This window comes from Heloderma suspectum, chromosome 2 (assembly GCF_057233095.1).
Source record: "Heloderma suspectum isolate Gila_16-S chromosome 2, 16-S_ref, whole genome shotgun sequence".
NCBI lineage: Eukaryota > Metazoa > Chordata > Lepidosauria > Squamata > Helodermatidae > Heloderma > Heloderma suspectum.
The window spans coordinates 383,610,956-383,683,044 of NC_139459.1; the positions used below are offsets into that span (position 1 = coordinate 383,610,956).

The following is a 72,089-nucleotide window of genomic DNA, read 5'->3' on the forward strand; positions in this document are numbered from 1 at the left end:
TGCTTTCTCCATGATCCAGTGAAAGTTAGCGATTTGATCTCTAGTTCCTCTGCCTCTTCGAAACCCAGCTTGTACTTCCAGTAGTTCTTGGTTTGCATACTGCTGAAGCCTAGCTTGTAGTATTTTGAGCATCACCTTGCTGGCATGTGAAATGAGCGCAATTGTACAGTCGTTTGAACACTCTTTGGAGTTGCCCTTCTTTGGAATTGGAATGTAAACAGACCTTTTCCAGTCTTGCGGCCACTGTTGAGTTTTCCAAATGTGTTGGCATATTGAGTGCAGCACTTTAACAGCATCATCTTTTAGGATTTCAAATATCTCAGCTGGAAGACTGTCATCTCCACTAGCTTTATTGTTAGTAATGCTTTTTAAGGTCCACTTGACTTCACTTTCGAGGATGTCCGGCTCAAGTTCAGTGAGCGCACTATCATGACTATCAGGGACTTTCAGATCTTTCCTGTATAGTTCTTCTGTGTATTCTTTCCACCTCTTCTTAATCTCATCTGCTTCTGTTAGGTCCCTGCCTTCTTTGTCCTTTATCATGCCCGTCTTTGCACAAAACGTTCCCTTGAGATCTCCGATTTTCTTGAAGATATCTCTAGTCTTTCCTATTCTGTTGTTTTCTTTGATTTCTTTGCATTGTTCATTTCAGAAGGCCTTCTTGTCTCTCCTTGCTATTCTCTGGAACTCTGCATTCAGTTGGATATATCTTCCCCTTTCTCCCTTGCTTTTCACTTCCCTTCTTTCCTCAGCTACTTGTAAAGCCTCATCAGACAGCCACTTGGCTTTCTTGCATTTCTTTTTCTTTGGGATGGATTTCGTTGCTGCCTCCTGAACAATGTTACGGACCTCCATCCATAGTTCCTCAGGCACTCTGTCTATCAGGTCTAATCCCTGAAATCTATTCCTCACCTCCACTGTATATTCATAAGGGATATGATTTAGGTCATACCTGAATGATTTAGCAGTTTTCCCTACGTTCTTCAATTGTACCAACTTCTTCAGGCTCGATTCAAGGTAGAAGTACCTCATTTTGCTATGGATGCTGATGTTTATGTTTTTTGGGCTCTTAAGGCAATCTTTGGGGAAATCCCCATCAGCTTTGGCAAGAATAAGAATAAATCATAATGATTTTAAGCATCGTGTCTGTCACATCTGCTGTATCCTAAACTCCATGTTGCTCCAAGCACAGGTGCATGTATGGAGAGAGAGAGAGAGAGAGAGCAACATGTTTGTGCAAACTCAACACAGCTGCTCTATATTCTGGTTGGGAGTTATCAAATGGACAATTGACCTTGGCCAGAGTTTTACTACAGAAGCAATATCATAAGAGACAAGGCCAAGATACTTCTTTAGGATGAATGTCCACACAACACAGCCTGGTTGGGTACTGTACATTATGAAACTTTCTTCAGCTGAATCACAATGTCAAGCCAACCTGTACCAAAACTGTGTGTTGATACAGGCCACAGCTCCCAGTGGAGGCTGGTGGCTCCAGTTATGGTGGGGCTAGGAATCCATGCTGGTTCTTTGGCTGAGAATTTCATGATCTAAAGTTTAAATGTCCTGGGACCAAATGCTGAGCATAAGACTATCCCATCTCAAATACCTCTCTGTTCCAGAGACTATCCCCTTTGAGAAAAACAATTCCCTCTGATCAAAACAATATTTTATGTGTAGTAAATGTGTGATGACCATAGATGACAATGACAAGCAAGGAAATGGAAGTACTGGATTAAACTCCTGCATTCTTTGACAATAACTCAAACTTGACAACAAATAACTTGACAACAAGTGCATGAAAACCATCATAGCAAGCAGAGCATTTACAGTACACTAAAGCAATTAACAAACTAACAAAATTCCATTTAACACCTTGTATTCTGGGCTTTCCACATGCACTCAAGCTGCAGAAAGCAGGTACACTGCAGCTGTTAAGGGCCACACCTTCAACAGATGCATTATTTGGACAATGTGGGTATGGTATAGTTCCAGCCTCACCTCTACCTCAGATGCTCATGGCGGTCACTGGCAGAGTGACAGCCTCAAGGCTCAGGTTTGCCTGTCTCCTGTCATAGAAACACCAAAATTGTGCAACTGAAGCTTTAAGCACATCGAAAGGCTCTGTCAACTATGATATCACCAAACTAGTGTTAGGAGTGCCCTAGCTGCCTCTTGAAGTCCCCTCCAGTAGCCAACTCAAGACACAGATGAAGGGATTCTTTCCAAGGCTTTAATCCTTTTACAACTTAATGACTCTTTCAGATGCTAATCACCATCAACTAAGCAAGGAACTGCACTGGGGTTGTTTTAGCACCAAGCAGGCAGAGTCCCTCACGCGCCGCTCCCTGTGTCTGCGCCGAGCATCCAGCAAGCCCCCCTCCAGCACTGTCTCGCTGCCAGGGTCACTATCTATCCCAGGAATGCTGCCAGCTCCTATCCCACAGATTGCTGTTCTTTCTCAGAATCAGAACTGCTCTGGGTCTCTATGGGCTCAGTGTCCACCCTGACATCATCCCCGCTCCCATGAGGCCCCCCCTCGTGCTCCTCCCCTGGGGCCCCAGGTTTGTGGGGGTACAGCTGGTGGAAGCGCCTCAGCAGCAACGGAGCATGCACATTTTCCGCGGGTTCCCAGGGTCGCTCATCAGGCCCGTACCCCTTCCAGTCCACCAGATATTGCAGGCGGCCGCGAGAAAGGCGGGAGTCCAGAATCTCCATGACCTCAAACTCCTCCTCCCCCTCCACCAGCACTGGTGGCAGGGGGAGCCAGCCAAGCGATGAGGGTCGCCAGAAACCTGGGGGACAGCAAGGACCGATGAAAAACAGGATGGATCTTCATGGAGTGGGGGAGAGCCAGGCGAAAAGCTTCTTCTGCGAGCTTCTTCGCAGGCAAGTGAGAGGGGAGGTCTTGGGTGGACAACCAAACCCAGTCCCCGAGTTGCAGAGGCGGACCAGGCTGGTGCCGCCAGTCCACAGAGGCCTTGCAGACTGTCTTGGCTTGCTCGAGGGAGTCCCGTAAGAGGTGGTGTACCACTCGCAAATCCTCTAAAACGTCATGGGCCTCAGGCACCGAAGAGGGAGCTAGGGTGGATGGGAAAGCCCTGGGGTGGTAACCAAAATTGGCAAAAAATGGAGTTTGGCGGGTGGAAGCATGGCAGGCATTGTTATAAGCAAATTCTGCGAGAGGCAGCAAGGAAAACCAGTCATCTTGCTGGTAATTGACATAAAAGCGCAAATTAGGGATGTCAGAGAATTCCGCCACAGATCTCGGTGAGGCCAAATGCCAGTGCATTCAGGCCCCCGATCTCAGTGGTGGAACAGCCTCCCACCCCCCCGCCCCCCACGGATCCCCCCAGGGACGAGACTTACCTGGGGCGGATGTTCCGGATGGCGGCAGCTCCAGCGGCAGCTCCGGCGGTGGCGGCAGCAGCTGGTGTTCCAACCGGCTGCCGCCGCTGCCACCGCCATTAGCAGTCTGTTTCCCCCCCCCTCCATTCATGATAGGCTACATAAAGCCTTACGTAGCCTATCACGTCTGGCTTAAAAAAAAAAAAACGTGTACGCAAATGGCGGCAGCTATGGCCACCGCGATTTGCGTTCCTTATTTTTGGCCGTCTTAGTCTACATAAATATTTACGTAGACTAAGATGTCTAATATATTACACAGACTAATACGTAATATATTTTAATACCTAATACCTAATTATTTTCGCCATCTTAGTCTATGTAAATATTTACGTAGACTAAGATGTCTAATATATTACGATGTCTAATATATTACGTAGACTAAAATATTTACCTAGACTAAGAGATGGCCTTTTCTGTGGTGGCTCCCACTCTGTGGAACTCCCTCCCTAGGGAACTCCGTCATGCCCCCTCTTTAATGATCTTCCATCGTGCATTAAAAACGTGGTTGTTCAGGCCGGCATTTGGGGTGGGGTAGGGTATTTTAGAAAAGGTTTTTTGTAGAATTTTATTGTTTTAAACTGTTTTATTGTATGTTGTGCATCGCCCAGAGTGGCTGGGTGACCAGCCAGATGAGTGATTAATAAACTTAATAATAAATAAATAAATGGCCAAAAATAAGGAACACAAATGTAAATATTTTACATGTAAATGTAAATAGTAGCCGTCATTTGCATACACGTTTTTTGTTTTTTTTTAAAGCCAGACGTGATTAGGGATGTACGAAAATCACTTACCTTTTTGAAGGGTGACATTCATGGGGGGGAGGGGCTACATCCCTCCCCCCAAAATTCTGTCTGGGGGGCGAGGTGCTCCGTCCCTACCCCCTGAATCCTGGCTGGTCAGCTCCGCTCCGCAGGGATTCTGGTGAGCCGCTGGCCAGCTCCGCCAGTGGCCGGACATCCGGCCGCTGGCAAGCAGGGACACAAATGGCGGCGGCTGTAGCTGCCGCCGTTTGCGTCCCTGCAGTCAGCCGTGATAGGCTACATAAATGTTTATGTAGCCTATCACGCCTGATTTAAAAGAAAAGAAAAAAACGTGCGTACGCAAATGGCGGCGCCCATGGGCGCCGTATTTGCGTTCCTTATTTTGGCACGTCTTAGTCTACGTAAACATTTACGTAGATTAAGACGGTGAAAATAAGGGGAACGCAAATACCGTAGTCTACACTATTTGTGTTCCCCTTATTTTAGCCGTCTTAGTCTATGTAAATGTTTACGTAGACTAAGATGTGCCAAAATAAGGAATGCAAATGGCCGCGCCCATGGGAGCCGCCATTTGTGTACGCGCTTTTTTTTTTTAAATCAGCCGTGATAGGCTACGTAAACATTTACGTAGCCTATCACTTTTTTGTTTGTTTGTTTGTTTGTTTGTTTTTACCTGGAAATGGCAGTGGTGGCAGCTGGTCGGAAGATCAGCCGCCACAGCTGCTGCCGCCGCCGAACCACCACTGGAGCCGCCGCTGCCAGGAAGATCCGCCCAAGGTAAGTCCCGTCCCGGGGGGGGGCGGGGGGCAGACCATTCCACCACCGATTTCGGGGGGCCGAATGTGCTGGCATTCGGCCTCCCCAAGATCCGTGGTGGAATTCTCTGACATCCCTAGACGTGATAGGCTACATAAGTCTTTAAATAGCCTATCACGGCTGAATACAAGGACGCAAACAGCGGCGGCTATGGGTGCCACCATTTGCGTCCCTGCTAGCCAGGAGCCGGATGTCCGGCTGCTGGCGGAGCCGGCTGGTGGCTCTGTGGAATTCCTGTGGAGCGGAGCTGGCTGGCCAGGATTCCGGGGGGAGGGACGGAGCGACTCCCCCCCCCAGTGGAACCTGGCGGATCCAGGTAAGTGGGGGTTCGTTCGTATATCCCTAGTGCAAATTTTGCTCCAGAGTCGCATTGGTGTGCTTGGTCTAGGGACGTACGAAAGTGACTTACCTTTCGCGGATTATGTTGATGGGGGGGGGGAGGCTTTCCGTCCCTCCCCCCGGAATCCTCGAACAGCCAACTGTGCTCCATGGCAGCTCTGTGGAGCAGCCAGCCTGGCCCGGCCCGGCCAGGCCAGAGCCGTTCGCAGCCGGATTTCCAGCCTCAGAGGGCTCTGGGTAAAACAAAAACAAAAAACACGCGTATGCAAATGGCGGCTGCTATGGCTTGTTTTTGGCCCTCTTAATCTATGTAAATATTTATGTAGACTATGACAGCGAAAATCAAGGGGAATGCAAATAGCGTAGTGTGCGCTATTTGCCTCCCTTTTTCATTCACCATTTTAGCCTACGTAACTCTTTATGTAGGCTAAAACGGTGAATCAAAAGGGGACACAAATAGTGCCCGCTATGCTATTTGCGTTCCCCTTTATTTTTGCCATCATAGTCTACGTAAATATTTACGTAGATTACAACGGTAAAAAGAAGTAACGCAAATGGCGGCGGCCATAGCCGCCGCCATTTGTGTACGCGGTTTTTTAAAAAAAAATCCCCACCCAACCATGATCGGCTACATAAAGATTTACATAGCCTATCACATCTTTTTTTGTTTTGTTTTTACACAAGCCTGGAAATGATGGCGGTGGCAGCCAGTCGGTAGACCGGCTGCCGCTGCCACCGCTGCCGGAGCCGCTGCCGGAGACGCCGCCGGAGCTGCTGCCGGATCCGCCACTGGAGCCGCCGCCAGAGCTGCCGCCGCCTAGAAGATCCGCTCCAGGTGAGTCTCGTCCCAGGGGGGATTTGCGAGGGGGTGGGGGGGTGGCAGGTCATTCCGCCACAGAGTTTGGGGGGCTGAATGCACTGGCATTCGGCCTCACCGAAATCCATGGCGGAATTCTCTGACATCCCTAGCTCGGTCTGACCGTCCGTCTGTGGATGGTGGGTGGAGGAAAGATGGAGCGTCACATGGAGAAGGCCAAGTAGCTCCCTCCAGAAATGGGCAGTGAATTGGGCCCCCTATCCAAAATGAGACCTCGGGCCATCCGTGGAGCTGGAAAACATGCGCCAAATAAAGCTCTGCCTTCTCTCTGGCTGTGGGCAACCCAGAACAGGGGATGAAGTGGGCCATCTGAGAAAACAAATCCACCACCACCAGAATGGTGGTCTTACCATGTGAGCAAGGCAAATCAGTGATGAAGAGAAGGGAGAGCTGTTTCCAAGGACCTGAGGGGGTGGGCAGGGGGTGAAGCAAGCCTGTAGGCTTGCCTGAGGGGGCTTTCGCCCACTGGTGGGTTGGGAAAGAGGCGACATAGGTCTTCACATCCCGACACACACAAGGCCACCAAAAATCCTGCGTCACTCCGTGCAGGGTCTTGGCGAAGCCAAAATGCCCAGCAGTGGGGAAGTCGTGGCACTGATGTAGGACTTTCTCGTGGAGGGGTCTAGAAGGCACATATCCAACTAGAATGGTAAAGCAGGCCACCTTGCAGGGAGAAGGGAGTAGACTGGGGAGGGCAAAGGCTAGCTCCAATTCCTCCACCTTCGTGTGGACAAAATTATCTTGAGCCTGTGCAGAACAAAGGAGCTCCTCCCAAGAGCGAGTCACTGCAGCTGCTGCCAGACTCTGGGGAGGGAGAATCAGAGAGGGGGAGGGACTCTCCTCACCCCCTGGCTGGAGGTCCAGCTAACGAGAAAGGGCATCTGCTTGGAGGTTGTCAGAGTCTTTCACATGGCAAATCTTAAGGTGGAACCGGGGAAAAAAAAGCGACCACCTAATCTGCTGCTGGTTTAAGGCACAGGGTTTCTGAAGATGTTCTAGGTTGCGATGGTCAGTTCTGACTTTGGCTGGGTTCTGTGCCCTCTCCAGAAGATGATGCCAGGTCTTCAAAGCAGACTTGATGGCTAACAGTTCCTTCTCCCAGATGGTATAATTCCTCTCAGACATGTTCAGCTTCCTGGAGTGTTAGGTGCAGGGTTGCAACCCGCCGCCTGCCTGATCTGGCTGAAAAAGCACAGCCCCCACCGCAAAGTCAGAAGCATCAGTTTGCGCTACAAAAGGCTTCCTTGGGTCAGGATGTAACAGGATCAGCTCAGAACTAGAAAAGCTTCTTAAGTTCCACAAAAGCCTGTTGGGCAGATGCCGTCCAATGAAAAGGAGATTTCCTGCCCTAAAGGAGGTCCGTGAGAGGAGATGTCAGCCGAGCAAAGCTGGGCAGGAACTTTCTGTAGAAATTTGCAAGGCCCAGAAAATGTTGCAAGTCCTTGCCAGGAGAGGACAGCCTGGACCTTTGCAGGATCCATCCTGATACCGTCAGCTGAGATGTTGTAGCTGAGATAGTCCAAAGAGGTTAGGTCAAACACACATTTATCCAGCTTGGCATAAAAATGATGCTCGTGGATAGGGATGTAAGAGAATTCCGCCATGAATCTCGGTGAGGCCAAATGCCAGTGCATTCGCCCCCCCCAAATCCATGGTGGAACTAAGCCCCCACCGCCTCCAACCCACGAAAGGCATGTGAAATGGAACACTTCCCTGCTGCCGTCCGAGCTGATTTGCGAATGGCGGCCGCCCTGCGGCCGCCATTCACTTCCTGATCATAGCCGTGATAGGCTATGTAAATACTTATGTAGCCTATCACAGCTAATGCAAGGACGCCTTTTGAGTCCCTGCAGAGGCCGTGACAGGCTACGTAAGTATTTATGTAGCCTATCATGGCAAGCCAAAAAAAACCACCCCAGCATACGCAAATGGCGGCGGCTACGGTGGCCGCCATTTGTGTTCCCTATTTTTAGCCGTTTTAGCCTATGTAAATATTTACGTAGGCTATTATGGTGAAAAAAAGGAGAACGCAAATAGCGTAGTGGGCGCTATTTGCGTTCCCCTTTTTTTCACCGCAATTTACGTAGGCTGAAATGGCTGAACATAGGGAACGCAAATGGCGGCCGCTGTAGCTGCCGCCATTTGCGTACGTTATTTTTTTTGGGGGGGGGCTTGCCGTGATAGGCTACGTAAATACTTATATAGCCTACCACGGCAGCTTCGCAGGATGCAAATGGCAGCCGCTATGACAGTCGCCATTTGCGTCCTCAGCAGCCTGTCCACGGCTGGAACTCCGGCTGCGGATGGCCGTGGCTGGCGGCTCCGCGGAGCCGCTGAGGAGCAGAGCTGGTCAGGGAGGATTCTGGGGGAAGGGACCAAGCACCTCCCCCCCACCGTGAATCACATCTGCGAAAAAGTAAGTGATTTTCGTACATCACTACTCGTGGAGGTGCTGGAGGACAGCAGAGACATGGTGTTGATGGTCATGGGGGTCCTCAGAAAGTATAAGTAAATCATCGAGATAAACAATGAGGAAAGTGTCCAAATAGTCCCGGAAGATGGCATTCATAAAATGCAAAAACATGGGGGGGGGGCACAGGCGAGCTCAAACAGCATCACTAATTAATTAATCACTAGTTAATTGAAATGCTTTTGAGCCTGTACATCAGAACAATTATCGCAATGATGTATGGACTAGAAGAATAAAACCTTGTCAAAGAAGAGCAACTAAGAAAAAAAAAAATTAGAATTCAGTCGAATGGAACAAGCCTTCATTAAAACCACGCAATTTACTAGAATGGCATCATGAGGTATTTCAGGCTGAGCAGTAGTGAATGTCCCATGACCATAAGGAATTCCCGTGATGTTTTACACTAGGAGCAACAGTCATATATGAAGCCTCCCTCTCTTACCTACTCATGGAATGTTTTGCTCAAGGGTTTTAAAAGAAAAGAAGGGAGAATTAAAATAGGGCTGTGGAGACTATTCGGAGTACTCAAAAAGTTGCCCTATTACCCAAGGGAACTCCCATTCTTCTGATCTTGCCTACCTTCCTGAATGGAGATGGTTCCTCCCGCGCATGGAGTACAAGCATAGCAGCATGGTGGCTGTCCTTTCTGGACCTCCTTGGCATATCCAGGGAGACAGCTCTCAGCACATCTGGAATGAGGCACAGTCTAGCAACAAAGAAAAGGAGTATCCAGGAAAACAGTGTTATGAATATTTGTTCCTATGGAAATGAGTCCTACAATTTAGACAAGACCCAACAGGGTTTCTAGCACTTGTGACCCTAAGTGAAATAGAGAAGTGAACCCAGGTCTTTGTTTCAGGGAAGCACTATTTATGCATCACAACATGGCACAGAAGTTTTTGGTCTGTTTATTTCAAAATGTATATACCACCTATACCATACATGTACTCAAGCCAATATAAAAACTGGAGGGGAAAAGGTACGACAATGAACTAAACTAAAAGACAATCCTAGAATATCAGAAATCACAAGCAACAGCAATAAAAGAACCAGCTTCAAAACATGTGCATGCAAGAATGGTGAACGATGGGGGAGGGGGATGAGGATAGGTGCCACCATTGGAAAGGCCCTCTCCTCTTCCCTATTTTGATCTTCAGTGGCAGGACAGAAGGCAAAGGAGGGATCGGAGATGTCATGGCACAGATGGAGGCGGAAAGGCATTCTGAGAAGTGGAGGACCTGGTGGATTTAGAGACAGTGCGCGGGATGCAGGATGGTGTTATATCCCCCAAAGAAGTTCAGCACCTTGGGTAACACTTTTATAGTTCTGGATGGTTCTGATTAAAAACCAGAATGGATCCACAGCCCTGCTGAAATCAGAGCCACCAGGCTCCACTGTACCAGACCACAGAATACATCAATTTAAAAGAATAAAAGCATTACGTAAAAATGAACAATTAAACACAAAAGTATCACAATATGAAAATCCCACTGAAGTAATAAAAAGGCCTCTTGAAACAGAAAGGACTTCCTGCTTAAGATTCATGGCAGACCAAGAACTCCAGGGATGTTGCCACAGCACAAAATGCCTTCCTGCCAATTGTCACCAGCCAAATCACAGCTGACTGTGATGGTCAGAGGAGGCCTCATCAGATGCTCTAAGACAACATATCCAAGAGTCATGTGGAAGATGCCATTTTTTACTATGGCTGTTAACCACTTCAGTCTGATCCCTGAATCCCTTGCATGTCTGGGTACTTCGGTCCAAAGCGGTGGAGTTCCGGATCAGGTCAAGATCAAGCCAAAGCACTCTAATATGTGTCGGATCACTCTGAAGAGCTTTGGGGGGTGCTTCAGCCCTACGTGGACAGCAATGCCACCCCGCTGTATGAGCCCCTCACTCCTAACCTGGTATCCAGGGGATCAGCAGAGGACCACCAGCAGTCATCACCTGCAGCCATAACTTTCCTGAAGGGAGTTGCCATTTCCTTTCAAAATGGTGCCTTTTCTTCTTCAAGTAAGAGGAAATACTATTTAAAAATAAATAAATAGATAGATAGATAGATAGATAGATAGATAGATAGATAGATGATAGATGATAGATAGATAGATAGATAGATAGATAGATAAATAAAGGTGACACCCTTGCAAAGGCCAATGGGTACGGGAACTCCTGACAGATCCAGGTCAGGAGTGGGGGTTCTGTGGGGGTGGCAAAGACAGTGGGCGGTCACTTTCGGTGGGAGCTTCCCTTCTTCTGCTTCGGGTCTCTAGATGTTGCTTCAGATCTGGAGAAGTGAGTCAACCCGGCTTCAGGAGAAGATGAGACGAGTTCGGGCCCATTCAAGTCCTCTAAACTGACCTCTGTATTAGGTTTGGTGGGCTGTGCACAGCCCTAATTGTTGCTACCCTGACCCCAGAGGGCTTCAAATGAATCAGCACCTTAAATTTTTTTTATTTATTTATTTATTTATTTATTTATTTATTTATTTCTATACCGCCCAATAGCCGAAGCTCTCTGGGCGGTTCACAAAAACTAAAACCAAACAACACACAATAAAACAATTTAAAATATATAGAACATTAAAACCACAATATAACAATACAACCACAATAAAACCTAGCAGCAGTACAGGAGTTTAAAATACAGATTTAAAACAGCAAAGATAAAAATTTAGAAAGCTAAAATGCCTGGGAAAATAAAAAGGTCTTCACCCGGCGCCGAAAGGAGTACAATGTAGGCACCAGGCGAACCTCACTAGGGAGCTCATTCCAGAGCCGGGGTGCCACAACAGAAAAAGCCCTCCTCCTAGTAGCCACCCGCCTCACTTCCTTTGGCAGGGGCTCACGGAGAAGGGCTGCTGCTGATGATCTTAAGGTCCGGGCAGGCACATATGGGAGGAGGCGATCCTTCAGGTAACCTGGCCCCAAGCCGTTAAGGGCTTTGAATGTTAACACCAGCACTTTCAATCGGGCCCGGAAATGGACCGGCAGCCAGTGCAGCTGGAAAAGTACTGGCGTAATATGAGCTCGCAGGCCAGTCCCTGTTAACAATCTTGCTGCCCTATTTTGGACCAGCTGAAGTTTCCGGACCGTTTTCAAAGGCAGCCCCACGTATAACGCATTGCAGTAATCCAGACGAGAAATTATCAGAGCATGGATAACTGTAGCTAGGCTCTCTCTGTCCAGATAAGGGCGTAGTTGGTATACCAGCCTAAGCTGATAAAAAGTGCTCCGTGCCACTGAGTTCACCTGTGCCTCAAGTGACAGTTCTGGATCCAAGAGCACCCCCAAACTACGAACCTGATCCTTTAGGGGGAGTGCAACCCCCTCCAGAACAGGTTGATTATCACCTAGCCGGGCAGACGAACCACCCACTAACAGTACCTCCGTCTTGTCTGGATTGAGTTTCAGTTTATTGGCCCTCATCCAGTCCATTACCGTGCCGAGGCACTGGTTCAGAACAGCCACTGCCTCACCTGGTTTTGATGAGAAAGAGAGGTAGAGCTGGGTGTCATCCGCATATTGATGGCACCTCAGCCCACACCTCCGGATAACCTCCCCCAGCGGTTTCATGTAGATGTTAAACAGCATGGGGGATAGAATAGAGCCCTGTGGAACCCCATGGCACAATTGCCATGGCACAGAGCAATAATCCCCCAGCACCACCTTCTGGAATCGGCCATCCAAGTAGGAGCGGAACCACTGTAGTGCAGTGCCTCCAACTCCCAACCCAGACAACCTATCCAGAAGGATACCATGGTCGATGGTATCGAAAGCCGCTGAGAGGTCCAGGAGAATCAACAGGGTCGCACTCCCCCTGTCCCTCTCCCGGCAGAGGTCATCCCACAGGGCGACCAAGGCAGTTTCCGTTCCAAAACCAGGCCTGAAGCCCGATTGAAATGGATCTAGATAATCCGTTTCATTCAAGAGTGCCTGGAGCTGTCCTACAACCACCCGCTCAAGCACCTTGCCCAGGAAGGGGATGTTGGCCACTGGCCTATAATTGTTAACATCCTCTGGGTCCAGGTTAGGCTTTTTCAGGAGTGGTCTAATTACTGCCTCTTTTAAAGCGGCAGGCACCACTCCCTCTCTCAAGGAGGAATTTACAACCTCCTGGACCCAGCTGGACAACCCCTCCTTGTTTGATTTAATAAGCCATGAAGGGCAAGGGTCAAGCACACAAGTGGTCGATCGGACTTGGCCAAGCACCTTGTCCGCATCCTCAGGCCTCAGTAACTGAAACTCATCCAATAAAACTGGACCAGACGGTGCTCTGAACGCCTCTACCAATGGAACTGCATTAATTGTGGTGTCCAATTCATGACGAATCTGAGCGACTTTATCCTCAAAGTGCCGCGCAAACCCGTCACAGCGTGCTACCGAGGGTTCCACCGTCTCTCTCCCTGGCCCAGAATGTGACAGGCCGCAAACCACTCGGAAAAGCTCCGCCAGGCGACACTGAGAAGATGCAATGCTGGTGGAAAAGAACTGCCTCTTTGCCACCCTCACCGCCACAGAGTAGGCTCGATAGTGGGCTCTTACCTGTGTTCGGTCAGACTCAGCACAAGTTTTCCTCCACCTGCGTTCTAGCCATCTCCCCTCTTGCTTCATTGCCCTCAGCTCAGGTGTATACCAAGGAGCTGGCCGGGCTCTGCTCAGAGGGAGAGGGCGCTTGGGTGCGATCGTGTCAACCGCCCGAGTCATCTCTGCATTCCACAGAGCGACCTGGGCTTCAACAGGAGCACCAGCCATACCAGCAGGAAAATCCCCCAGAGCCCTCTGGAATCCAACGGAATCCATTAATCTCCGGGGGCAGACCATTTTAATAGGTCCCCCACCCTTGCAGAGGGGAAAGGCCGCCAGAAGTCTAAACCTCAGCAGGAAGTGATCTGACCATGACAAATCTGCAGCCGCCGCCATTTGCGTCCCTGCTAGCCAGCGGCCGGATGTCCGGCTGCTGGCGGAGCAAGCTGGCGGCTCTGCAGAATCCCTGCGGAGCGGAGCCGGCCGGCCAGGATTCCAGGAATGGGAGGGACAGAACGCCTCCCCCCCACCATCAACATAATCCACGAACAGGTGACTTTCATACATCCCTAGGTGTTTGAGAGAGAGATCAAAATGGCAACAGCCATTAAAAAAAAAAGTTCCCCAATTTGCCAGGGATATCGACTGTTAAAAAATGTCTGGAGGGACATGTAGTGGGTATGTACTGACCAATCACATGATAGTAAAGTAGGCTGGCGTATTCAAAAGTAAGCAAATGCTTTGAAGAAATGCTAATTTCAGATCTTCTGTGTGTGCCCGTGTGTGTGGGCATGGGCATGCACGGGTCTCCGGGTCTCCGTCTTCCTGCCTTTATCGTTCTATGTGTTTCAAGGGATTTCACTTCTGGTTTGAGTTCAGCTTCACTCTCTCCTTTCCCCAAAATTATCTTTAAATCACTTCTCTTTTAGCTTTGCAAGGTTTTGTTACTGAATATCACCCACAGAGACCTAAAAGTGAGTAATATGGGGAGGGGGGAATCATAGATTACAGTGCCCTCTTATCCATGCTGCTTCAGTATGTATAAATAAAAATAACAATTATTTTATTATTACCTACATAGTGCTTATAATGTTTACAGTATTTGTGTTAAGTACTCGGGAACGTTGCCTCAAAGAAAAGCTGTGTCCCACTCACTTTTACTCACTGGAAATCACATCGCAGTGGAAACTGAAAGCAAAGCACTCTTCAATGCTTCTAGAAGGAACACCATTTTTCCAGTTAGTACTCACACAACCTGTAGAACCCTGAAAGGAGCGTTACAGGCACTTGCTTTTGCCATCTTAGCTCACTGCAGACAGGGTATTCAAAAACACACACAGCCCCTCAGCTCAGCTTGGTGCCCCCGAATGCTCAATCTGCCCCCCCAGCACCCCCCTTTGCTACCTGAAGGATCATCTCCTCTCATATACACTTGCACACACCCTGAGATCAGCTTTAGCCATCTGACTGCAAAAGCCCCCGCCAAAGGAAGAAAGGAGGGTGCCTTTTCTCCTGTGGCATCCCAGTTGTGGAGGAGAAAATTGGGGTATCATATTCTTTTATAACCAGAGGTGGGGGCGAGTAGATTCTGTTTCTTATACTGAGAAAATGCCTCAACAGACTAGTCTGAATCTTCATAGTGGAAGAGTAGTGTATTTGAGGATGGCCTGTGGCAATTTTGAAGTAGAACTGGTAAGAAATTGCTTTTTTCTAGGAGGTTAAATTTTGATAGGTGAGCTCCTGCAGTTTGACAGATTTTGTCTGGATTTTTTTCCCACTTGAGTTACACAGGCTACTTTGGAGGATCATCTCTCCTGTTTGTACAGCGTCTCTTGGAAAACAGTTTGTCCTCTTAGGAAGGAAGAAGGTATAGAATGTACTATGCCTCAGAAAACGATAAGGCATTTTGAGGGTTTTACCCCATTTTAAGACAGCATTCAACTAAAAAAGAATTTCCACACCAGCCACTCAGCCATTCTGGAATATTAACTAGTCCTTAATAGCATGAAGGATGTTAATAGTCTTAAGCCATGTTATATTTGGGGGGGGGGGGTTGACAGGTTTTGTCTGTTGTTGTTTTTTCCCACTTGATTTACATGGGCTACTTTGGAGGATCATTTCTCTTGTTTGTACAGCAAAAACAGTCTGCAAAACAGTCTGTCATCTTTGGTAAGGAAGAAGGTGTAGAATGTACTATGCCTCAGAAAACTATCTCCAGCAAAGGAGATCGCTCCAGCAAAGGAGATCGCTCCAGCAAAGGAGATCATTACCTTGTCGTGGTGCTGGAGCTTGAGCACCTCAACGACATCATGAGCTAATCCATGAAGGGACACCCAAGACGGGAAGGTCATGGCAGAGAGGTCAGACTAAATACGATCCCTGGGGAAGGAAACGGCAACCCACCCCAGTATTCTTGCCATGAAAACTAAATGGATCAGTACAACCAGAGATATGTTGGTATACCATTGGAAGATGGGACTCCCAGGTCGGAAGATGGTCAAAATGCTGCTGGGGAGGAACAGAGAATAAGTTCAACTAGCCCCAGATGTGATGACGCAGCTAGCTCCAAGCCGAAAGAATGGCTAGCAGCCGATGGTGCTGGTGGCGAACGACGAATCCGATGTTCTAAAGATCAACACACCATAGGAACCTGGAATGTAAGATCTATGAGCCAGGGCAAATTGGGTGTGGTTACTGGGGAGATGTCAAGATTAAAGATAGACATTTTGGGTGTCAGTGAACTGAAATGGACTGGAATGGGCCACTTCACATCAAATGACCACCAGATCTACTACTGTGGACAAGACGACCACAGAAGAAATTGAGTAGCCTTCATAATTAATAATAAAGTGGCTAAAGCAGTGCTTGGATGCAATCCAAAAAATGACAGAATGATCTCAATTCGAATTCAGGGCAAGCTATTTAACATCACAGTGATCCAAATATATGCCCCAACCACAGATGCTGAAGAAGCAGAAGTAGATCAGTTCTATGAGGATCTGCAGCACCTACTGGATAGTAGGCCAAAAAGAGATGTTATTTTAATAACAGGAGACTGGAATGCTAAGGTGGGTAGTCAAACGACACCTGGAATTACAGGCAAGCATGGTCTGGGAGAACAAAATGAAGCAGGACATAGGCTGATAGAATTTTGCCAAGACAACTCACTGTGCATAACAAACACTCTCTTTCAACAACCTAAGAGATGACTTTACACATGGACTTCACCAGATGGTCGACACCAAAATCAGATTGACTACATCCTTTGTAGCCAAAGGTGGCAGACATCTATGTGGCCGGTAAAAACAAGACCTGGAGCTGATTGTAGTTCAGATCATGAACTTCTTATTGCACAATTTAGAATCAGACTCAAGAGAATAGGGAAGACCCACAGATCAGTTAGATATGAGCTCACAAATATTCCTCATGAATATGCAGTGGAGGTGAAGAATAGATTGAAGGGACTAGATTTAGTAGATAGGGTCCCAGAAGAACTATGGACAGAAGTTCTCAACATTGTTCAGGAGGCGGCAACAAAAAACGTCCCAAAGAAAAAGAAAACCAAGAAGGCAAGATGGCTGTCTGCTGAGACACTAGAAGCAGCCCAAGAAAGAAGGAAAGCAAAAGGCAACAGTGACAGGGGGACATATGCCCAATAAATGCAAAATTCCAGAGGTTAGCTGGAAGAGATAAGGAATTATTTTTAAACAAGCAATATGAGGAAGTGGAAGAAGATAATAGAATAGGAAGGACAAGAGACCTCTTCCAGAAAATTAGAAACATTGGAGGTAAATTCCAGGCAAAAATGGGTATGATCAAAAACAAAGATGGCATGGACCTAACAGAAGCAGAAGAGAGCAAGAAAAGGTGGCAAGAATATACGGAAGATCTGTATAGGAAGGATAAAAATAGTGGGGATAGATTTGATAGTGTGCTCAGTGAGCTAGAGCCAGACATCCTGAAGAGTGAGGTTAAATGGGCCTTAAGAAGCATTGCTAATAACAAGGCAGCAGGAGATGACGGTATCCCAGCTGAACTGTTTAAAATCTTGCAAGATGATGCTGTCAAGGTGATGCATGCCATATGCCAGCAAATTTGGAAAACACAAGAATGGCCAACAGATTGGAAAAGATCAACTTATATCCCCATACCAAAAAAGAGAAGCACCAAAGAATGTTCAAACTATTGAACAGTGGCACTTATTTCACATTCCACTAAAGTAATGCTCAAGATCTTGCAAGGTAGACTCCAGCAATTCATGGAGCGAGAACTCCCCGATGTACAAGCTGGGTTTCAAAAAGGCAGAGGAACTAGAGACCAAATTGCCATTATCTGCCAGATAATGTAGAAAACCAGGGAGTTTCAGAAAAAAACATCTATTTCTGTTTCATTGACTATTCTAAAGCCTTGGACTGTGTGGATCATCACAAATTGTGGCAAGTTCTTGGTGGGATGGGGATACCAAGTCATCTTGTCTGCCTCCTGAGGAATCTGTATAATGACCAAGTAGTAACAGTAAGAACAGACGACGGTACAACGGACTGGTTTAAGATTGGGAAAGGAGTACAACAGGGTTGTATACTCTCACCCTACCTATTCAACCTGTACGCACAACACATCATGTGATGTGCTGGGCTTGATGAAGCCAAGGCAGGAGTTAAAATCGCTGGACGAAACATTAACAATCTCTGATATGCAGATGATACCACTTTGATGGCTGAAAGCGAGGAGGAGCTGAGGAACCTCATGACAAAGGTGAAAGAAGTAAGTGCAAAAGCTGGGTGGCAGTTAAACCTCAAAAAACCCAAGGTTATGGCAACCAGCTGGATTGATAACTGGCAAACAGAGGGAGAAAACATGGAGACAGTGACAGACTTTGTCTTTCTAGGTGCAAAGATTACTGCAGACGCTGACTGCAGCCAGGAAATCAGAAGACGTTTACTTCTTGGGAGGACAGCAATGACAAATCTTGATAAAATAGTGAAGAGCAGAGACATCACACTGACAACAAAGGTCCGCATAGTGAAAGCAATGGTATTCCCCGTAGTAACCTATGGCTGTGAGAGCTGGACCTTAAGGAAGGCTGAGTGAAGGAAGATAGATCCTTTTGAACTGTGGTGCTGGAGGAAAATTCTGAGAGTGCCTTGGACTGCAGGAAGATCAAACCAGTCCATCCTCCAGGAAATAAAGCTAGACTGCTCACTTGAGGGAAGGATATGAAAGGCAAAACTGAAGTACTTTGGCCACATCATGAGAAGACAGGATACCCTGGAGAAGATGCTGATGCTAGGGAAAGTGGAAGGTAAAAGGAAGAGGGGCCGGCCAAGGGCAAGATGGAGGGATGATTTTCTGGAGGTGACGGACTCGACCTTGGGGGAGCTGGGGGTGGCGACGGCCGACAGGACACTCTGGCGTGGGCTGGTCCATGAAGTCACAAAGAGTCAGAAGTGACTGACCGAATAAACAACAACAAGCAGCAAACTATATGGCATTTCTAGGTTTTTACCCCATTTTAAGCCGGCATTCAATTAAAAAAGAATTTCCATACCAGCCACTCAGTCATTCTGGAATACGAACCAGTCCTTAATAGCATGAAGGATGTTAATAGTCTTAAGCGATGTTATGTTCAGGGGGAGGAGGGGGGAGAAAAAGAGATCTCCCTATTAATAATACTAGAGGCGTAGCTCGGTGCCAATGATTTGCCACCGTATGTTTGATATACACGGATATAGATGGACAAAATTTGGAGACACATTATACAGATTCTTAATTCTCCTATTTCTAATAACCTAAATGAACAGATCACCAAAAAGATAACCAAGGGCTCTGGTTCATTACCATCCCAGAAGCCTTTTCTCCATTATAGGGAATCTATGCACAAAACACAAAACAAACTCAACTGGGGTTTCGCTTGAATCTCTTCTAACGCAGGAGCAACCACAGGCTTCTGCAGTCTTGATTCAGAGACTTGATGATACTGAGTGACAGGAACTACACTCCTGCCCAGCAGAACCTGTTCTCCCAGTGACCCCATGTGATGCTGCCTAGTTCTGGTACTTCACCCTCTTCTTTGAGGTCTCTTCAGAATAAACAGGGCCATCGAGCATTCATTCATGCCAGAAATAATCTTTGACCAGCAGCAGCATTTCAGTGCATGGATATGATGGTTGACTCGCCATTGCGATTCAGTGGAAGAACAGTTCACAATGTACAGTACACAACCACTCTGTGCAGACAGTCACATACAGCCTAACAATTGGTATGATTGTACAGCTTGAATTTGCTCTCTTCTGTTGCTCATTGATGGCATGCTTGCAGCCTTTATTGGTAAAGTTTCCTGGAGCTGCCTTTCATTCTGATGTTTACATCATTGGTCTCCAAGGAAAATAGAAAGCAAAACATCTCTTGAGCTTTGGCAAGACTCAGAATAGATCACTATGTTCTTGATAGTGATCAGGGGAAGCTTCACAGCTGCAACTTCATGGATTCCCTGAGTGGCTCGAGGTACTGGTGTTGAACTGGGGAATAACATGTTTGTGAGAAGTCACACAGGTGGCTTCATCCTCTGGTTGGCAAGGGGGAAAGGTGAGTCTGGCCTGGCCAGTATTCGGAAAACTCACACAAAAGTGCCAAGATCAAAGATGTATCCCAGTGGTTGGAAACACGTGGCCCTCCAGATAGCACTGGACTGCACATCCAGCACTCCTAACTGGCCTAGCCCATAGGGAGAAACGATGGGAGTTGCATCACCCAAGAAACCTTTCGCTTGCGTTTGCACAACCTTAGCATCCAACTGTGGCAGGGAAGAGAGAAGGAGTTTAATACCTGGGCAGCGTCACAGTCTTTATTGTAGAAAGGTGGGATATAAAAATGAATGAATGAATGAATGAATGAATACATCCTCATCATCATCAAAAAACAGTGAACTTGGAGGGCAGAGAGAGCTTGAGCTGCTGCCCAGCTGCTTCTCCTGAGGAATGCAAAACAGAACATAGCTCAGGATGCGCCTCCCTCATACCCTCTTCATGTCTTTTTATGTTGGAAATGTCTTAAAATGTTGGAAGGGTGTTAAGGATGTCAGAGAATTCCGCCACAGATCTCGGTGAGGCCGAATGCCAGTGCATTCGGCCCCCCGAAATCTGTGGCGGAACTGCCTGCTGCCCCCCCCCCTCAGATCCCCCCGGGACGAGACTTACCTGGGGTGGATCTTCCGGGCGGTGGCGGCTGCGGTGGCTGCAGCGGCTGGTCTTCCGACCGGCTGCGCCGCCGCCGCCACCATTTGCAGTCTGAAGGGTTTTGCTTTTTTTACAGAGACGTGATAGGTTAAAGATTTACATAGCCTACCACGGCTGGGTTAAAAAAAAAACACCGTGTATGCAAATGGCGGTGGCTATGGCCACCGCCATTTGCGTTCCTTATTTTTGGCCGTCTTAGTCAGTGTAAATATTTACGTAGAGTATTATGGCTAAAAGAAAGGGGAATGCAAATAGCATAGCGGGTGCGCTTTGCTTCCCTTTTTGATTCGCCATTTTAGCCTACATAAATATTTATGTAGGCTAAAACGGCAAATCAAAAAGGGACGCAAATAGAGCCCGCTACGCTATTTGCATTCCCCTTTATTTTCGCCGTAATAGTCTACGTAAATATTTATGAAGACTAAGACGGCCAAAAATAAGGAATGCAAATAACGGCGGCCGTAGCCACCGCCATTTGCGTACGCAGTTTTTTTTTTTACCCATAGCCCTCCGCAGCCGGAAATCCGGCTGCAGACGGCTCTGGCCTGAGCCTGGCCGGCTGCTCCGCAGAGCCACCGTGGAGCACAGCTGGCCGTCGAGGATTCTGGGGAGGAGGAACGGATCGCCTCCCCCTCTGTCGAGGATTCCAGGGGGAGGGGCGGAATGCCCCCCCCATGAACATAATCCGCAGAACAGTAAGTGACTTTCGTACATCCCTAGGTGCAGTGTGCTTCACTCCTGCTTATGGCTGCCATTTCCTCTCAGTTCCGTTCACTCCAGCCTCTGAACAAGAGAACATCCCAGACTTCCAGTGGAGGATGCACTACCTTCCCAGGCAAAACTGAATGTCTTCAGCCTGATACCCCTTGCCTTTCCTGGTTCAAAGTGTTGGGAAATCTGGTGTGACATACAGCAGAGTTGCCTTATATGGACAAAGCGTGGTAATACAGCCTTTTAATATTGGAAGCAATAAACACAGGCTAGAGCCAGTTTAGAAGAAGTTCAAATTAACTAAGGGAACAATCCTATGAAGAAAGGTGGCAGCCTCCGAACTTGGAGTCTGGCAACTATCCTATCTGGATCCTCTCCTCTGTGCTCCATCCGTCCAGCATTCAGCTAAACATGCAATTTCAGGCATCTAGCCAGCAAATGGGAACAGGACAGGGATGCTGTGCAGCACATAGGAAGCCTCACGACAGAGTTCCATGGTCTCCTCCACTCCCCACCCCTACAACCACCCCCTTTCACCCTCTCTCTGCTCCATTGGTGGGCATGGAGAAGCAGAAGGTGTAGAGAGAACCGCACCGATTACAAGGCAGTGAGGGAGGGGGCGGAGACCATGGGATCTGGGCCATGGCTCTGGGCTCCGTCCCCAGAAACAGAGAAATCCTATGGTCGTCTGGACACTGTCTAGTGGTCATACGATTGCTCTCACTTTAGTAGTGCTTTTGTACACATCATTAGAGAAGCCTATGTAACTAGGGGTGGACGAAAGTCGCTTACCTGTCGTCAAAGGACGTTCGCGGTGGGGGGGAGGCGCTTCGCTGGTCCCCCCACGAAGTTCCGGCCGGGGGGGGGGAGGCTTCCTGCCTCGCCCGGCCACGAACGCGAAAGTTTAAAACAAAAACAAAAACGCCCCCTGATAGGCTACTAGCGTTGCCCTTATTTTCGCCGTAGTCTACATAAACATTTACGTAGACTACAGCGACCAAATAAGGAACGGGAATGGCGGCTCCCTATGGGGGCCGCCATTATCCGTACGCACTTTTTTTTTTTTTTTTTAAAGTCACCCGTGATAGGCTACGTGATGATTGACCTAGCCTATCACGGCTGACCTTGCAAATCTAGCCATGATAAGCTACGTGAATCGTCATGTAGCCTATCAGGGGGCGTTTCTTTTTTTTTCTTTCATTGCAATGGCGGCAGCGGCAGCCGGTCGAAAGACCGGCTGCTGCTCCCACCCCGCTCTAACACCCGCCAAACCGCCGGCCGGACCCGCCACCGGGAGGGACATTCGGTGAAGGTAAGTCCCGTCCCAGGGGGAGTGCGGGGGGCGGGGGGGGGGTTCGGAGGATTTCTCCCTGAAACTTGTTCGGGGGGCCGAACATGTTGGCGCTCGGCCCCCCGAAGTTTCGGGGAGAAATTCTCCACCATCCCTATATGTAACACTGTTCAACTACAAGCACCCTCTAAAGCTGGGTGTGAGTGGAAGGAAGTGAAGAGGATATGGCTTCTTGCTTCCTTGTTGCAGAGGAGGAAGAGGAGGAAGGAATAGGAAGGGGAGGGAGCAGGGAAAAGGAACTGATCAAGCTACATGACAGTAAGGGGGTGAACAAGACAAGCAGCTGTTGATGCAACACACTCTCTATCATCCCTGGAGTCTGGAAGCATGTGGAGTTGTTCCTACTATCGAGCACAAAGCATGTTGCATGGAAGTGCAGTCTGGCATGGGGGGGGGGGAGATCCTTGGGTTGCCTTGGCTTCAATACATCTCAGGACCACGAGTTCCACTTTCAAACAACTCCTAAGCATTAGAACGCCTCTCCTCCTCATGACAAGGAGTCACAAAAATGAAACACTCCTAGAGCTGTGGTGTTAATTTGGGGTTGAACCAAATTTAGTTTGGACTACACACTACAGTTCCTGATTCATCTCTCTCTCTCTCTCCCTCTCTCTCTCTCTCCCTCTCTCTCTCTCTCTCTCCCCCCCCCCCCGGCAGTTATTGGCAGGGAGGCATATGCTTCACAGCATCTTGTTCCAAAGGGAAGCGTTGGACCAGACAGTCTCTGGCAATTATTCAGTTGGGCCCAAGACAGTGTCTTGAGGCCAAAAGAAATGTTGGGCCACATTCTATGTCTTGGATGTCTTGCTGAGGACACTATCCTGGTTGCATCAGTGGATATCATGCGGTTGATTTTATGTGGCCCAAACCTTAGGTTGGTGTGCATAGACCTCTGGAAGCATGGAAGCATTAGAAAACTGGATTTCTCGGAAGACAGGGAGAAGCTAGAATGACAGAGAAAATGGCCCGGATTTAGAAATCATGAAAATACAGTCAATAGCCTCATCACTTTGAGCTCTACTCTTTGATGGTCAGTGCACATCCCATCTAGGCTAAGAATGCCATCCTTTGGCTGCAAAAGTAAACTTGCGGAACTTTTTTTTTTTTTTACATCGGAGGGGGAAGGAGCTAGTCCTCATTAGTAAAAAGTGTGCCTTGGCACATGACCAGAATTCTCATACAAAAAAGTGCATCCCATCAATGAACTAACGATGCCTGATCATCGGCAGAGATTTTAAAAGAAAACCTGTACATTCCTACTCATAATGAAGATACCAGGCATGGTCAGGCATCACGCTAAGCCATAATGGTTAAGGAATCTCTGCTAACTTTTGTGGCATGTGGGGAAGAAAACCACATTCCCCACTGTTAGGAAGCCATCCCGACTAACCACCCTTCTGCAAAAGTGTTAAGGAGCCCGAGGTGACTTATCATGTCATATGGAGGGCTCCCCAGGGGTTTCAACAGGTTCCTGAGGGCGGCCAGGATGTGACCATAGAGTCTGCTGGGTAGAGTGTCTTCCACTGTGGGCAATGCTCGAACCGCCATGGGCTTTCTCTATGGGCAAGTGCTATTTTGGACCTTGGAGCGGCCACCAGGAGTGACTGTATAGTGCTTTGACACACACCGTTTGCTTGCAAACAACACAAACACAAAAATGAACACAAAAACGGAGACAAAGAGAGACAAAGAGAGGATCAAAAGAAAAGCAAATGCTGGACTTCCTACAAGCAAGGCGGGAGGACAGCAGAAGACAAAGGGGATTTTAACTGCTGTTGTTCTTGCTGTTGTTGGAGGGAAATGTGATCAAAACTGGGAAAGGAAGGAATACAGGAATGGAGGAGAGTGGGGGCAGGTGGAGGAGAGCCACAAAAAAGGACAGGAGAGTAGTGTGTGTGTGTGTGTGTGTGTGTAAAATCTAGACAGAATGAAAGTAAGGGCAAACCAATGGCTGAGAACTGAGAAAGGTGGGGGGGGGAACAAAAGAAAGAGGCAAGGGAAGGCAAAGGAAGGCAAAGGAAAGTAGTTTTTATTGTATTTCTCCTTTTTCAAATAAGCAGTCAAGAAAAGAATGAAGTGTAAAACCTATTAGAGAAGGGGGAGGGGAGAGACAAAGAACCAGGAAAGAGGGAAAATCAAACTCCGTACTTTTGAAGTGTTTGGTTTTTAAATCAAGGATCTACAATTGAAAGAAAGAAAAAAAGAAAAAGAATATTTGGATTTGGAAGGAAGAAGGAAGTACAAACACACACAAAATATAGATTTAGCCAAATATCCCTAACAACACGTCATAAATCCAAACCACCACCTAATCAGTGCTCTCTCTCTCTCTCTCTCTCTCACTCACACACACACACACACACACACACACACACACTGAAATGAAAGCAGGCTGATCTCTCCAATGTATCCACTCCGAAACTGCCCCCTCCTCCACGACTGTCACTGATTGGAGACTGCTGGGATACACTCTGCCTTCGTTTGGCGACTAGAGCTGCCATTCGCCAAGGCTCACCATTTCCCCCTCCCACCTCCCCCTCCTCTCTCCTTCCCGTATCTTTTGCTAGTTGCTACATTTTGGAGATGGGCTGTCTGCACTTCAGAAGGCATCAGAATGCCTCTGAAGATCCAAGTGGGACCGAGAAGCCTTGGTGACAAGCTGCTTTGCTTCGGGGTGCCTTGGTGCTGTTCCAATCCAGTTTGGATCATGGCGAGGCACCTCCGAAGCAGCCCACTTTGCTTCGTTATTCGGGATTCAGTCCGAAGATGTGCACAGCCTTATCTAAAACCATAGAATCCAGTCAATGTTTCAAAACAAATGGTCACGCTACTGCTCCTTGGGGAACAGCAGGCACTATCTCGTCACATCAGGAACTCTCCCTAGCCCATAAGTTCAGGGTCTGCAACTGATTCTCCTTCAAAGGGGAACCAACTGCCCTACCCGGAGCATAGGCTGGTGATTAGCATCTGAAAGAGTCATAGAGTCATAGAATCATAGAATCATAGAATCATAGAATCATAGAATCATAGAATCATAGAATCATAGAATAGTAGGGTTGGAAGGGGCCTACAAGGCCATCGAGTCCAACCCCCTGCTCAATGCAGGAATCCAAGTCAGAGCATCCCTGACAGATGGCTGTCCAGCCTCATCTTGAAGGCCTCCAGTATGGGAGAGACCATCACCTCCCCAGGTAATTGGTTCCATTGTCGTATTGCTCTTACAGTCAGGAAGTTTTTCCTGATGTTCAGCCGGAATCTGGCTTCCTGTAACTTGAGCCCATTATTCCGTGTCCTGCACTCTGGGATGATCAAGAAGAGATCCTGGCCTTCTTCTCTGTGACAACCTTTCAAGTACTTGAAGAGTGCTATCATATCTCCCCTCAGTCTTCTCTTCTCAAGGCTAAACATGCCCAGTTCTTTCAGTCTCTCTTCATAGAGCTTTGTTTCCAGTCCCCTGATCCTCTTTGTTGCCCTCCTCTGAACCCTCTCCAGTTTGTCTGCATCCTTCTTCAAGTGTGGTGCCCAGAACTGGACACAGTACTCCAGATGAGGCCTAACCAGTACTGAGTAGAGGGGAACTAGTACTTCCCGGGATTGGGAAACGATGCTTCTATGAATGCAGCCCAAAATAGCATTTCCCTTTTTTGCAGCCACATCACATTGTTGGCTCATATTCAGCTTATTGTTGGCTCATATTCAGTCATTAAGTTGTACAAGGATTAAAGCCTTGAAAAGAATACTTTTGTCTGTGTCTTGAGTTGGCTATTGGAGTAGACTGAAAGAGGCCACGAGGGCGCTCCTGACGCAGGGATAACAGGCGAGCATGGCCTTGGTATACAAAATGAAGCAGGACAAAGGCTAATACAGTTCTGCCAAGAGAACACACTGATCATGGCAAACACTCATTTCCAACAGCACAAGAGGCGACTCTACACATGGACATCACCAGATGGTCAATATCAAAATCAGATGGATTATGTCCTTTGCAGCCAAAGATGGAGAAGCTCTGTACAGTCAGTAAAGACAAGACCTGGAGCTGACTGTGGCTCAGATCATGAGCTTCAAGTTGCAAATTTTTGGCTTAAATTGAAGAACGTAGGGAAAACCACTAAACCATTCAGGTCTGACCCCTTATGAATATACAGTGGAGGTGAGGAATAGATTTTAGGGATTAGACCTGATAGACAGAGTGCCTGAGGAACTATGGGCAGAGGTCCGTAACATTGTTCAGGAGGCAGCAACGAAATCCATCCCAAAGAAAAAGAAATGCAAGAAAGCCAAGTGGCTGTCTGAGGAGGCTTTACAAGTAGCTGAGGAAAGAAGGGAAGCGAAAAGCAAGGGAGAAAGGGGAAGATATACCCAACTGAATGCAGAGTTCCAGAGAACAGCAAGGAGAGACAAGAAGGCCTTCTTAAATGAACAATGCAAAGAAATTGAGGAAAACAACAGAATGGGAAAGACTAGAGATCTCTTCCAAGAAAATCGGAGATCTCAAGGGAATGTTTTGTGCAAAGACAGCCATGATAAAGGACCAAGAAGGCAGGGACCTAACAGAAGCAGATGAGATTAAGAAGAGGTGGAAAGAATACACAGAAGAACTACACAGGAAAGATCGGAATGTCCCCGATAGCCATGATAGTTCGGTCACTGAACTTGAGCCGGACATCCTAGTAGGGATCGCAGAGAATTCGGCCACGGATTCCAATGAGGCTGGATTCTTTAGAATCTGGGCCCCCAGAATCCATGGTGGAACAGCCTCCTGCCCCTCTGCCCCCCAGGGAATCCCCCCCCCCATGGAATCTCCTGGGACGGCACTTACCTGGGGCGGATGCAGTGGATTCGGCGGCGGCTTCGGCAGCGGCAGCTTCGGCTGCTGGTCTCCTGTCCGGCTGTGGCCGGGCTGCTGCGGCCGCCATTGGTGTCCTCCTTGCAGCTCTGATAGGCTACGTAAGTATTTATTTAGCCTATAACGGCTAACCCCCCCCCCAAAAAAAAACCAGCGTACGCAAATGGCGGCCGCTATGGCAGCCGCCATTTGTGTTCTCTATTTTTCACTGTTCTAGCCTACATAAGTATTTACATAAGCTGTGATGGCAAAAAAAAAAAAAAAAAAGGAACGCAAATAGCGCCCACTACGCTATTTGTGTTCCCCTTTGTTTTTCGCCGTAATAGCCTATGTAAATATTTATGTAGGCTAGAACGGCGAAAAATAGGGAACGCAAATGGCAAGTGCTGTAGCCGCCGCCATTTGCGTATGCTGTTTTTTGGGGGCGGGAGGTTAGCCGTGATAGCCTATATAAATACTTACATAGCCTATCACGGCAGCCTGGCTGGATGCAAATGGCGGCCTCTATGGCGGCCTCCATTTGCTTCTGCAGCAGCCCGTCCACGGCCGGAAATCCGGCTGAGGACGGCCCAGGCCAGCTGCTGCGGTGCGGAGCCAGCTGGGCGGGATTCCGGGGGGGAGGACTGGATCACCTCCCCCCCGTCGTGGATTCTGGGAGGAGTGGAGGAGTGCCTGTCCTCCCACCGTGAATCACATCTGCGAACAGGTAAGTGAGTTTCGTGCATCCCTGCATCCTACTAGAGAGTGAAGTTATGTGGGCCTTAGGAAGCATTACTAACAACAAAGCTAGCGGAGATGTCAGTATTCCAGCCGCCATTTGCGTTCCCCTATTTTTTGCTGATTTATCTTACATAAATCTTTATGCAAGATAAAATGTCGAAAAAAAAGGGCAATGGAAATAGCGTAGTGGACACTATTTGCATTCCTTTATTTTTCGCCGTTCTAGCCTACGTAAATATTTACATAAGCTATTACGGGTTAAAAAAAAAGGCACTTCCCCCTCACATCAGGATGCATTAACCAAGACCCCCCCCCCAGCCTCCCAGCTTGCCTCGCAAGGTCAGCCATGCGAGCTGCCCCACCCCTGCCTCCACAGGGGTTAACTGCTGGAATCCTCAGCACACATGGGCCCAACACGCAAGCCATCGTCTCTTCACAACGAGGAGAGAGCTAGAGAGGCTGGGGCTCCTAGGCCTCATCCAGACCATGCCAGCTGTTAAGGGCTTCCTCAACAGCTGACAGGGCAAGATGAAGCCTCAGTCTTGTATATGCCCCAACCACACTTGCCATCTCTTCCTTGAAATGAGGTGATAGTGAGAGTGGTTGGGATGTGTGTGGTGAGAACTCGGGATGTTCCCATCTGCTCGGCGGCCAGCTCTGTCAGCTCGGCGAGCGAGGTCAAGGGGGCTGGATGGGGGAGTCTACTAGCATCCCGGATGAAGGTGGGTGCTTGTGACATCCCTACTTATGACAGGATGCACCCACCTGGTCATACCCCATCCTCCACAGCTAGCTTTTATTAGGAGGACATGCAATTGGGCACATTGCTGCAAACTCCCTGTGCACTTCATAAGACCGTGATCAGAGAAATGGATCCCACTGGATCTTCTAAAACAAAAACATTAAGTTGACTGCAAAGTCAAGAGATAGTATCCTGATGGTGCTTCACAAAACAACAACAATGATGGATCTGGGGTTACATTTGTAAGGGAGTTTTGTAGGAGGGAAGCTACTTGAGCATGTAACGGTGGCAGAAAACAGGGTCTACTGGCTGCCTGCACTGCCATGCAGGAGGAACAATTATATGCTCTAACCCATGTTTGGTTATCTTCATCATGAGTCTTTATGGAGGTGTTGCCAAAGGAAAAGGGAATACCTGCCAGGGCTGCAGCCTTTGACGTTCCCGCCTTTCTCCTTCACCCACCATCAACATCCGCTTGGGTCGGGATGAATATGCAGCATGTAAGGCATGGGCCACAGCATGGATGCTGCTATAAACAACATAACTGTCCTGAGACAGGGCTCTCTCAGTCTCCTCCTGGGGCAGCGTCGCCTCTGTCTCTTTCTCTCTGCAACATGTCCAAATTTTCATGGACAAAACATGCATTGAACTGAAACACTGAAAGGTTTCATCCCAAAACCGGTCCAGAGAAGAGGAGAATGGCTCATAGTGGTCATATTTTGTCATTATTTTAGTCTTCATTCTGAAGGACGAAGATCCGTGGAGGAAATGGAAATAATAAGGTGCCTGAGACAAGTTCAAGTCAATGTCCTGAAAAGCTGGCGTGATCCAGAGTTCTGCCCCCGTTAGGTTCTTTTCGAGTGTTCTTTGTATAAACATCAGCGGAGAACACCCTTAGTGGGAGTCCGCATAGTAAACAATTACCTTCACTTCTTTCCCCAAGAAAGAGAGGTCGATCTGGAATATTTGATGTAAGATATTTCGTGGCAGTCTTTTGGAGAAAGCGACACAGATTCCACTGCTGATCATCAGGGGTGTCAAGGCACTCAGGAATCTCTCCCCATTCTCAGTGTCTGGAGCAAAGAGACCGACCCACGTCCATCGGAAAAAACAGGAGCAGCTGGACGATCCCTGGGTACTGGGTTTCTTCCTTCGGGGCCATGCGGTAGACAAAAGGGAACGGAGTTTTGTCATTAGAAACAGGAGTAGCAATGCCATAACTGATCTAGGGAGCAAGGTAAAGTAAAAGATGGTAGCTTAGTATCAGTTTGTTTTGTGGATGAAGGTCAAATATTTTTGGTTAAAATGGAAGGAGGATTATGTAACGTGTCTTTGGTTCCATAAAGAGGATAAAAGACAGGATATAAAATACACACATACATATATACATACATGCATACATAGGATCTAACTCAATGTCTGTCACTTTGAAGTGGTATATTGGAGGGAGCAAAAATATCTCAAGTTTCATTTGTGGTGCAGCCCAAGAGGAACACTGGGGACCTTTTCACATATTCAAAATGCTGTAGAGTGATACACTTCAGGAACCAATTGATGGAGGTTTGACCTTCTTGCTGCCTCATGTGAGCCAACTGAAAAGGATAGATTTACCCCGCTCCCAACTATGTTCTAGATTCTGTAGGGATGGACGGAACACTTACCTTCCATTCCGTTCTGTTTCCACTGGGCGGGGAGGCGCTCCATTCCTCCCCCCCCGAATCCTGGCCGGCCGGGTGTGCAAATGGCGGCGGCCATAGCCGCCGCCGTTTGCATCCCTGCAGTCAGCCGTGATAGGCTACGTAAATGTTTACGTAGCCTATCACGGCTGATTTAAAAAAAAAATGCGCGTACGCAAATGGTGGTGCCCATGGGCGCCGCCATTTGCGTTCCTTTTTTTGGCGTAAAACATTTACATAAACATTTATGTAGCCTAAGACAGCGAAAATAAGGGTGTAGCCTTTACATAGCCTATCACTTTTTTTGTTTTTTTGTTTTTTTTAACTGGTAACAAGGTAAGTCCCGTCCCGTGGTCCTTTACACGCATTCAAAATACTGTAGAGTGATACACTTCAGGAACCAATCAATGAACGCTAGACCTGCTCGCTGCCTCGTGTGAGCCAACTGAAAAGGATAGATTTAGCCCTGCCCCAACGATGTTCTAGATTCTGCTTGGGGAGCACACAGGAGCCTTATTCAAGAATTAAACCAATGAAGGTGCAACATGAGTACAAAAGCAACCCACTTTGGGTTTTGACCTGGTTACAGGACTGGATCAGCCTTGGTTGCCCTGCTAGGTGATCTGTATCGAGAGAGGGACAGGCAGAGTACCACCGTGCTAATTCTGCTGCATCTCTCATCAGCTTTGGATACCATGGTTTCCTGCTGGATCAACTCTGTGGGAAGGGCATGGGAAAAAGTGTGTTACAGCGGTTTCAGTCCTACCTATGGGGCTGATTTGAGGAAGTAATGCTGGGTGTCCATTCCTTGACCCCTTGGCAATTGAGCTACAGGGTTCCACAGGGCACCACCTTGTCCCCAATGTTGGTCAACACCTGTATGAAGTCACTGGGAGTGGTCATGAGGGGATTTGGAACAGTTCAGAATTCAGGTGCTCAGCTGTTGTCGGGAGCTGACCCTCTTCAGCATGCTACCCCTTTGCTGAGGGAACCACACTACCTGCCTATTTGATACCAGGTCAGATTTAAGGAGTTTTTCTTACTAGTGTACAAAGAGCTAAGCAACGTGGGACCAGGATACCTGAAAGAGCAACTTCTGCCTTTCCAACCTGCCTGATGACTGAGCTCAACAGAGGGCATGCTCCTGGTGGTTCCCCATGGACTTATGGCCCGATTGGAGTCCCCCCAGAGAAGAGACTTGAGTGTGGTGGCCCCCTTTCTGTGGAACTCCCTGCCTCTGGAGGTCAGGCAGACACGAACATGGTGCAGTTCCCTGAAATCATCTTTATTTCTTGAAGCCATCCTTGGCTGACCAACCACAGTTGTATTGTAGTTGTGTTTCTTTCTCCCTCTCTCTCCCTCTTTAAAAAAATAATGTTTAACATGGAGTTTTATTCTTTTATCTTATCTTGTATCTTTTATTGTTCACCACTCCGGAATCTGTCTAGATGTGCAGTGAAATATATATGCCAATAAATACATACAGAAATAAATAAATGCATAACAGAGCCATGCCTTCAACAGAGAGATGGGTGACATCATGCCTTCTGGGGCAGAATCATGGCAGTGGTCATGTGAGGGCTGCAAAAAATGCTGAGTAGGGTTCTCACTCCTGTCAGCCACTACTGTTTTCTGTAATGTCTGCATTTGTTGTGGTTCAGTCGTTAAGTCATGTCTGACTCTTGGTGACCCCATGGACCATAGCACGCCAGGCCTTCCAATGTCTGCATAGGAGAGCCTTTTGAGACATGATTCAAGGGGCAATCCTGTAGAGATGGATGGGCACTCTGAGCTCCACTGAAGTCAGAGGCAACCTCCTATCCAATGCAAGGCAGAACCAGCACACAGAAGAGGATTCCCTCCGTGCTGCACTTTGCCTTAGATGGACATTTTCATGTGTCTATGTGTGGCATCGGGAAGGGGCAGGAACTGGGCTGGGGTCACATGGAAAGCTGTCTAGTACAGCTTCCGTGGTCTCCTGCCAGCCCTGCTCCCAGGCCCTCCCCCTGGAATCCTCCGTGGTCAGCTCCGCTCCATGGCCGCTTCCAGCCGCGGCCAGTCTGCGGACGCAATTGGCATCCAGTGTAGCGGATGCCATTTGCGTCCCTGCCTTTTGCCATGATAGGCTACATGAATCTTCATGTAGCCTATCACGGCAAAAGGCAGAAATGCAAATGGCATAGTGGACACTATTTGCATCCCTGCTCTTTGCCATGATAGGCTACGTAAATATTTTTTACGTAAAATCCATTTGCGTCCAAAGACAGGCAGCAGCAGATGGCAGCGGATGGCTGGTGGCAGGTAGGATCTGACTGGCACGGATTGCCACAGGTGGTGAAGGTGAGTCTTTCATTCCGCCGCAGACTCCGGGGGGCTGGATCCTTAGAATCTGGCCTCATTGGAGTCCGTGGTGGAATTCTCTGCCATCCCTACCTCCAACACCCACTCCAGAGAACCAGTATGCCCAGGGGGCACAGGGACTGAAGAGTGAGAGCTGAGCCCAAGCAGAGCTCAGCTCCCCTTTCTATGCACCTGGCCTCCTGTCCGCTCCCAATTCACACCTGTGGGGTTTTGTAGATGGTCGACATGAAGGAAATGTGGAGGGAGAGGTCCGATTCAGCCCCTTCAAGAACGGCCAGCAGGTGATTCTTCCTCCTGCAGCTGTATTGTGGCATGTTGCTTTTGCCCCCAGCAAGGAGCTGCAGCATGGCATAGGAGGTGGCTCTTCCATCAAAAAATGACTTATAGATGTTGTAGCCCAGGGTGACATTGGGTAAGACCCTGGGGTTCTGGTTGATCTCCTGAACGGCAAACATGAAGGACAGGATGTGCCAGTGCCTTGTAGTTTGGAAACTGCAAACAAAAAACAAAAATTAAATGCAATGCCTCATGCTGTCATTCTCCGTTGAATGAAAACAAATCTCAGTTTCTTTCTTTTATACCCCCAAATTCTTTTTCATGCAATTTCAATCTCAGAAGAGTCGATCATCACATAATGCTTTGGACGTTCATAGGGGGCAGCAAACATACCTGTGTTGCAAGGTAATTGAGTATCCGTTTACCTGATGAAAGGAAAGATGGAGATATTTGTACCACATTCCTTGAGAGGGGATGTTGGCAGATTGCAAGGATGAAGGATATAGGTGTCTGTCTGTCTGTCTGTCTGTCTGTCTGTCTGCCTGACTATATTTAGATAGATAATCTCTCTCTCTCACACACACACACACAGAGAGAGAGAGAGAGAGAGAGAGAAACACACACACACAAACACATGCGTCTTTTGTTAAGGCTTATCAGTAAAAACAATCATTCCTTCATGTAGAATCGTAATAGGGGTGGGGTATCATTCAGAATGTCATGAAATTTCCAGGTCTATTGGTGAACTATTGGGAGAGAAACAGCGCTATAAACTATAAAGAGAAAAAGCAAGCACTATGCCTCAGAAAACACCAAGGCATGTCTAGGTTTTTACCGCATTTTAAGCCGGCATTCAAATAAAAAAGGATTTCCACACCAGCCACTCAGCCATTCTGGAATATGAACCAGTCCTTAATAGTATGAAGGATGTTAATAGTCTTAGGCCATGTTATATTCAGGGGGAGGAGGGGGGAGAAAAAGAGATCTCCCTATTAATAATACAAGAGGCATAGCTCGGTGCCGATGATTTGCCACCGTATATTTGATATACACAGATATAGATGGACAACATTTGCAGACACATTATACAGATTCTTAATTCTCCTATTTCTAATAGCTTTGTTGAGCTCTGTGGTTGCCATTTTCTGAAAAATAAAATGGTGATCACAAAATGCGCATATTTGCATATGCACGACAATGCACATTTTGCGAATGCGCATATTTGTGTGTGTGCAAAAAGGCACATTTTTTGCCACGATGTGCATTTTTGCGCATACGCAAATATGCACATTTTGTGATTTGGAGGGAGTTCCCTTGTCAAAGTCATAGATCCATGTTTTTCTGCCATGGCAATGCTGGAAATGCTGGATGAATGATATTTAGGGCTTAATCCATGGAGTCCCATGTGATCTGGGAAGGATTTGATGGTGGTTTGCAGAGATGGATCTCTGGGGGATCTTAGTACCTCAGCAGACTCACAGACTTTATTTCTGAAAGTTGGGATATATAAATAAATGAATGAAAGAATAATAAATATATACATACACAATTAAAATAAAAAGACAAGCAGAAGGCATAGAGAGAACCAAACCAGCTATGAGGGAGCAAGGAAGAGGGGGAAGAGTGTGGTTTCGGAGCCCTGGTCTCACCTCCATCCACAGAAACAGAGGAATTCTATGGCACTCTCAACACTGTCTCTTACTGCACTGCAGAGCAGATCGACAATTGACCTTGGCCAGGCATTTACTATAGAAGAAATATCATAGGAGACAAGGCCAAGATACTCCTTTAGGATGAATGTCCACAATCCTTGGTGGGGCAAGGATTCCATGCTGATTCAGCACGTTGGATTCCTCCTTTCGAGTTCTGGCTCGTCCTGTCTGAAACCCAGAATGGGTTCACAGCTCCACTGAAATCAGAGCTGCCAGCCTCCACTGGTAGCTGCCCCAAATCTCAGGCTGAGAATTTCAGCATCTAACGTTTAAATGGCCTGGGACCAAAAACTGAGCAAACAACTATCCCATGTCAAATATCTCTCTGTTCAGGGGACTGTCCCCCTCGAGAAAAACAGTTCCCTCCGTTCCAAAACATCATTTCTGTGCAGTAAATGTGTGATGATCACAGATGACAATGACAAGCAAGGAAATTGAAGTACCAAATTAAAATTCTGCATTCTTTGAGAATAGTTCTTGATGACAACAAGTGGATGAAACGATCATAGCAAGCAGAGCAATTACAATACACATGCCATTAACAAGCAAACAGAAATTCATTCAATGTCTTGCCTTCAGGGCTTTCCATGTGCCCTCAAGCTGCAAAATCCTGGTACACTGCTGCTGTTAAGGGCCACACCTTCAGCAGGTGCATTACTTGGACAATGTGGGTACGGTATAGTCCCAGCCTCACCATTACCTCAGATGCAGATGGCGGTCACTGGCAGAGTGAGACCCTCAAGGCTCAGCTTTGTTGGTCTCCTTTAACAGAAACACTGAAACTATGCAACTGAAGCAATAAGCACATCAAAAGGCTCTGTTAACTATGATCTCACCAAACTTTTATCTCCTCCAAACCTTCACCAAATGTTCTCCCACAACTCTACTTCTATGGATCAGATACCCTAGTTTGTTTTGAACATGATATGCTCCTTCGTATTCAGATCAGGTCTCAGTACAATAATGTAGCACTTGGGAAGAAAGATGCAGCCCAACAGCCCAGCACTGGAGGCCAAGATCGAGAAGACCTGCACAGCTACCATGTATTTGCCCTTGGTGCTCAGGTAGGAGGGCACAAAGGACAGCCAAACACTGCAGAAGACCAGCATGCTGAAGGTGATCAGTTTGGCTTCATTGAAGGCCCCAGGAAGCTTCCTGGCTAGGAAAGCCACCGTGAAACAGATGGCAGCCAAGAAGCCCATGTAGCCAAGGGCAGTATAAAAGAAGACAACAGATCCTTCATTGCATTGCAGGATGATCTGTCCAGGCTGGGAGTGCATGTCAGAGTCAGGGAATGGGGCAGAGCTCCCCAGCCAGATGGTGCAGATGACAACTTGGACACAAGAACAAGAACTGACAATGGAGTTTGCAAGACTCTTCCCCAGCCATCTCTTCACTTGGTTCCCTGGTTTTGTGGCCAGGAAAGCCAACACCACCGTGATGGTTTTGGCCAACACCGAAGAAACGGCAACTGAGAAGATGATGCTGAAGGCTGTTTGTCGGAGAACGCAAGTCACTTTCCTGGGCCGTCCCATGAATAGGAAGGAGGACAAGAAGGAAAGCATGATGAAGATGAGGAGAATGTAGGAGAGGTCTCGGTTGTTGGCCTTGATTATTGGAGTTTCTTGGTATTTCATGAAGATTCCTAATATGAAGCCCGTGGATAACGACAAGAATAGACTAAATGAAATCAGGACAATCCCCAAAGTTTCTTCATAGGAGAGGAAGGTTATCTCCTTGGGGACACATTGATCTCGGTCCATGTTTGGATGCTGATCTTCCGGACACTTGATGCAATGGTCAGCATCTGAGAAGATAGAGAGTTCAGCAGGATTCACATCAACTGTACCTCCAGGAAAAAATGCAGTTGGGCAGGGAGAGAGTGAAACATTCCCCCACAGAGGACCTGTTTTGTGACCAGACCAGTCTATAGGGATGTACGAAAGTTCCGCCATGGATCTCGGGGAGGCTGAATGCCAGTGCATTCGGCCCCCCGAAATTGGTGGCGGAACGGCCTCCCGCACCCCCGCACCCCCTCAGGATGGGACTTACCTTAGGCGGATCTTTCTGGCAGCGGTGGCTCCAATGGCGGCTCCGGCGGTGGTTTGGCGGTGGCGGCTGTGGCGGCCAGTCTTCCGACCGGCTGCCGCTGCTGCCATTTCCAGGTAAAACAAAAACAAAAACAAAAAAAGTGATAGGCTATGTAAAGATTTACATAGCCTTTCACGGCTAGTTTTTAAAAAAACACCATGATAGGCTATGTAAATGTTTATGTAGCTTATCACGGCTGATTTAAAACAAAAACAAAAATGTGCGTATGCAAATGTTGGCGCCCATGGGCGCCGCCATTTGCATTCCATATTTTCACCTTCTTAGTCTACGTAAATGTTTACGTAGACTAAGACATGCCAAAATAAGGAACACAAATGGCGGTGCCCATGGGCGCCGCCATTTGCGTACGCGCGTTTTGTTTTGTTTTTAAAATCAGCCGTGATAGGCTACATAAACATTTATGTAGCCTATCACGGCTGACTGCAGGGACGCAAACAGCGGTGACTACGGCTGCCACCATTTGCGTCCCTGCTAGCCAGTGGCCGGATGTCCGGCCGCTGGTGGAGCCGGCCGGCGGCTCTGCAGAATCCCTGCAGAGCGGAGCCAGCTGGCCAGGATTCCGGGGGGGAGGAATGGAGCACCTCGCCCCCCGGCCAGGATTCCGGGGGGAGGGATGGAACGCCTCCCCCCCAGCATCAGCATAATCCACGGAAAGGTAAGTACCTTTCGTACATCCCTACCAGTCTATGGCCTCATCACCAAGCGAGGACCTTAGTAGTAGCAGGGCCAGGAAAGGTACTGTCATATCTCTGTGGGGCATTAGAGAGCTGTTGTCAGTCAAAGAAGAACAGAGAAGAGTGGGCTAGATGGATTGATGGGCTGGCTTGGAATAAACACAGCTCCCTACCTGGTTTAAATATGGAAAAGTGAGGGAGTTTATCCCAACATAGTTGGGGGTAACGGATTGTCTGTGAGGTTATCCTGTTCTTATCTTCATAATAATCCTGTGAGGCATGTAAAGCTACCTGGTAGCTGAGTGGCTTGTGAGTTATTTATTTACTCAACTTATGCCCCACCTTTCTAGCACAATACGGTGCTCAAGGGACTCCTGGTTATGTTTGAAATCCAGAGTAGGAAACTTCCATAAAGCTTTCTTATTTTTTAATCAAGTTTTACTAATGAGGTTTAAAAAAACAGAAGACTGAATCACTGTTGGGCAGGGGAGTACTCTGATCACCAGAAAGTGGGGGTTGCACCATTTTCACATCCCCTTTTCTGCCAAGGACCCCCTGCTTTCCTGCCACAGGATCATAGCACAGTGCAGACAATTCTCTGCATATACTGGAGAAAGGCCCACCATGTCTGTACATGCTGCCCTGTCATAATTATGGAAAAAAGCAGAGTGTTTTTTTTTGGGGGGGGCATGATTTATAACAGGAGCAGTGTGCACTAAGCATCCCCCTTGCTTTGCACCCCAGAGATTCACTCCCATGGTCTTTTCTTTCCTCTCACTTCATGGGATTAATGGTGGAGATTAAAAACAAACTGAAGCCAAGTAGGGGTCAGAGTTCAAAAAGTCTTTAGCATCTGTTCCAAAGATGTATGAATATTTAATGTGTTAATTAAAATGCTTTTGAGCCTGCACATCAGAACAATTATCACAATGGTGTACAGACCAGAAGAATAAAACCTTGTAGAAGAAGAGCATGGAATAACAAATAACTTATTTGTTAAGTTATTTAACAAATAAATAACTCTTTAATAAAGACTGGAACCAGTCTTCATTAAAATCACGCTATGTACTAGAAGGGCATCATGAGGTATTTCAGGCTGAGCAGTAGTGAATGGCCCATGACCATAAGGGATTCCCATGAGGTTTTACACTAGGAGCCACAGTCGTTCATGAAGCCTTCTTCTCTTACCTACTCATGGAATGTTTTGCTAAAGGTGTTAAAGAGAAAAGAAGAGAAAAGTAAAATTGGGCTGTGGAGACTATTCAGCAAATTCAAAGAGTTGCCCTGGGGAACTCCCATTCTTCTGATCTTGCCTACCTTCCTGAATGGAGATGGTTCCTTCCGCACATGGAGCGCAAGCATAGCAGCATGGTGGCTCTCCTTCTTGGACCTCCTTGTAGTATCCACGGCGACAGCTCTCAGTGCATCTGGAATGAGGCACAGTCTAGCAACAAAGAGAAGGAGTATCAAGAAAAACAGTGTGTTGAATATTTGTGCCTATGGAAATGAGTCCTACAATTTAGACAGGACCCAACAGGGTTTCTAGCACTTGTGATCCTAAATGAAGTAGAAGGGATCCCAGGTCCTTGTTTCAAGGAACCACTATTTATGCATCACAACATGGCACAGAGGTTTTTGGTCTGTTTGTTTCAAAATGTTTATGCCACCTATACTATACATGTACTGAAGCCAATATAAAAATTGGAGGGGAAAAGGTACGACAATGAAATAAAATAAAACACAATCCCAGAATAACAGAAATTACAAGCAACAGCAAAAAAAGGACAAGCTTCAAAACATGTGCATGCAATGATGGTGAACGATGGGGGAGGGAGATGAGCTTTTTGTGGGAGGATAGGCACCACCATTGGAAAGGCCCCCTCCTCTTCCCCATTTTGATCTTCAGTGGCAGGTCAGAAGACCAAGGAAGGATCAGAGGCCTCATGGCACAGCTGGAGACGGAAAGGCATTTTAAGAAGGGGGGTACCTGGCAGATTTATAGACAAGGAGTGGGGTATATGATGGATTTATATCCCCCAAATAAGTTCAGCACCTTGGATAACTCTTTTATAGTTCTGGATGGTTCTGACTAAAACCCAGATTGGATTCACAGCCCCTCCGAAATCAGAGCCACCAGTCTCCACTGTACCAAACCACAGAATACATTTAATTAAATGAATAAAAACACTACGTAAAAACCAACGATTAAACACAAAAGGATCACAGCATGAAAATCCCATTCAAAATTTCAAATAATAAAAAGCCCTCTTTGAAACAGAAAGGACTTCCTGCTTGAGACTCATCATGGCAGACCAACATCTCCAGGGATGTTGTCACACCACAAAATGCCTTCCTGCCAATTGTCACCAGCCAAATCAGCCAGCAGCAGCTGGCTACCCTGATAGGCCCTGTCAGCATTCGATGCAGCTGTGCCAGCGTTAGCCCCACTTCACCTGAGAGCAATGTCTTTACCTCATTATATCTGAAGGTGAGAAGGCGATTCTTGAGCCTAAAATTGTGAGACAAACCTCCTCTTTTTTTCCCTTCGATGATTACATCACATCCCCAAGCCTGCTATCCTGCCTGTAGATCCTGCTTTCTGCTTGGAGCCCTCTTTACTTTGCCTCGCTGAACAAAATTGACTAACAGCAGGATTTGGGAGTGGGACAGATGAACGGAAGTGCTGCTACACAAAAGGCCTGAACATTTACTGCAGGAAGATATGTTGATATTCTACTGAGGACTGTGGAGCCACTATACAGGGACTATACATTAAACCTATTTAAATATATTTTGATAACATATTTTATTCATATTTTACTTATTTGATTCAAATTATATGTGTTTTATCTCCAATGTTCACAGAAACAATCTCAAATTAGAAAGCTCATTTTAATTATTTTAATTAGTTCAATTTATTTTAGCCTGTTGTACCTATCTTAAATTATCTTCTAATGTTTTATTCTATTGATTTTAGTTGTTTTAGATGTTTTAATTTTTAAGTTTGGAAGTTATTGTTGCTGCTCCTGAGTTTGCCCAAGTGGATTATGTTATAAGGTACTAATAGGGTAGTGTATAATTTTAAATAGTTTAGAAATGGTATATACAAGGAGGAATTATAAAGAGCTGGGCCTTTCGCCTGCATTCTTGCAGGCCCCAGTTCAACGTGGAGTAAAAGCACAGGCTAAAATTACACATTTTTTCTATAAGCTGGAGTCCTCAACAGCTCAACAGGCAAATATGCCACAGAGCTCAGAATCCCATCACCAAACTCTGATTGGTTTGATACCTCCCTCTGAACTTAGGACTACAGAACAGGAGAATTGTTTAGAAAAAATCTGACCCTGACTCAGATCTGCCGCAGGAGGAAGGGGCTACATTTGCTCCTGCCTATGTGGAATATGTAAGCCCTCAGGCACTTTTAAACCCTTCCCTGGACTCAGTTTGCCTTGATGTCATGGGGACACAAAATATGCTATTTGCAAATATGCTGCAGTTCATCCTACGAGATATTTCAGATATTAAACAATCAAATACAGAATCTAAGCAAATTCTGAGAGACCTAATGGGTCTGGGTTTAGATCCTTCTCTTAAGTTACTCTGGGCTACGGGTTCTGCCCCACAAAAGTGTGATATTGGTAGGAAAAGTTGTGTTCAAGCCAGCACACAAACTGTTCCCCTAGAAGCTCCAACAGGGACCCAAGCAAGGGCTGATATAACGAGGGAGCCCACAGTGTTGGGAGCTAAAGAGACAATTCCTAGGCCTTCTAGCAATGCAAGAGAAAAATTGGGAGAAGACCTGAGAGAAGCCCTGACTCAGAAAAATTCCCACAGGGGCGGTAAACCTAACAAGGCGAAAAAAGAAGCTAGCATCCGGCTACGGTACTTCTAATAGTCATTTTAATTTTAAGAGATTGTTTAGACTCATGGACAACAAAGTTCAGGGAAAAAGTGATAGCCCTAACAAGGTGAAGATGGCTCAGAGCTCTTGGAGGAAGAAAAACTCTTTGTTGCATCTTCCTGCTCTACCCCCAGAAGTCGAGGACCCACAGGCAGCAATTACCGACCTTTTGTCACTCAACCCAGCTGATGTAAAAGGACTATCTAATAATTCTCCCCCACCTGGAGGCCTAGGTACAGATGGAATTATCTGCAGGACTAAATTGCCTTTGGCAGCAAATCCATTCATGGCTCTATTGATAATCAAATTACTTCCTCACAGTGGCAAGCTCACTTTTCAGCCTTGTTTAGACAATCTTTTTTTGGGACCCCATCTGATCCCCTTCACAGCAGGGACTTTTTGTCTTTCTCTTCCTGCCCTGATTGGGAATCACTAACCTGAGATGAAGTGCATGATTTGATTGCCTCCCTGCCTCCTAAAAAGGCCCCTGGAGAGGATATGCTTCCTGGTGAATTGTTTAGATCTAATTCTACTTGGTGGTGCCCAATTCTTGCTAAAATGTTTACTTATATGAACCAGCATGGAAAAATCCCCCAGGGCTGGGAAGTGGGCATTGTTGTTCCTATTCACAAGAGAGGCTCTAAAGCAGATCCAAATAATTTTAGACCAATTAGTCTGCTTAATGTTGTTTCAAAATTATACACTAAATATCTTTTACACAAATTAGAGTCATGGCATGGGCAGCTGAAAACTTGATCTTAGCTGAAGAACAGGCCGGGTTTGCAAAGGGGACATCTACAATAGGCCAGTGTTTTGTTCTCCATCACCTAATCCAGAAATATTCTCAGCATGATAGAAAAGAGTTATTTGTTACTCTTGTGGATTTTAGTTCAGGCTTTGGCCTTGTAGACAGAGATTGTTTGTGGCAAAAGCTATCTGATAGAGGGCTGTTTCTTTTAATCCAAATGCTCTACTCTGACACTGCTCTTAGAGTTAGGCTGGGGGCGAATGGATTGTTATCAGAAAGCATCCCAACTGATAAAGGAGTGCATCAGGGATGTTTATTGGCCCCTTTTCTTTTCTTTTCTTTTTTTTATTAATAGCATTGTATAAGAACTGAGTGATTTGGAATGCTTCCCAGCTTCTATTTGGGATGTTAAACCCTCAGTCTTCCTATATGTGGAAGATATCACAATGATTTCCACTACATTAATTGGTATGCGAAGGCTCTTGAGAAAGTTGAGTACATTTTGCACGAGAGTGCATTTGTCTATTAACTATGCTAAGACTAAAATTGTAGTATTTGGGAAGAAAAGGAAAACACATAGGTGGAAGTCGGACAATGAATCCATTGAACAAATGAACAACTTTAGATATTTTGGCCTTAATTTCAACACCCGACTTTCATGGAGACAACATCTAGATGTAATTAAGATGAAATCATCCCAGTCTACTCAATCTCTCCTTCAGTTCTCTCAATCACAAGGGGGAAGTTTGGTTGCCCCTGCAGTTGAGATATTTCAGAAGAAGGTAGTTTCACAACTGACGTATGGGGCTGAGGTATGGGGATACACGAATACCTCTATTTTTGAGGTGGTTCAGAACTCTTTTATGAGATCTCTCTTAACTGTGTACACAAGGGAGTACACCTGGGGCCCTTCTAAGGGCAGAAGTAGGATTGATTTCAGTTAAAACATCTATTTATGCTGCTCTCACTTTGTATTGGCTCAAGTTGACCCATATGAGTGATTCCCGCCTTCCAAAAAAATGCTTTCAAGAGCAACTTCAGACCCCATCCCAAAAGTCTTGGTTAAACCTGACCAAACCTATGTTGCAAGCATATGGAATTGATACTGAGTCCTTTCCTTCTTTTCCTTCTGATAGAGTAAAGCAGAGGCTTAAAGAAAAAAAAATATTTATTCTAAGTGGGTGGATTTGGTTACAATCTCACAAATGCCTTACTCTTGCTGGTACCCATTATACAAGACGTCATTTGGTCTGGAGAGTTACTTTACAACTCTGACGGTGCCTCACTTATGGAAATCATTTACAGCATTGCGTCTACAATGCATGCCTTCTGCCTTCTTGGAGGGAAAATTTGACAATACCCCAGTCCATCAGAGACTCTGTATCTGTGGGTCTGGGGAGGTTGAGGAAGTCTCTCATTACTTACTAAGATGCCCTCTCTATGGCCATCCTAGGCATAAATTTCTTGCCATTATTTCCCAGAGCCTCCTAAACAGAACACCTTCGGAACAGATATGTGTCCTTCCTTCTGGCACTGATGCTTTCACCACTGCCCAGGTAGCAAAATTTGCTTTGGCAGCAAGGAAAATACGTGCCAAAGCCCAAACAGCCTACTAGGGATGATTCTGTTGGATGTATGAATTTATGTATATACAAATATGTGACTGTACTGTTTCTCTCTCTCTCTCTCTCTCCCTCTCTCTCTCTCCCTCTCTCTCTCTTTTTAATGTACATTGTGGTGGCCTATGGCTTTAAGCATTAAAGTATCGTATCGTATCCACTGCCTTCAGAGGAAGGCCCACCTGGCACCTCCAAGCCTCCTTTCAGACCTCTGTACTTCTCAAGTTCAGAGGAACTTCCTTCTTCCTGTGCTATTGCTCCCAATTTGCTCCATCCGAATAGGATGATGGTGTTTTGCAAATGGTTGGGGGAGGGAGGCCAGCGACAAGCAATAAATCCAAGACAGATTATCTGCTGTATAAATGGGATAGGGAGAGAGGCATGAGAGAGGCAGGGAAGAACAAGAGCTGGAAGTCCAAAGGGTAGAGACAGATGAGGAGAAAGGCAAGCTGTTTCCTGATGACTCATGGAGGTGAGAGTCCTGGGACATCAATGCATTGAGCTGGGATGGAAGTACATGAAAAGCTTTGTCCTTTGTGATGGATTAGTCCTTCTTTGGTAGGGATGGCAGAGAATTTCTCCACGAATCTCGGGGAGGCTGAATGCCAACGCATTCGGCCCCCCAAAATTGGTGGGGAAATTATCCGCCCCCCCCCCCCGGGATGGGACTTACCTCTGTCGAATGTCCCTCTCGGCGGCGGGTCCCAGCAGTGGTTCAGCGGCGTTTCGGTGGTGGCGGTGGCGGCGGCCGGTCTTCCAACCGGCTGCCGCCGCCGCCATTTCCCCGTAAAGTAAAAAAAAAAAAGAAAAGTGATAGGCTACGTAACGATTTACATAGCCTATCACGGCTAGATTTTCAAAGTCAGCCGTGATAGGCTACGTAAATCTTTATGTAGCCTATCACGGCTGACTTTGAAAAAGAAAAAAAAAAGCGTCTACACAAATGGCGGCGCCCATGGGCGCCGCCATTTGTGTTCCTTATTGGGGCACGGGTAGTCTACGTAAAGATTTACGTAGACTAAGGCGAAAAGAAGGGCAACGCAAATAACATTGCCCTTATTTTCGCCGTAGTCTACGTAAATCTTTATGTAGACTACCCATGCCAAAATAAGGAACACAAATGGCGGCGCCCATGGGCGCCGCCATTTGCATACGAGCTTTTATTTTTTTTTCAGAGGCAGCTGTGATAGGCTACGTAAAGATTTATGTAGCCTAACATGGCTGACTTTGAAAATCTAGCAGTGATAGGCTACGTAAATCTTTACGTAGCCTATCACTTTTTTTTTTAATTTTACTTCTTTTTCGTGGCCGGAGAGGCAGGGCACTCCCCTCTAGCCAGAATTTTGGCGGGGAGGGATGGCGCACCTCCCCCCCAGCCAGAATTTCGCTGGGGAGGAGCGGGGCGCCTCCCCCCCACCAAGAATTTTGGGGGGAGAAACGGAGCGCCTCCCCCCCCCCACCGAAAAAAGCTGTGGGACCAGGTAAGGGACTTTCGTCCATCCTTAAGACTCGTGCTGAGTCTGACCAAACACAGGTGAGAGCTCACTATCAAGCCTACTCTGGGGCGGTGAGGGTGGCAAAGAGACAGTTCTTTTCCACTAGCATTGCATCTTCTCAGTGTCGCCCAGCAGAGCTTTTCTGAGTGGTTCATGGCCTGTTACATTCTTGGCCAGGGAGAGACAACTGTGGAACTCTCGGTTGCATGCTGTGACGAGTTTGCATGGCACTTCGAAGATAAAGTCGCTCAGATTTGTCATGAATTGGACACCACGATTTATGCAGATCCATTGGTAGAGGTGTCCAGAGTACCATCTGGTCCAGTGTTATTTCATGAGTTTCAGTTATTGAGGCCTGAGGATGCAGACAAGGTGCTTGGCCAAGTCTGATCGACCACTTGGGTGCTTGACCCTTGCCCTTCATGGCTTATTAAATCAAACAAGGAGGGGATGTCTGGCTGGGTCCAGGAGGTTGTAAATTCCTCCTTGAGAGAGGGAGTGGTGCCTGCCGCTTTAAAAGAGGCGATAATCAGACCACTCCTGAAACAGCCTATCCTGGGCCCAGAGGATGTTAACAATTATAGGCCAGTGGCCAACATCCCCTACCTGGGCAAGGTGCTTGAGCAGGTGGTTGCAACTTGCAGGACAGCTCCAGGCACTGTTGAATGAAACAGATTATCTAGATCCATTTCAATCGGTCTTCAGGGCTGGTTTTGGAACAGAAACTGCCTTGGTCTAGGGATGTACAAAAGGGACTTACCTTGTCCCGCAGCTTTTTTCGCGGTGGGGGGGAGGCGCTTCTCTTCTCCCCCCGAAGTTCATGTGAGGGGGGGAGGCTTCCCGCCTCGCCCGGCTGAAATTCAGGCCGGGGGGGAGGCACCCCATCCCTCGCCAGCGAAAGTCAGGCCAGGTAGAAGCTCCCCGTCTACCCGGCTGCGAGAAAAAAAAAAAAACACCCCCGTGATAGGCTACGTAACGATTAACGTAGCCTATCATGGCTAGATTTGCAAAGTCAGCCATGATAGCCTACGTTAATCGTCACGTAGCCTATCACGGGTGACTTTGAAAAAAAAAAAAAAGCACGTACGCAAATGGCGGCCCCCATAGGGAGCTGCCATTTGCATTCCTTATTTGGTCCCTGTAGTCTGCGTAAAGATTTACGTAGACTACGGCGAAAAGAAGGGCAATGCTATTAACGTTATCAACATCTACATGAAACCGCTGAGGGAGGTTATCCGGAGGTGTGGGCTGAGGTGCCATCAATATGCGGATGACACCGAGCTCTACCTCTTTTTCATCAAACCCAGGTGAGGCAGTGGCTGTTCTGAATCGGGGCCTGGGCACGGGAATGAGGGCCGATAAGCTGAAACTCAATCCAGACAAGATGGAGGTACTGTTAGTGGGTGGTTCGACATCTACCCAGCTAGATGATATTCAACCTGTTCTGGAGGGGGTTGCACTCCCCCTAAAGGAACACATTTGTAGTTTGGAGGTGCTCTTGGATCCAGAACTGTCATTTGAGGCACATTTTTGGGCCCAATTCAAAGTGCTGGTATTAACATTTAAAGCCCTTAACAGCTTGGGGCCAGGTTATCTGAAGGATCGCCTCCTCCCATATGTGCCTGCCCGGACCTTAAGATCATCCTCAGCGGCCCTTCTCCGTGAGCCCCTGCCAAAGGAAGTGAAGCGGGTGGCTACTAGGGGGACGGCTTTTTCTGCTGTGGCACCCTGGCTGTGGAATGAGCTCCCTAGTGAGGTTCTCCTGGCACCTACATGGTATTCCTACCAGCACCAGGTGAAGATCTTTTTTATTTTCCCTGGCATTTTAGCTTTGTACAATTTAGGTTTGTAGACTTTTAGCTTTCTGTTTTAAACCTGTATTTTAAATTCCTGCACTGCTGCTAGGTATTATTGTGGTTGTATTGTTATATTGTGGTTTCGATGTTCTATATATTTTAAATTGTTTTATTGTAGGCCATTTGATTTTAATTTTTGTGAACCACCCAGAGCGCTTTGGCTATTGGGCTGTATAGAAATAAAATGAAATAAATAAATAAATGTTTAGAAGGTGGGGGTGGGACACACAATGCAGGGTGGATATTCTTAGAGCTTAAGGGATGTCACAAGCCAATAATAGGACGCAAATCCTTTCCCCTACCTCTTTAAAATGGCCGGGCCATGCAATGGCTTCCCGCTTAATGGTGAGTTTCATGTCTGGAGATGCCTGTCTCTCCGCACTCCCAATATTCACTCTAGCACAAGACTTATTGGGAAACAGCACCCAATTCACGATATCGTAGTCAGCTGCCAGTTCCCCACTCATATCCAGACAGAGTCCACCCAAGGAAGCATTAGAAAACTGGATGTCTCGTAAGGAAGTGTGAAGCTAGAATGACAGAGAAAATGGCCCTGATTTAGAAATCATGAAAACGTAGTCCATATCTTAGGCCTCATCACTTTGAGTTGTGATCTTCCATGTTCAGTTAGGGGTGGACGAAAGTCACTTACCTGTCGTCGAAGCTTGTTCACGGTGGGGGGGAGGCGCTTCGCTGCTCCCCCCGCGAAGTTCAGGCCGGGGGGGAGGCTTCCCGCCTCGCCCGGCCGAAATTGAGGCCGGGGAGAAGGCTTCCCACCTCGCCTGGCCGCGAACTCCAAAGTTTAAAAACAAAAAACAAAACGCCCCCGTGATAGGCTACGTGATGATTAACGTAGCCTATCACGGCTAGATCTGCAAAGTCAGCCGTGATAGGCTACTTTAATCGTCACGTAGCCTATCACAGGTGACTTAAAAAAAAAAAAAGTACGTACGCTAATGGCGGCCCCCATAGGGAGCTGCCATTAGCGTTCCTTATTTGGTCGCTGTAGTCTACGTAAAGATTTACGTAGCCTACGGCGAAAATAAGGGCAATGCAAATAGCATTGCCCTTATTTTCGCCGTAGTCCACGTAAATCTTTACATAGACTACAGCGACCAAATAAGGAACGGGAATGGCGGCTCGCTATGGGGGCCACCATTATCCATACGTGCTTTTTTTTTTTTTTTAAGTCACCCATGATAGGCTACGTGACAATTTACGTAGCCTATCACGGCTGACTTTGCAAATCTAGCCGTGATAGGCTACGTTAATCGTCACGTAGCCTATCACAGGGGCATTTTTGTTTTTTTTTCTTTGATTGGAATGGCGGGGGCGGCAGCCGGTCGAAAGGCCGGCTGCCGCTCCCGCCCCGCACGAACACCCGCCGAACCGCCGGCCGGACCCACCGCCGGGAGGGACATTCACCAAAGGTAAGTCCCGTCCCGGGGGGGGGGTGCGGGGAATTTCTCCCCGAAACTTGTTCGGGGGAATGAACACATTGGCGCTCGGCCCCCCGAAGTTTCGGGGAGAAATTCTCCACCATCCCTATGTTCAGTGTAAAAATATTTACATAGGCTAGAACAGCGAAAAATAAAGGAACGCAAATAGCATCCACTACGCATTGTCCAGACAATGTTTCAAAAAAATGGTCACACTACGACTACAAATGGTCATTACCCCTCACATAGGAATCCATTAACCACTAGGTATGGATGGACTCACCTCTGTCCAAGGCATGGGGGAGATCCATGAGCACCCCCCCAACCTCCCAGCTTGCCTCACAAGGTCAGCCAAGCGAGCTGCCCCACCCCTGCCTCCACAGAGGCTGACTGCTGGAGTCCTCAGCACACATGGGCCCAGCATGGAAGCCATTGTCTCTTTGCAAGGAGGAGATGGCTAGAGTGGCTGGGGCACTGAGGCCTCATCCAGACCATGCCAGCTTTTAAGGGCTTCCTTGACAGCCAACAGGGCAAGACGAGGCCTAAGTGCTGTACATGCCCAAGCCACACTTGCCATCTCCTCCTTGCAAGGAGGACATAGTGAGAGTGGTTGGTGTGTGTGTGGTGAGAACTTGGGGCTGTTCCCATCTCCTCAGTGGCCAGCTCTGTCAGCACCACATGGCTCAGTGAGTGGGGTCAATGGAGCTGGGTGGAAGGGTCTGCTGGCCTCCCAGATGAAAGTGGGTTAGAATCATAGAACCATAGAATAGTAGGGTTGGAAGGAGCCTACAAGACCATCGAGTCCAACCCCCTGCTCAATGCAGGAATCCAAGTCAGAGCATCCTTGACAGATGGCTGTCCAGCCTCATCTTGAACGCCTTCAGTGTGGGAGAGCCCACCACCTCCCTAGGTAACTGGTTCCATTGTCGTATTGCTCTAACAGTCAGGAGGTTTTTCCTGATGTTCAGCCGGAATCTGGCTTCCTATCACTTGAGGCCATGATTCCGTGCCCTGCACTCTGGGATGATGGAGAAGAGATTCTGGCCTTCCTCTCTGTGACAGCCTTTCAAGTACTTGAAGAGCGCTATCATATCTTCCCTCAGTTTTCTCTTCTCAAGGCTAAACCTGTCCTGTTCTTTCAGTCTATCTTCACAGGGCTTTGTTTCCAGTCCCCTGATCATTTTTGTTGCTCTCCTCTGACCCCTCTCCAGTTTGTCTGCATCCCTCTTAAGGTGTGGTGCCCAGAATCTATTACTGAGACCTGGGTGGGGAACTGGGAGGGGTCACTCTCTCCCAGCTGTGCCCTCCTGGGTACTCGGTGCAGCACCAACACTGACTTGAGAGTCGGGGAGGGGGGTTGCCGTGGTCTATAGGAATTCAATCTCCCTCTCCAGGCTTCCTGCTCATTCGAGTGCAGATCTTGAGTGTTTGTACGTTGTGTTGGGTAACCGGGACAGATTAGGGATTCTGTTGGTATACCGCCCACCCCGATGCCCATCAGACTCCCTGCCTGAGCTGACGTAAGTGGTCTCCAACTTGGTGTTGAGGACCCATAGGATGATGGTCCTAGGGGATCTCAACTTCCATGCTGAGGCCACTGTATCCGGGGCGGCTCAGGACTTCATGGCCGCCATGACAACCATGGGGCTGTCCCAACATGTCATCAGCCCAACGCATATAAAAGGACACACGCTTGATCTGGTTTTCTCGACTGGGCAGGAGGATGGTGATCTGAAAGTGGAGGAATTAACATCTGTCCCTTTGTCATGGACAGATCACTTCCTGCTGAGGTTTAGACTCCTGGCAGCCTTCCCCCTCTGCAAGGGTGGGGGACCTATTAAAATGGTCCGCCCCCAGAGATTAATGGATTCTGATGGATTCCAGAGGGCTCTGGGGGATTTTCCTGCTGGTATGGCTGGTGCTCCTGTCGAAGCCCAGGTCACTCTGTGGAATGCAGAGATGACTTGGGCGGTTGACACGATCGCGCCCAAGTGCCCTCTCCCTCTGATCAGAGCCCGGCCAGCTCCTTGGTATACACCTGAGCTGAGGGCAATGAAGCAAGAGGGGAGACGGCTAGAACGTAGGTGGAGGAAAACTCGTGCTGAGTCTGACCGAGCACAGGTAAGAGCCCACTATCAAGCCTACTCTGTGGCGGTGAGGGTGGCAAAGAGACAGTTCTTTTCCACCAGCATTACATCTTCTCAGTGTCATCCAGCAGAGCTTTTCTGAGTGGTTCGTGGCCTGTTACATTCTGGGCCAGGGAGAGAGACAGTGGAACCCTCGGTACCACACTGTGACGAGTTTGCATGGCACTTTGAGGATAAAGTCACTCAGATTTGTCATAAATTGGACACCACCATTAATGCAGTTCCATTGGTAGAGGCGTTCAGAGCACCGTCTGGTCCAGTTTTATTGGATGAGTTTCAGTTACTGAGGCCTGAGGATGCAGACAAGGTGCTTGGCCAAGTCAAATCAAACAAGGAGGGGATGTCTGGCTGGGTCCAGGAGGTTTTAAATTCCTCCTTGAGAGAGGGAGTGGTGCCTGCTGCTTTAAAAGAGGCAGTAATTAGACCACTCCTGAAAAAGCCTAACCTGGGCCCAGAGGCTTTTTGCCTCTGGAGCACTTTTTATCAGCTTAGGCTGGTATACCAACTACGCCCTTATCTGGACAGAGAGAGCCTAGCTACAGTTATCCATGCTCTGATAACTTCTTGCCTGGATTACTGCAATGCATTATACATGGGGCTGCCTTTGAAAACAGTCCGGAAACTTCAGCTGGTCCAAAATAGGGCAGCAAGATTGTTAACAGGGACTGGCCTGCAAGCTCATATTACGCCAGTACTTTTCCAGCTGCACTGGCTGCCAGTCCATTTCCGGGCCCGATTCAAAGTGCTGGTGTTAACATTCAAAGCCCTTGATGGCTTGGGGCCAGGTTACCTGAAGGATCGCCTCCTCCCATATGTGCCTGCCTGGACCTTAAGGTCATCATCAGCGGCCCTTCTTCGTGAGCCCCTGCCAAAGGAAGTGAGGAGGGTGGCTACTAGGAGGAGGGCGTTTTCTGCTGTGGCACCCCGGCTCTGGAATGAGCGCCCTAGTGAGGTTCGCCTGGCACCTACATTGTATTCCTTTTAGGGTTGGCGGAGAATTTCTCCACGAATCTTTGGGAGGCCGAGTGCTGACGCATTTGCCCCCCCGAAAGTCTTGGGGAAATTCTCCGCCGGCCCCCCACCCCCCCGGGATGGGATTTACCTTCGTCGAATGTCCCTTTTGGCAGCGGGTCCTGGCAGCGGGTCCTGGCGGCATTTCGGCGGCGTTTCAGCGGCGTTTCGGCGGGGGTGGGGGCGGCGGCCAGTCTCCCGACCGGCTGCCACCTCCACCATTGCAAAAAAGAAAAGTAAAAAAAAAAAACACACCCGTGATAGGCTACGTAACGATTTACGTAGCCTATCACGGCTAGATTTCCAAAGTCAGCTGTGATAGGCTACGTAAATCGTCACGTAGCCTATCACGGGTGACTTTGAAAAAGAAAAAAAAAAGCACATACGCAAATGGCGGCACCCATGGGGCGCCCCCATTTGCGTTCCTTATTTTAGCACGTCTAGTCTACGTAAAGATTTACGTAGACTACGGCGAAAATAAGGGCAACGCAAATAGCGTTCCCTTATTTTCGCCGTAGCCTACGCAACTCTTTACGTAGACTACACGTGCCAAAATAAGGAACGCAAATGGCGGTCCCCATGGGAGCCTCCATTTGCGTACGCGCTTTTTTTTTTCAAAGTCACCCGTGATAGGCTACGTGATGATTTACATAGCCTATCACGGCTGACTTTGGAGATCTAGCCGTGATAGGCTACGTAAATCGTTACGTAGCCTATCACGGGTGTATGTGTGTGTGGTTTTTTTTTTACTTTTTTTTTTCGCGGCTGGGTAGACGGGGCACTCCTACCCGGCCTGAATTTCGCTGTCGAGGGATGGGGCGCCTCCCTCCCAGCCTGAATTTCGGCCGGGCAAGGCGGGGTGCCTTCCCCCCCTTGCCTGAACTTCGGGGGGAGGACCGAAGCACCTCCCCCCACCACGAAGCAAGCTTCAAGAACAGGTAAGGGACTTTCATCCATCCCTAATTCCTTTCGGCTCCTGGTGAAGACCTTTTTATTTTCCCAGGCATTTTAGTATATTAGCTTTCTAAATTTTTAGCTTCGCTGTTTTAAATCTGTATTTTAAACTTCTGCACTGCTGCTAGGTTTTATTGTGGCTGTATTGTTATATTGTGGTTTTAATGTTCTATATATTTTAAATTGTTTTATTGTGTGTTGTTTCGTTTTAATTTTTGTGAACCGCTCAGATAGCTTCGGCTATTGGGCAGTATAGAAATGAAATGAAATAAACAAACAAACAAACAAACAAACTGGACACAGTACTCCAGATGAGGCCTAACCAGTGGTTCTTGTGACATCACTATTTGCCACAGGCTGCACCCACCTGGTCATACCCCATCCTCCACAGGCAGGATTTATTAGGAGGAAATGCAATAGGGCACATTGCTGCAAACTCCCTGTACACTTCATAAGACCGCGATCAGAGAAATGGATCCCAATGGGTCTTCTACAACAAAAACATTCAGTTCACTGCAAAGTCAAGTGATAGAATCCTGACGGTGCTTCAAAAAAAAACAACTGGTTCTTGATGGGTCTGGGGCTTCATTTGTAAAGGATTTTTGGAGGAGGGAGGCTACTTGATCATGTAATGGTGGCAGAAAACAGGGTCTGCTGGCTGCCTGCACTGCCACACAGGAAGAACAATTATCTGCTCTAACCTATGTTTGGTTATCTTCATCATGAGTCTTTATGGAGGTGTTGCCAAAGGAAAAGGGAATACCTGCCAGTGCTGCAGCCTTTGATGCTCCCGCCTTTCTCCTTCACCCACCATCAACATGCGCTTTGGCCGGGATGAATATGCAGCATGTAAGGCATGGGCCACAGCTTGGATGCTGCTATAAGTAACGTAGCTGTCCTGAAACAGGGCTCTCTCAATCTCCTCCTGGGGCAACGTCACCTGTTTCTCTTTCTCTCTGCAACGTGTCCAGATTTTCATGGACAAAACATGAGTTGAATTGAAACACTGAAAGGTTTCATCCCAAAACTGTTCCAGAGGAGAGGAGACTGGCACATAGTAGTTATATTTTGTCACTATTTTAGTCTTCATTCTGAAGGACAAAGACCCGTGGAGGAAATGGAAGAAAGAAGGTGCAAAAGACAAGTTGAAGTCAATGTCCTGAAAAGCTGGCGTGATCCAGACTTTTGCCCCAGTTGGTTTCTTTTCGAGTGTTCTTTGTATAAACATCAACGGATAACACCCATAGTGGGAGTCCACATAATAAACAATTACCTTCACTTCTTTCCCCAAGAAAGAAAGGTCGATCTGGAATATTTGATTTAAGAAATTTCGTGGTAGCCTTTTGGAGAAAGCAACACAAATCCCACTGCTGATCATCAGGGGTATCAAGGCACCCAGGAACCTCTCCCCATTCTCAGTGTCTGGAGCAAAGAGACCGACCCACGTCCATCGGAAAAACAGGAGCAGCTGGACGATCCCCGGGTACTGGGTTTCTTCCTTCGGGGCCATGCGGTAGACAAAAGGGAACTGATTTTTGTCATTAGAAACAGGAGTAGCAATGCCATAACTGATCTAGGGAGCAAAGTAAAGTAAAGGACGGTAATTTAGTATGAGTTTGTTTTCTGGATGAAGGAGTTTTAGCCAACATTTTTGGCTAAAATGGAAGGAAGATTATGTACCCGCTTTGGGTTCCTTAAGAGGAAAAAAGGCAGGATATAAATGTAATAAAGCAGTAAATAAATAAATAACAGTATCTAACTCAATGCCTTTTCATTCGCCGTTTTAGCCTACATAAATATTTACGTAGGCTATAATGGTGAATGAAAAAGGGATGCAAATAGCGCCCGCTACACTATTTGTGTTCCCCTTTATTTTCGCCGTCATAGTCTACTTAAATATTTACGTAGATTAAGATGGCCAAAAAGAAGGAACGCAAATGGCGGTGGCCGTAGCTGCCACCATTTGCGTATGCAGTTTTTTGTTTTGTTTTTTACCCAGAGCCCTCCGCGGCCGGAAATCTGTCTGCGGATGGCTCTGGCCTGGCTGGGCCTGGTCAGCTGCTCCGCAGAGCTGCCGCGGGGTACAGCCGGCCATTCGAGGATTCCGGGGGGAGGAGGGGAGCGCCTCTCCCCCTGGCGTGGATTCCAGGGGGAGGGACGGAGCACCTTCCCCCCAGCGAGGATTCCGGAGGGAGGGATGGAACACCTCCCCCCCACCATCAACATAATCCGCGAACAGGTAAGTCACTTTCGTACATCCCTAAATTACACCTGGCCTCCTGTCCACTCCCAATTCACACCTGTGGGATTTTGTAGATGCTCGACATGGAGGAAATGTGGAGGGAGAGGTCCGATTCAGCCCCCTCAAGGACAGCTAGCAGGTGATTCTTTCTCCCGCAGCTGTATTGTGGCATGTTGCTTTCGCCCCCAGCAAGGAGTTGCAGCATGGCGTAGGAGGTGCCTCTTCCGTCAAAGAAGGACTTGTAGATGTTGTAGCCCAGGGTGATGTTGGGTAAGAGCCTGGGGTTCCGGTTGATCTCCTGAACAGCAAACATGAAGGACAGGATGTGCCAGTACTTTGTATCTTGCAAACTGCAAAATAATAAATAGGAATAAAATTCAATGCCTCATGCTGTCATTCCCCACTGAATGAAAACAAATATCAGTTTCTTTATTTTATACCCCCAAATTCTTTTTCATGCATTTTGAAACCCAGAAGAGCTGATCATCACATAATTCTTTGGATGTTCATAGGGGTTAGCAAACATACCAGGGGTGCAAGGTAACTGAGTATCCATTTACCTGATAAAAGGAAAGATGTGGACATTTGTACCACATTCCTTGAGAGGGGATGTTGGAGGATTTCAAGGATGAAGGATCTAGCTGTCTGTCTGTCTGTCTGTCTGTCTGTCTGTCTCTCTCTCTCTCACACTCACACACACACACACACACACACACCTCTTTTTTTAAGGCTTATCAGTAAAAACAATCATTCCGTCATGTAAAATCATAATAGGGGTGGGGTATCATTCAGAATGGTTTCACCAATGTTATTGAAATTTACATGTGCCAGAAGAAGCAAACTCCTCTCTCTGTCCAAAGAAACTTTGAGAGTATCTACCAGTGACCTTGTTCGGATCAGAGTCTGTGACAAAAAACAACTTTTTTTGTGTCTAAAAGATTGATGATTTCCTATTCCTTATGTGTTGGGGCTGGTGGAATATTTTTATTTTTGTTTAAAAATAACCCTTTTAAACCTGTATGCAACTAATCTTCCGCCATTGTAGGCCTTGTTTTCATTTTGTTTTCTGCATCCTGCCATGTTTTCTGAGGTTTGAGAGGGAGATCAAAATGGCCACAGACATTTAAAAAAAAAAAAAAAGTTCCCCAATTTGCCAGGGATATCGACTGGAAAAAAAATGTCTGGAGGGACATTTGGTGGGTAGGTACTGACCAATCAAATGATAGTAAAGTAGGCTGGGGTATTTAAAAGTAAGTAAATGCTTTGAAGAAATTTGTGTGCCTGTGTGTGTGGGCATGCGCTTGCATGGGTCTGCGCATATGCTTCTTCTTGCCTTTATGTGTTTCAAGGGATTTTACTTCTGGTCTGAGTTCAGCTTCACTCTCTCCATTCCCCCAAATTATCTTTAAATCACTTCTCTTTTAGCTTTGCAAGGTTTTGTTACTGAATATCACCCACAGAGACTTAAAAGTGAGTAATATGGGGAGGGGGGAGTCATAGATTACAGTGCCCTCTTATCCATGCTGTTTCAGTATGCATAAATAAAAATAACAATTATTTTATTATTACCTACATAGTGCTTATAATGTTTACAGTATTTGTGTTAAGTGTTCAGGGATGCTCAGGATCTTAGCTCACTGCAGACAGACTTTAATGCTTCTAGAAGGAAGAACATTTTTCCAGTTAGTACTCACACAACCTGTAGAACCCTCAAAGGAGGGTTATGGACACTTGCTTTTGCCATCTTATCTCACTGCAGACAGGGTATTCAAAAAACAAACGAACACAGCTCCTCAGCTCAGCTTGGTGCCCCTGAATGCTCAATCTGCCCCCCAGCACCCCCCTTTCTACCTGAAGGATCATATCCTCCCATATACACTTGTCCACACCGTGAGATCAGCTTTAGCCATCTCGTTCCAGAAGCCCCCGCCAAAGGAAGCAAGGTGGGTGGCTACTAAGACAAGGGCCTTTTCTCCTATGGCATTCCAGTTATGGAGAAAAAATTAAAATTAAAAATATCTTATAACCGGAGGTTCAGGAGGGGGGGAGTAGATTCTATTTCTTATATTGAGAAAATGCCTCAATGGTCAAGTCTGAATCTTCGTAGTGTAGGAGACATGTACTTGAGGATGGCCTGTTGCCATTTTGAAGTAGAACTGGTAAGAAATGGCTTTTTTTCTAGGAGGATAAATTTTGATATTTCTCCTGTTTGTACAGCATCTCTTGGAAAACAGTCTGTCATCTTTGGTAAGGAAGAAGGTGTAGAATACACTATGCCTCAGAAAACACCAAGGCATGTCTAGGTTTTTACCCCATTTTAAGCCGGCATTCAAATAAAAAAGAATTCCCACACCAGCCACTCAGCCATTCTGGAATATGAACCAGTCCTTAATTGCATGAAGGATGTTAATAGTCTTAAGCCATGTTATATTCAGGGGGAGGAGGGGGGAGAAAAAGAGATCTCCCTATTAATAATACAAGAGGCATAGCTCAGTGCCGATGATCTGCCACCATTTATTTGATATACACGGATCTGGATGGACAAAATCTGGAGACACATTACACATATTCTTAATTCTCCTATTTCTAATAACCTAAATGAACAGATCACCAAAAAGATAACCAAGGGCTTTGGTTCATTGCCATCCCATAAGCCTTTTCTTCATTAAAGCGTGTTCCCCTGTGACTCGATGTGATGCTGCCTAGATCTGGTACTTCACCCTCTTCTTTGCGGTCTCTTCAGAATAAACAGGGAGGGCCATCAAGCATTCATTCATGCTGGACTAAATCTTTGACCAGCAGCAGCATTTCAGGGGAGGTTTGGGGAAACTCCATTCCAAAGTAGATCGTGTCTGTGTAAGGCAGGAGTCCTGAAACTCTGACCCAATGATGCTTTCATTGTAATTTTTATTCTGATTTGAGAGGCCATAAGCTGTATCCTCTACTGACTAACTTCCCAGGGCATTCTGAGGAAAGATTGGTCATTCACTGTCTTGGGAGAAGTCAGATATCTCAACAAAGAGGTGGCTAATTATTTTCTAATCAACATGTTTATGCGCACTCAGCTGATTGTATGAGCTCAACTGAAGAAACTGTATCCCTGTGTCCAGTTATTATGTCTCGTATTTTATCTTGAATGGGTCTAACGCCCATTACACACACACACACACACACACACACACCTGGCTTGTTCAGAAATAAATCCCACAGAGTGCAGTAGGATCAGTCACATACTGCGGTGGATGAGGAAGAAAGGTGCTCAGCATTAAGAACTATGGCCCTGTAATTATTCTGGAGAGGGAACCTCTGTGCGGACATTTGCTTTTGGACCACTCCCAAGAAAGAACTTCCCCAGATCCAGGCTGTGTCTTATCACAACATTTAAAAGCAAAGAGGCTGCTGGTTCTTTTGGCTGAAACAATGCAAGGGTACCCCATGGATCCAGTCATAAGTGAGTGTACTGAACTAAATGGTGCCTTCACTGTAATGAAGCTCCGAATTCTTCTTCAAAAAGGACAGAGTGGCAAAAGTCAGGAGAGCGATTTATCAGGGATGACCAGAGACACCAGAAAAGGTGGACAGTCTCCTGTAAATGGGGACAACCAGAGTGTGGGTTTGGAAGCATTAAATCATCATCATCACTTACATGACAGCCCTGGTCAATGGGGACACAGAGAAAACATAGGGTTCATCACACCTAAAATACTGTGAAGAGAGGACTCCACTGATGAGGTAGTCTCCTGGCCGGTAATAATATGATCCTAAGTCTTGCTCTTTCTTCTGAGTGGTCAGGCAGTCTGTTTTCTCCAGCTGACCGGCCACATAAGGAAGCAGGAGCAACAACAGCAGCAGCAATGCTATCATTCTGGGTCTGCCTCCCTCCTGCTGTTCCTGCTTTCTGAGTTTCCTTTCACCTCCACAGCCAGCTAATCAGAGGAAGTGAGAAAAGTCTTGCAAGAGCGAGGCTGCAGGGCCTTTACAATGACATTCAGTTCTGAGCTGAAGGCAGCGGTGGGAGGTGGTGTACTAAAGTACTAAAGTAGACCACAGGCATGGTCATCTCGGCCTGTCTAAATCTGAGCCGAGGCTCTCGGGAGCACAGGAGAAATTTTATGCACCAAGCTTTTCAGGCATGGTGCAAGAGGGTTCCTGGAGCTGCCTTTCATTCTGATGTTTACATCATTCGTCTCCAAGGAAAACAGAAAGCAAAACATCTCTTGAGCTTTGGCAAGACTCAAGAATAGATCACTATGTTTTTGATAATAATCAGGGGAAGCTTCACATCTGCAACTTCATGGATTCTCTGAGTGCCTCGAGGCGAGCTGCAGAATTGGGGAAAAACATGTTTGTGAGAAGTCACACAGGCAGCTCCATCTTCTGGTTGTCCTCAGGGAAAGGTGATCCTGGCCTGGCCTGTATTCAAAAAACTCACACAAAAGAGCCAAGATCAAGAAAATCTCTTCGGATGTATACCAGTGGTAGGGAATGTGTGGCCCTCTAGATAGTACTGGACTGCACATTCAGCAGCCGAACTAGCCTAGCCGATGGGGAAAAATGATGGGAGTTGCAGTCTGAGAACATCAGGAGGGCCACAACTTCCCCATTCCTTACGCGCATGAAGGCGCACACTACCTGGGGGCATTTCCCAGCCCTGCTCCCTTTGCCAGCCCTCACAATTGCACTTCGTGTGCTTGATAGGCCAGCATAACCAGTGTTGAAATAACAAATGGTGGTCGCCATAGAACTCAGTGATCTACTTCCAGTGAGCTCATCAGAACTGTGCAGAATCTTGTTTGGGACGTAGTAAACCATATTCCACAACAAAGTTACTTGTAAACACATTCCGAGGAGAAAAACCTTGGCATCCAAAAGCTCTGTCAACTATGATCTCAACTATATTAGTCTCTCCTCCAAACCTATACCAAATATTCTTCCACAGCTTTACTTCTATGGATCAGATGCTCTAGTTTGCTGTGAACATGATATGCTCCTTTGTATTCAGATCAGGCCTCAGTACAACAATGTATCACTTGGGAATAAAGATGCAGCCCTTCAACCCAGCACTGGAGGCCAAGATCGAGAAGACCTGCACAGCTACCATATATTTCCCCTTGGTGCTCAGGTAGGAGGGCACAAAGGACAGCCAAACACTGCAGAAGACCAGCATGCTGAAGGTGATCAGCTTGGCTTTATTGAAGGCCCCAGGCAGCTTCCTGGCTAGGAAAGCCACTGTGAAGCAGATGGCAGCCAGGAAGCCCATGTAGCCAAGGGAAGAATAAAACAAGGTAAGAGATCCTTCATTGCATTGCAGGATGATCTGTCCAGGCTGGGAGTGCATGTCAGAGTCAGGGAATGGGGCAGAGCTCCCCAACCAGATGGTGCAGATGACAACTTGGGACACAAGAACAAGAACTTACAATGGAGTTTGCAAGACCCTTCCCCAACCATCTCTTCACTCTGTTCCCTGTCTTTGTGGCCAGGAAAGCCAAGACCACCGTGATGGTTTTGGCCAACACCGAAGAAACGGCAGTTGAGAAGATGATGCTGAAGGCTGTTTGTCGGAGAAGGCAAGTCACTTTCTTTGGCTGCCCCATGAACAGGAAGGAGGACAAGAAGGAAAGCATGATGAAGATGAGGAGAATGTAGGAGATGTCTCAGTTGGTGGCCTTGATCATTGGAGTTTCTTGGTATTTAATGAAAATTCCTAATATGAAGCCCATGGATAAGGATAAGAATAGAGCAAAGGAAGTCAGAACAAACTCCAAAGGTTCTCCATAGGAGAGGAAGGCTATCTCCTTGGGGACACATTGATCTTGGTCCTTATTTGGATGCTGATCTTCCGGACACTTGATGCAATGTTCTGCATCTGAGAAGAAGGAGAGTGACTTCAGTAGGATTCACATCAACTGTAACTCCAGAACAATGTGCAGTTGTGCAGAGAGAGAAACAAACATTGCCTTGCGGAGGACCTGCTTTGACTCCAGAAGTTTCAATCTATGGCCTCATCACCAAAGGAGGACCTTAGTTGTAGGGCCAGGAAAGCTGTCTCTCTGGGACATGGAGTGCTTTCCAGTTGGAGTAGAGCAGAGAAGAGTGGGCTAGATGGATGGATGAGTTGACTTGGAATAAACACAGCTTCCTACCATGTGGACATATGGAGAAGCCACTGTGTTTATCCCAACATTGTTCAGGGTCAGGGAGTATCTGTGAGGTTATCCTGTTTTGTGTCTCCATAATAATCCTGTAAAGCACATTCAGATATGTGGTAGTGCAGTGGCTTGTTATTTATGTATTTATACAAATATTTGTGCCACCTTTCCCCCAAAAGATGGTGCTCATGGGACTTCTAGTTAAGTGTCAAATCCAGAGTGGGAAATTGTCCTAAAGCTGTCCTATTCTTTTTAGTGAAGTTTTTCTAAAGGGGTTTCGAGGAACAGAAGAGTGAATCAGTGTTGGTCAGGGGAATGCTCTGATCACCAGACTTCAGGGGATGTACCATTTTCACATCTCCTTTTTTTTCCAGGCACCCCCTGCTTGTCTGCCACAGAATCGCAGCACAGTGCAGGGGATTCTCTACAGGTGATGGAGAAAGGCCCACCATGTCTGTACATATGGCCCTGTCCCAAACAAGGAAAAAGCAGAGTGGTTCTTGGTGGGGGGCACAATTTATACCAGGAACAGTGTGCAGTAAGCATCCCCCCTGCCTTGCACCCCAGAGATTGACTCCCACGGTCATTTCTTTCAACTCACTTTATGGGATGAACGGCGGAGATTAAAAATACTGAAGCCAAGAAGGGGAAAGAGTTCGAAAAAGCCTTTACCATAAGTAATAAAATAAAGAGGACGACATTTCCCCGTTTAAGCTCTGGATTACTAGATAAAAAGCTGACCAAAAATAAATGCATTTTTTCTGGGCACCCCACAGTACTACACTGCACATGCCCTGTAAAGAAAAACCCAGTTCTTCTCCCTACAGCATAGTATTCATTCTCTACACAAGTGAAATGGGGAGAGCCACATCAATACAAAATAGGAAGCAGAAAAATAAAAGACTGATGTACATTATTCCAGATCTAAGGGACAGAATCTTGCATTTCAAATGCAAGGCAAATATTTCAGGTCCTCCCCTCCCTGCCTTACTGGTTCCCCAAAGGCAGCATGGGAAAATGGCTTCTGTGTGAGGGACCTGGGAGCATACGTTGTCTTACTAGAGATGCCCCAAGGGGGTGAGGCAACTGGGACAATTTGCCTTAGGGCCCTGCATAGCAAAGAAGCCCTGTGTCAGCTTCTGTGTGTACCATTAGCCCCTGCCATATTGCTAATCAAAGCCCCACACACCAATGTATCCTTGTAAGAGGCAGTGACAGGAATCCCAGCAACACATCTGCCCAGGCCCCATAAACCATCTGGGCAGCCTTTACCCAAATCCACTCAAATGAGATGCCTGATAATCTGCAGAGATTTTTAAACAAGATCTGTACCATTCTACTCATAATGAAGATACAAGGCCTGTTCAGACATCATGCTAAGCCATTATGGTTAGGGAATCTCTGCTAACCATGGTGGCTTTGCATGTCATGTGGGGGAGAAAACCACATTCCCCATTGTTAGTGAGCCACCCCAACTAACCACCTCTCTGCAAAAGTGTTAAGGGGCCCGATGCGGCTTACCATGGATGTCCTCCCCCCCCCACACACCATCAGCATAATCCATGAAAGGTAAGTGATTTTCGTACATCCCTAGATTTAAGGTTTTGTTAGTAGTGTACAAAGACCTACACATCTTCGGTCCAGGATACCTGAGAGAGTGCCTTCTCCCTTATCAACGTGCCTGATCACTGAGCTCATCAGGGGGAATGCCCTTGGTGGTTCCCCATGGACTTATGGCCCAATTGGAGTCCACCCAGAGCACAGCATTTGGTGTGGTGCCCCCCTTACTCTGGAACTTTCTGCCTCTCAAAGTCAGGCAGGTACCAAAGTATCTATATTTCAGGAAGCTTTCCTTGGTGGACGTGTAGGCAGACAACCATTACGCAGAGGAAAGCCATCCGAGCTAACACACACAGCAGCAATTTCAGAATCATGGGGAACGTGGTCGTGTCTCTAGAATGAGCCATAGTGTTCATCATTCTATGATGGAAGCACAGCGATATGTCCATAGGTGCACAGCCAGCACCAAGTGCAGCAGTGTTCTCATGCTCAAAGACTTCACTGACACGCCGGTACTCAGTAGTGCATGGGTAAACATTGAGTAGCAGGTTATTGAGTCCAGCAAGGTGTCGTCCAGTGTGTTGTGCTCTGCTCGCTCGAGGTGAGCCATAGTGGCCTCATCGGTGGCAAGGATGTACAGCTGGCCGTAGCTTGGAGTCTCAGCTGACCAGAAAGTGCTCTTTAGATGGTAAACTGAGCCTTGTACCTTTAACACAAATGCACTGGGGCCTTGCGAGGGCCTGTACCCCTGCTTGAAAGGAGGGAAGGGGACTGTTTGCCTCAGTGTGGCCTGCAATGGACATGTGTTTTCTAAAGAAGGGGGGAGGTGTTGGGAGCTAGGGAACGGCCATTACGGTTCTACAAGGCAGAAAGGGGAGACAGTCACATTCTAAAGGCAGAGGGTGCTGACTGTCCCTAAACTATCCCCCAAATCAAATAACCTGGATGGCCCTGGCAACAGACCCCCTGGGTTGAAACTGCTGCTGCTCAATGCCAGGTCAGTGAATGGTAAAACAACTGCTGTCGAGGACCTGATCCTGGATGAGCATGCTGACCTGGCCTGTATTACAGAGACCCGGCTGGATGAAGCTGGGGGGGGGGTAATCTCTCTCAGCTCTGCCCCCCAGGGCTCTCTGTCCAGCAGCAGGCAAGACCTGGGGGGCGAGGAGGTGGAGTGGCAGTGGTCTATCAGTATTTGATCTCCCTCACCAGGTGCCCTATTCTGCTGTCTGCTGGGCTCAAGTGTTTGTAGTTGAAGGTGGATGCCAGGGTCAGAGTAGGGATTCTGTTGGTGTACTGTCCACCCTGCTGCTCAACGGTCTCCCTCCCTGAACTAGCCGGGGTAGTCTCGGGGTTGGTGTTGGAGACCCCTCGGCATGTTGTGCTGGCGGATTTCAACATCCATGCTGAGGCTGCCCTGTTGGGAGTGGCTCAGGACGTCATGTCCACCATGACAACCATGGGTCTGTCCAGAAGGTATCTAGTACCACCCATGCTGCTGGAAACACTCTGAACCTCATTTTCTGTGCCGGATGGGGTGATAGTGATCTGAGAGTGGAGGAACTCTCTATAGTTCCGTTGTCATGGACAGATCTCTACCTGGTGGGGTTTAGACTTGCTGGCACTTGGAACCTCTGGAGGGCTGATTAAGATGAAGGTCAAATACTGATTAACCTTTTTTTCTTTTTTTCTTTTTTTTACCGTAATAGCCTACATAAATATTTATGTAGGCTAAAATGGCAAAAAAAAGAAGAAGAGAGAACGCAAATGGTGGCCGCCGTAGCTGCCGCCATTTCCATCTGCTGTTTTTTGTTTTGTTTTGCCGTGATAGGCTATGTAAATATTTATGTAGCCTATCATGGAAAAATACAGGGATGCAAATGACGGCGGCTACAGCAGTCGCCATTTGCGTCCCTGCAGGCTGCCCAGCAGCTGGATGTCCAGCTGCGGGCGGCCCCCTGATGGCGGCTCCACGGAATCTCCGCAGAGCAGAGCTGGCTGGGGAGAATTTTGGGGGGAGGGACAGAGCGCCTTCCCCCCACTGCGAATGTCACCCTTCGAAAAGGTAAATGACTTTCATACATCCCTATCGGATCCCCTCTGACTTGGACGCTATAGTTGATACAGACCTAGTGAATGTAACTTTGGCCCCTGCTTGTCCAGTGTTGTTGGATATTTTCAATCTGTACATCCTGAGGATGTGGACAGGATCCTGGGAGAGGTGAGAGCCACCACGTGTGTTCTAGATCCTGTCCCGCTACTATCACAGGCACACCGGGTGGGAACACGGGAGAGGGCCTTCTCGGTGGCTGCCCCAAGGCTCCGGAACTAGGCTTTCACAGGCATGTAAAAACTTTTTTTGTTCCAGCAGGCCTTTGGGGATAACTAGTCTGGACCTGGGAAAATGTGATGGATGGATACTATTTTTCTTGTTGTCTTTTAATGTTTTGATATTCTTACAATTTTAATATTTATGATTTAATTATATTTCTAACTTTTGTACACTTGTATTTATAGTTCTATTTATAGGTTCTAAGTGTAGAAGTTTTACTGTTGTAAAGCTGCCTTGAGTCCCAGTATTGGGAAAAAGGTGGGATATAAAAATAATAATGTTGATGATGATGATACTGATAATATTATTGACAATGTGATACTATTGATAATACAATACGATATACAATAATAATATGATAATGATAATACTGATAATAATTGCAGCTGTGCAATTCTGAGTGGTGCGTGCCAGGCAGCAAAGCCTAGAGTACTGCTGTCCTTGCAAACGTCGTTCAGGAATTTCTTGCCGAGAAAAGAGAGATCAGTGCAGATGACATCTGGAACTGAGTGCTGGTAGTGAACACTTTCTGCCATGGCAGCTGGGAGCTGTGGATTCACCCTTGAAAAGCAAGGCGTCGCAGTGCTCACAACCCTTAACAGACTTGCCAATATCAAACCTGTCGAGGTTGGTTGTAGGACGCATGCCAAAAGGCAGAGTCTGCCTCCTCTGCCCGGGCTGGTGGTTTCAGATGTTGACGGAAGCAAGGCTGGCCAGAGCTTCGATGGCTCCAAAAGCCGAGGGGTTGCCTGCATATGCAAGCTTCTTGAGGCAGAAGTGGAAGCATCCTGGCTGGAGCACAAAGCTTCTTCTCTAGGGGCTGGAGGGGTAGAATTCGTGTGGAGGTGTCAGTCACGCTGAGAATCCCAGTTTGCCTGCCAGGTACTGTTACCAGTAAGCATTTGATGTCTAGGTATGTTAGTAATGTGTGGAATATATAAAGATCATTTTGTTAAATGTAACAGCTTGAGACTTCCTTTCTGAGCAATGAATAAACTTTGACTGGGTTACTTTTAACTGTAGGTGTCTCTTTTTCCCTTCATGATTTGTTTGCCAGTCGCATGTTACTGGGATATCATTCTACGTTCGCCTGCAGCTCTGTTTATTGAGGTGTACACAGACTTTTTTGTGTTCATATTTCTTTCACTCCAATTTGCAATGGATTGTTCGTTTAATTGAGCTTGACTTTTTAAATATTAAAAATAAACCTTTATAGTATATTGTTATATTTATTTTTTATTTTATTTATTATTAAATTTATTAATCACCCATCTGGCTGGTCACCCAGCCACTCTGGGCGATGTACAACATACAATAAAACAGTTTAAAACAATACAATTCTACAATAAAAACATTTCCTAAAATACCCTAACCCACCCCAAATGCCTGACTGAACAACCACGTTTTTAATGCACGACGGAAGCTCATTAAAGAGGGGGCATGATGGAGTTCCCTAGGGAGGGAGTTCCACAGAGTGGGGGCCACCACCAAAAAGGCCCTCTCCCTCGTCCCCACCAGTCTAGCTGTCCTGGCTGATGGGACAGACAGAAGGCCATCCGAGGCTGATCTTGTTAAGCGGCCTGTCTGGTGCTGCTGGAGGCACTCCTTAAGATAGGCTGGGCCAGAACCATATAGGGTTTTAAAGGTCAAAACCAACACCTTGATTTTGGCCTGGAAAACAACTGGTAACCAGTGTAACTCCTTCAGCACTGCAGTGATGTGATCTCGCCAGTGGCTGCCTTTAATCAGGCGAGCCGCCGCGTTCTGTACCAGCTGCAGCTTCCGAACCGTCTTCAAGGGTAACCCCACGTAGAGTGCATTACAGTAGTCTAAATGAGAGGAGACCAGGGCATGTACTACCAATGGGACCAGATAGTCGGGAAGGAAGGGGCGCAGCCGCCGTATCAGATGGAGTTGATACAGCGCTGTCTGGCTCACAGCTGACACCTGAGCCTCCATGGACAGCTGGGAGTCCAAAATGACCCCCAGGCTGTGGACCTGGTCTTTCAAGGGTAGCCGTACCCCATTCAACACCAGGTCAACATCCTCCAGCCTCCTCTTGTCTCCCACCAAAAGTACCTCGGTCTTGTCAGGGTTCAGCTTCAGCTTATTCCTCCCCATCCAGCCATTCACCGTCTCCAGACATTTGGACAGGGATTCTACGGCCAACCTTGGTGAAGATTTGAACGAGAGGTAGAGCTGCGTGTCATCTGCATATTGATGACACTGCACCCCAAACCTCCTGATGATAGCCTCCAGAGGCTTCACATAGATGTTAAATAGCATCGGGGAGAGGATGGAACCCTGTGGCACCCCACAAGTAAGTGGCCACGGGTCCGAAACCTCCTCTCCCAGTGCTACCCTCTGGTACCTGCCGGAGAGGAAGGACCGGAACCACCGCAATACGGTGTCCCCAATGCCCAACCCCTCCAGGCGGTCCAGGAGGATACCGTGGTCAATGGTATCGAAAGCCGCTGAGAGGTTGAGGAGAACAAGGAAGGAGCATTCACCCCTATCCAGAGCCCTCCTCATATCATCTACCAAGGCGACCAAGGCTGTTTCTGTCCCATGCCCAGGCCTGAAGCCCGACTGAAGTGGGTCTAGATAATCAGTTTCTTCCAAGTGTGCCTTCAACTGCACTGCCACCACCCGCTCAATCACCTTGCCCAAAACTGGCAGATTTGAGACTGGGCGAAAGTTGTTCAAAACTTGAGGATCCAAGGAGGGCTTCTTTAAGAGCGGTCTTATCACTGCCTCCTTGAGGGCTGATGGCATCACTCCCTCCTCAAGGGAGGCGTTCACCACCGCCTTGATCCCCTCACCCAGTCTCTCTCTGCAGCCCATAATGAGCCAAGATGGGCAAGGATCAAGTAAGCAGGTGGTCGGTTTACAGATGAAAGCACCTTGTCCACTTCATCAGGAGGAAGAAGCTGGAACCGATCCCACAAAACCGGTTTGCCACAGGCCGCCTCTTGCTCACTAACTGTATCCACAGCGTGCAGAGTAACACACCTAATCTGATCAATTTTATCTGCAAAGTGCCTGTAATTTAGTGTCAGTTTGTTTTCTGGATGAAGGTCAAATATTTTTGGCTAAAATGGACGGAGGATTATATACTAGGGATGTACAAAAAGTACTTACCTTTCCAACCCAGGGCATCTGAGATGGGGAGGAGGCACTCCGTCCCTCCCACTGGAATCCTCCCTGGCCCACTATGCTATGCAGTGCCTCCACGGCAACTATCACGGCAAAAGGCAGGGATGCAAATGGGGGCCGCTATGCAATTTGTGTCCCTGCCAAACCATGACAGGCTATGTAGATACTTACGTAGCCTATCACAGCTTAGCAGGGATGCATATGGCGGCCAGCATAGCAGCCGCCTTTGCGTCCTCAGCCTGGCAGTGGCTGGAAGACCCCCAGACCCGCTGCTGCCACTAGGTAGGCTCCATCCCCAGGGGATTCTGCAGGGCAGCGGGGGGGATTGCAGGATATACAGTAACTGCAATAAATGCAATGAATGAATGAATGAATGAATGAATGAATGAATGAATGGTATCTAACTCAATGCCTGTCACTATGAAGTGGTATATGTGGAGGGGGAGGGCAAAAACATGAACGTTAGACCTGCTCGCTGCCTTGCATGACGGAACTGAAAAGGATAGATTTAGCCCCACCCCCAACTATTCAAGAATTAAAGCAATCAAGGGGCCACCTGAGAACCAAAGAACCCCACTTTGGGTTTTGACCTGGTTACAAGACCGAATCAGCCTTGGTTGCCCTGCTGGATGATCTATATCAAGAGACGGATGGGGGCGTGCCACCCTGCTAATTCTGCTCCATCTCTCATCGGCTTTGGATACCATGGGCCATGGTTTCCTGCTGGATCGACTCTGTGGGAAGGGCAGCAGAAGAAGTGTGTTACAGCGGTTTCAGTCCTACCTAGGGGCTGATTTGAGGGAGTAATGCTGGGTGTCCTTTCCTTGACCCCTTGGCAATTGAGCTACAGCGTTCCACAGAGCACCATCTTGTCCCCAATATTGCTCAACATCAGTATGAAATTCCTGGGGGTGGTCATGAGGGGATTTGGAGCTGTACAGAGGCCCTGTGGGTGATTGGTTCCCAAGACCAGGAGATAGGCTTATTGCCTCTTCTGGGTGGGGCTGCACTGCCCTGGAAACATCAGGTTTGTAATCTGGCAGGATCCTAGATCCATTGCCCCTGCAGGCCCACGTGGCCCTTGCAGCTTGGAGTGTCTTTTGTCAACTTCGGCTGGTTCGCCAGCTATGTCCTCTCCTGGATGGGATAGCTTGTTCACCATGGTACCTGTAATCCAGTAACCTGAAGACTGGATTACTGCAATGCACTCTATGCGGGGCTGCCCTCAAGGCTGCTCCGAAAGCTGGCAATAGTTCAGAATTCAGGAGCTCAGCTATTGTTGGGAGCTGACCCTCTTCAGCATGCTACCCCTTTGCTGAGGGAACTGCACTACCTGCCTATTTGATGCCAGGTCAGATTTAAGTGTTTTTTTCACTAGTGTCCCAAGAACTAAACAACTTGGGACCAGAATACCTGCAAGAGCACCTTCTCCCTTTCCAACCTGCCTGATGACTCAGCTCATCGGGGGGCATGTCCTGGTGGTTCCCCATGGACTAATGGCCCAATTGGAGTCCACCCAGAGAAGAGCCTTCAGTGTTGTGGCCCCCTTTGTCTGGAACTCCCTGCCTCTGCAGGTCAGGCAGGCATGAATTTTTTAACATGGGGATTTATTGTTTTATCTTATCTTGCATCTTTTGTTGTTCACCACTCCAGAATCTGTCTAGATGTGGAGTGACATATAAATGTAAATAAATGAATACAGAAATAACTAAATGCCCTACAGGGCTGTGCCTTCAACAGAGAGATGCGGGACAGCATTCCTTCTTGGGCAGAATCATGACAGTGGTCATGTGGGGGCTGCAATAACTGCTGTGGAGGCTTCTCATTCCTGTCAGCCACTACTGTTTCCTGAAACATCTGCATAGGAGATCCTTTTGAGACATGATTCAAGGTGCAATCCTACAGAGGTAGATGGGCACTCAGACCTCCGCTGAAGTCAGAGAAAACCTCCTATCCAATGCAGGGCAGAACCAGTGAAAAGAAGGGGATTCCCTCCATGCTGCACTTTGCCTTAAATGGACGTTTTCATGCGTCTATGTGTGGCATCGGGAAGGGGCAGGAACCAGGCTGGGGATCCCATGGAAAGCTGTCTAGTACAGCTTCTGTGGTCTCCTGCCATCTCTGCTCCCAGGGATGCCTGGCCTCCCATCCCAGAGCTCCACCACTGCCATGACTCACCTCCAACACACACTCCAGAGAGCCATTATGCCCGGGAGGCACAGGGACTGAAGAGCGAGAGCTGAGCCCAAGCGATGCTCATCTCCACTTTCTATGCACCTGGCCTACTGTCCACTCCCCATTCTCACCTGTGGGATTTTGTAGATGCTCGACATGGAGGAAACGTGGAGGGAGAGGTCCGATTCAGCCCCTTCAAGGACAGCTAGCAGGTGATTCTTCCTCCCACAGCTGTAATGTGGAATGTTGCTTTCGCCCCCATCAAGGAGTTGCAGCATGGCGTAGGAGGTGGCTCTTCCGTCGAAGAAGGACTTGTAGATGTTGTAGCCGAGGGTGATGTTGGGTAAGAGCCTGGGGTTCCGATTGATCTCCTGAATGGCAAACATGAAGGACAGGATATGCCACTGCCTTGTAGTTTGCAAACTGCAAAAGAAGAAGAAAGAATCAAGAATTAAATGCAATACCTTGTGCTGTCATTCTCCACTGAATGAAAACAAACCTTTCCTTCCTTCATATCCCTCTATTGTTTTTCTTGCAATTTCAATCTCAGAAGAGCCGATCATCACATAGTGCTTTGAACATTTATAGGGGGCAGCAAACATACCTATGTTGCAAGGTAAGGCTAAAACAGCGAATAAAAAAGGAACGCAAATAGCACCCACTACACTATTTGCGTTCCCATTTTTTTCACCATAATAGTCTACCTAAATATTAACATAGACTAAAACGGCAAAAAATAAGGAATGCAAATGGCGGCCGCCGTAGCCGATGCCATTTGCGTATGATTTTTTTTTTTTTTTTTACCGAGATGTGATAGGCTACGTAAGTCTTTACTGTCATGGATCCCTGGCTGGATGCAATTGGCGGCTGCTATGGCGGCCGCCATTTGCATCCGCATGAGCCAGTCCACGGATGGAAATCTGGCTGTGGCTGGCCTTAGCTTGGCCAGCTGCTCTGCGGAGCCACTGCGGAGCAGAGCTGGTCATCGAGTATTCTGGGGGGGGAGGACCGGATCGCCTCCCCCCCCGTCGAGGATTCCAGGGGGAGGGGCGGATCGCCTCCCCCCTGCCACGAACAGAATAGCAAAAAGGTAAGTGACTTTCGTACATCCCTAATATAGAGATAGCTCATCTCTCTCTCTCTCTCTCTCTCTCTCTCTCTCTCTCACACACACACACACACACACACACAAACACACACACGTGTCTTTTGTTAATGCTTATCAGTAAAAACTATCATTCCATCATGTAGAATCATAATAGGGGTGGGGTATCATTCAGAATGGTTTCACCAATGTTATTGAAATTTACAGGTGCCAGAAGAAGTGCTGTGTTTCCATGCCATGAAATTTCCAGGACTATTGGTGAACTATTGGGAGAGAAAAAGCAGTTGTTGTTGTTGTTCAGTCATTAAGTCGTGTCCGACTCTTCATGATCCCATGGACCATAGCACGCCAGGCCTTCTTGTCCTCCGTTCCCTCCCGGAGCATGCTCAAGTTCACATTCATTGCATCGGTGATGCTATCTAACCATCTCATCCTCTGCCATCCCCTTCTCCTTTTGCCTTCAATGAATAGATTTAAGGGATTAGACGTGATAGACAGAGTGCCTGAGGAACTATGGATGGTGGTCTGTAACATTGTTCAGGAGGCAGCAACTAAATACATCCCAAAGAAAAAGAAATGCTAG

At 47.4% G+C, this 72,089-nt stretch overlaps 1 protein-coding gene across 1 annotated transcript; it reads right to left on the reverse strand.

Annotated features, from left to right (window-relative positions):
- Positions 1–35,260: 35,260 nt before the first annotated feature.
- Positions 35,261–47,760, reverse strand: LOC146356387 (vomeronasal type-2 receptor 26-like). Its single transcript, XM_084832615.1, has 3 exons — positions 47,539–47,760; positions 38,934–39,060; positions 35,261–36,637 (listed from the first exon to the last, which is right to left on the reverse strand). The coding sequence occupies exons 1-3, from the start codon at positions 47,701–47,703 to the stop codon at positions 35,736–35,738; spliced, it is 1,194 nt and encodes a 397-aa protein (XP_084688741.1). The 5' UTR covers positions 47,704–47,760; the 3' UTR covers positions 35,261–35,735.
- Between the last annotated feature and the right edge of the window lie 24,329 nt (positions 47,761–72,089).

Excerpts from the sequence above, each read along its gene's own strand:
- LOC146356387 (XM_084832615.1), bottom strand. The coding sequence starts at position 47,703 with ATGAGTGGGGAACTGGCAGCTGACTACGATATCGTGAATTGGGTGCTG. Across the intron at positions 39,061-47,538 it reads GGCCCGGCCATTTTAAAGAG|ACTGTGCCTCATTCCAGATG; the intron begins GTAGGGGAAAGG and ends CTTTGTTGCTAG. Across the intron at positions 36,638-38,933 it reads AACCATCTCCATTCAGGAAG|ATGCTGACCATTGCATCAAG; the intron begins GTAGGCAAGATC and ends CTATCTTCTCAG.